The sequence below is a fragment of the Pelobates fuscus genome, chromosome 6, assembly GCF_036172605.1.
Source record: "Pelobates fuscus isolate aPelFus1 chromosome 6, aPelFus1.pri, whole genome shotgun sequence".
NCBI classification, from domain to species: Eukaryota; Metazoa; Chordata; class Amphibia; order Anura; family Pelobatidae; genus Pelobates; species Pelobates fuscus.
In genome coordinates this window covers 12,804,763-12,876,851 of record NC_086322.1, presented here as the reverse complement: position 1 = coordinate 12,876,851, position 72,089 = coordinate 12,804,763, and the positions used below count along the sequence as shown (strand labels likewise).

Sequence of the window (72,089 nt, the reverse complement as noted above, 5' to 3'; positions counted from 1 at the left end):
TACAACTACAACTTGACTTGAAGATTTAACCTATACATCAACATTTGTTTAAAGTCCTGAAACCACAGTTTAGCGAGTAAACCTTACGTACGTTAATCGATCATTGATCACATATTTACACAGGCATACTTATTTTGTTTTATTTAATCCTACTGTCAGTTTGCAAGACCTATTTCCCTCCATGCTTAATGATCCAACAAGGGTAGTCTCCCGTCTTAGCCTGTTACTTATCTTTTACCCAGACTAGCATATATGTCCGAGGGAAAGCAGTTATTTCGACTAAGTATGCCACTTACCACTTAGCATGTCTAGACCTTCTCGCAAGATAGTTAACTGTTTTATGCTCATTTACCATAGACATACCTAACTGTATGTATTCATCTACATTTACCAAAAATGTGCAAGAAAACTGTATGCCATGACACTGTTATAACATATATATTATAATTTGGGTTTGTGCCGCTGTCGTGGCGGAACAAACCTGCTTTGTTCATGATTTGCACAATAAAATACAGATTGACAAAAAATAACCGGATCGGAACATCACAAAAACACCAAGTTTTGTTGGGTGTTCCTGGTATGCAGTGGTTAACACTTACCAAAAAGGGGGCAAGGAAGGACAACCGAAGGTTAGCCTGTCTGGTCCGATCACACAGAAAAACAACCTAATGCTGGCCATGCTAGAATGGTGTCACAACACACAGTGCATCACAGTTGCTGCATATGGGGCTGCATAGCCGCAGACTGGTCAGAGTGCCCATGATGACCCCTGTCCACTGCCAAAAGCGCCTTTAATGAGAACACAAACATATGAACTGGGCCATGGAGCAATAGAAGAAGGTTGCCTGATCTGAACCTCCTTTTCTTTAGATTAGGTGAATGGCTGGGTGTGTCCCTGTTGTTTATCAGGGGAATAGATGTCAGCAGGATGCACTATGGGAAGAAGGCAAGCCGACAAAGACAGTGTCAGGCTCTGGGCAATGTTCTGCTGGGAAACGTTGAGTACTGGCATTCATGTGGATGTTACTTTGACACGTACCACCTACCTAGAGATTGTTGCAGACCACATACATCGCTTTATTGCAATGATGTTTGCTGATGGCAGCGGTCTCTTTCAGCAGGACAATGCACCCTGCCACACTGCAAAAATTGTTCATAAATGGTTTAAGGAACATGACAACGAGTTCAAGGTGTTGCCTCTATAATATTAATATTTATCTGTTAGTCCCATAGTTCAGGAGATGGCAATCATCAGAACTCAAAATATTTTGGACTTATGGCCCACGTGATTTAATCTCTCATTCCTGGAGAAACTGTTTGCCTTGCTCTCTCTACACTCATTCAGAGAAGTGAACATGAGGGGGACACAAACATCCTCCTGAGTAGCCAGCTTGACACTACCTCCATACAGACTAAGCTCCACCACAGCCATAAAATCAACCACTTTTGCTGATAAACTATGCTACACGATTCTCCAACATTACTTCCTAGACCCCTGGCACGTACTTCACCCAACCGAAACAGATTACGCATTCCACTCGCTTGTACACAACACCAACACTAGGATCGACAGATTTCTCATACCCGCAAGCCTCCTATACAAAGTACAAGACGTTGACTATTGGACTAATATCATGGTCTGACCATGCCCATAAAGAGGTAATTTGGGACACACTGACTGAACATCGACACAACATCATTTGATCCCACTCATGAACCACACGGGAGGATACCATATACCCTGGATACCAATTCTAATCATAGGACATAGCAGGCCGGGGGGCAACCGGGGGACTAACACCTAAACAGAAATTCTAACGCAACACCCTAGAACAGACGTTTGCTCTTCCGTTGACAGGAGACGATAGCCCAACGGCAGACTTGACTGCTTCACCCCACACACTCAACTCAGCCCAACACAACACGTTGGTACAACTATCGATCAACGTGTACCAGATACCTACACACTCAGCTAAGACGAGGAATTGCGGACACCAAGGAGGGACTCTTCTGAACTCCTGTATCCTTTCTTCCCTTTTCATCTCTTCTCTCCACACCAACTATCTTTCCCCCCACCTTATCCGAACACGACACTGACCTATAGGAACCATACTTATTGTATACGTACGAGTTATGGGATCGCGCAAAAGGACATGCAGGGTACCTGGAGTGTAGCCAGCGGACACACGTTATGCCCTTAAACCGAATCTGATAATAAGGAAAACACCACCATACTATGATAATACACTCCACTGATACACCTGTAACATCTTATAATTCTTGCACTGCACGATGTCTTAAAAGGTTCCACATGCTCTGTATCGCACCTTTATGTCAGGTGTACGAAACTGTTGAATACTGTATATCATAATATGCCACACTGTTATACCTGGAGGCCTGCGAGCCTCACTCTTTGTTTCTCGTTTCTCTATTGAAAATCTCTCAATAAAAGATTTACAAAAAAAAGAGGTAATTTGGGGATCATTCATCAAGGCTGCTAGTAGAGCCAAAAAACTAAGGATACAAAAATATACCTCCTTAACCCAAGATTAACACTACTTATGCATGCAAACAAACAAGACCCAACCCCAACACTCCTAAACAAAGTGACTTCACTACAACGCAAACTAAAAGAGATGGAACTAGAAAAAAATAACCCATACTATACGCAAATTCAAAGACAATGTTTTCTCCCTAGGGAACAAATTGTCACATCTTGCTCTGTTCTGTGGAGATGTCTGGCATTGGCTTCTGGTATCCAGTACTCTTTTTACAATTCTTATTTAGTTTTTCTTGGTTTTTTGGTTTTCTATTCTATGTCTGGTTTTCTTTATGCTGTGATTTCTGGGTTCATTCTTATATTCCGTCCCTGGATTTCCCAGTCTCTTGGATTCATTTAAATGTTTGTTTTATTTGCTACACCCGTTTGTTTCAGTGTTCTGCAGGCAGCTGCTCAAGGCTTCTGCCCTTTCTTGCAGGTAAGTGCTATATATGTCTTCTTTGGTTGTTTTAGCATACATTAGGCAGTGTAGGACCTGCCAGATATGGGGTACATTGGCGTTGTTGGCAGGCTTATGCAATGTATGATCATATAATGTGACTATAGTGCTTAGTTATTTCTCCTCTTTTTTGCATATCTTAGCTTGTCTTGTTTTAGTTTGTATACCCAGTCCATGTACAGTCCTGTCCTGTCCTGTCCTGCCCATGTTATGTTCATGTTTCCCTCATGTCTTGTGTACATGTTCTGGGTTTAGCTTCCTATCGTTCTCCGGTTCTGGGTTCTATTAGTTCTGTCTTGTTTTCATGCTTGGTGCCTTTCCTAGTCTTGCCTTGTTTCTAGTACTGGATACATTCTTGCTGCAGAGTCTCCCTATTCAGCTCTGGGAGGTCTGCTTAATTCCTGCTCCTAGTTCCTGGGATCCGCATAAGCTGATTCAGGGTCTTGGTATGTGGCTGCTCAAACGCTGGTGCTCAACACCAGGGGGTGTGCGGTTACCCTGCACCAGACCCTGCTAATTCACCTCCACACTGTGACTCCTACTTATCATCAGGCATACTGGGTCCCGGTCCACGCACCGCCGCCCGGACAGTGTCTGGGTCCCGGGCACCGGACCGCCACCCGTGACACAAATCAGGTGCCCTTCTGGCCTCCCAGCTCAAGTCTCGGGTGAGGAACTCCTACATAGCCTTCCTTAACTCACCAACACAGGGCAAAATCCTAGATCCCAAGGTAGTGCAAATTAGTTTGGCTCTTATTACTCCTCACGGTGTATTTTAAAAAACGACCCCACTACAGCTCTCCTTCCATTCAGTCCATACGGGCCATCCTCTCGACAATACATCTCCCTACACTACAACAGGACGGTATCAGGCACCTCACTCAACCATTCACCACAAAAGAGAGAGAAAAAGCCATCCACGCCAACAAGGCTTTACCTGCCAAAAAGGCTCCTGGCCCTGGTGGCTTTACAAACCAATACTATCAAACATTTAACTCTCTGCTAGAACCCCATCTCACCATGCTATTAATTTACTTCTTCGAAACCGGCAAAATGCCTTCTGACATGTTAACAGCCCATATCTCCACATTACCCAAGCCAGGCAAACCACCCATGCAGTGCCAGAACTTTAGGCCTATCTCGTTTTTAAATAGCAACGTAAAACTATATGCCAAACTCCTAGTCAACCGTCTAACTCATATACACCCCAAGTTGTTCCACAATGATCATTCAGGGTTTGTAAAAGGCAGGCAAGGATCAGACAACTCGAGGAAGGTGCTGAATATTATTTCTATTATATTACTCCTGGTATCTGCAATCTAATTACATTCTAAGAAAGATACTTTCCAATGGGTGGACACGGAGTGTAGAAAAACCTTAGGACCTTCCCTGGTTGACATTACCTAGACCTATCTCCAATTTCTTCCCGAGCACCAGACTGACGCTGGTTTAACAGCGGCATATGGCACCCAAACAAAATTTTGTATGAATGCCACCCACAGGCAGTCCCAGTGGGACTCAAAGCACTTTTCAGTACATGCTCTTGGAATTAACCAAATCAGCAGCTGAATAATAATAGATGTAATTATTAGCCAATTGATGGTACTCATTTTATTGACCTCGGAAGGATGGAAATCCTGACCCTGCCAGGATTTGAACCTGTCACCTTGCATTTTTGAACAGGCTTTGTAGTCAGGGAATTTACCAGCTGAGCTATCTCACCAACAAACATCTTTTTATAGATGGGCCAGACAGGGTGCTCTTACCATAGCGGATGTGAGTCACCAGGGTGCTCTCCTACCCTTCCCAGACTTACAGTAAAACTTCAAAATGACAAACTCTTTTGTATTTCAGCACCTACAGTTAAAAAGCTTACTAGCTTTTCTGACACATGGGCCCATTGCCCTCACAGACTCCTAAACGACTGAAACACAAATGATCTATCAAAGGTGAAAGCTCACCCTGAGCAAACCCAAAGCGCTCTCTCTATGTGCTATACTGTGGTGGAATCTCGGTAAAAAAATAAATTTAGTATGCCGAGATTACCACGTGGCATGTGTACGTGCATATGCTGACGTATCGATCAGTTGGTTGCACGAGGCAAGATACGATCAGTAGTGTACGGAGCATGTGCAAGAATACAGGATGTAGTATTCCCCCTCCTCCATTGTGCTGGACAAGCCATGCGGTCAAACAGGAAGTTAATTCTTATTTGTATTGATTGGTTAAGAGAATGTGCGGGTGGAGCTTAATATGGGAGGAGTTATGTGCCTATATAAGGAGCCTGCACTATTGTCCGGGGCTCAGAACTTGCTGTATTTTGGTGACGTTAGTCCCTCTGAGTCCCGATCGGTGATCCAATAAAGAATCTCTTCCTTCCTGAAGAAACCTGTGTCCATCTCTCTGTGCTTCGCTTCCGTCAGTTTCTCCGGTATCATTTGGTGCATTGGCCGGGAAGCTCATCGTTCAACGGTAGCTGAGAGACAGAGGCGTGAGACGGTCTATCTTTGCCCACGTTCTCTACGGCTGCACCCCTGAACTTCTGCGTGGACCTCCCTTCGTCTCGGCGCCACTGGTCTGTTGTCCAGGAGATCATCGGCCTCTACGTGAGAAGTGCTGGGGTGTCCCCATCGATGAGTGTGAACTCAGGTTCAGGAACGAGGAGGTAAGACAACTGCTGTTTTAGACGGCAGGACCCACTAGGGGTATACCGATTGTGCGGTAGGCCCAAAGGGGTTTTGAATCTGTGTATCTGCCCCCTCTGTCGGAGGGAAGGAGCGAAGGCGCACCGCTCGATCGAACGCTCTTTAGTCAGACCGTTTGATTTTGTTAGTCAGGCGGGGTCCTGGTGTAAATAGCCCTAGCCGGACACCGGTGTCTTGTCTAGACTAGCGTTCTAGGGTGTATATTACGTTCGCTAGGTCGGAGGGACCGGGAGACTAAGCGGCGCCTGTGTAAATTCGGTTCGCTAGCTCTCAACCTATCTGGGCTAAGTGGGAAGGCGTGTAAATTTGGAACCCACTAGACTTTTGATAGTGCGACTAAGAGGCGCCTGTGTAAATTCGGTTCTCTAGCTCGCTATATGTGGTGATTGGGCAGTGTGGCTAACCAAAACGGGTGTATATAGTTTTAGGTAGTCCATCAAGGTACTGGCCAATAGTTTAGTTGGGAATTGTAAATGTGTTAACGATTGTTTAGTAAAGTGTATATCTTGTTAGATAGCGCGAGCTCAGCCGTCTAGCGACAGTGTTAATAGTGTGTTGCTGTATTATAGTGCACGGTACCATAACCCTGTATATTTACTGACACTGTATATAAGTACTAATCATTGTCGTCCATTGCATGTCTAACACCATAACCACTAATAATTGTATTGTGACCTTAACTTGTGCTTTGACCTATGCTAACCGTACTGTAACCGCTAATTGTAAAAGACGATGTTACTTGGGTGTGTTATAGACGGGTAATTCGTATATAGAGAATTATAGCGTGGGTGACTGTATAGTTACGCCAAAGGGCATAATATTGATTATCTAGTGACTGGTGTAACAGCTGTGTGTGTACGGGAATTCCCTGAGTGTTTATTGTGTTATTGTGTACGTTTCACTTGGTAACCGTACCACGTGGTGCTGTTGCCAGAGGAAACGGGTGTGACTGTTGAATAGTACGCGTGTATAGTATTCGTTGTCGACGACGTTCCATTGTTAAGTATGGGTGCGTCGCAGTCAACGATCCCGGATCCCTTAGGTTGTATGGTGAAGAATTTTAAAAAGGGATTCAACACTTGTGATTTTGGGGTTAAAATGTCTCCTGTACGTTTGGTCACTTTGTGTACTAGGGAGTGGCCCACTTTGGTCGCGGCATGGCCGCCACGTGGCAGTTTGGATCCAACTCTGGTACAGCGCTTACACGTGGCTGTATCAGGTAGGCCTGAACTTTACGGCCAGTTTCCTTATGTTGATTGTTGGAGACAGGCCGTAAATGACTCGCCAAAATGGCTCCGGACATGCCACGAGGAGCAATGTCGCCTCATGGTAGCTAGGACTTGTTCGTCCACTAGGACTGGTGTTAGGCCCATTTTGGACACGCCCCCTGAGTCCGAGATCCCTTTGCCGCCCCCTTACTTTCCGTTAAGAGGAAGTGACGCAAACGCAGGAAGTCCTGCAACCCTCCCCTCATTACCCCCATCCACTTCCGCTTCCTCCTCCAGTACAGGATCCACCCCCCCTCGTACTAAATCTCCCCTTCCGGAATCAGAACCAACCCCCATTAAAAACGAATATCCTGATTTGGCGCCACTTCAGACTTCCGGTCAAGCTTCATCTAGCTCGGCTCGAAGTGTTTTATTTACCACCTTTTCCCAAAACCAAGCTCCCACATCCCCATACCCTATTTCTCCCCGACTGGAACCTATGACTGACGCCCCTCCACGTAGCCCCATACAGACCCGACAGTTGACCGGTGCCCAACAATTAAAACACTATCAGATGCCTCTTCGTCTGAATCCTGGGTCAGCCTATATCGATGCCGCAGGCCAAATGGCACATGCTGACCCAGTCTTTGTATATGTCCCATTCACGACAACCGATCTTTTAAATTGGAAGACCCACAATTCCTCGTATACTGAGAAACCACAAGCTATGACTGATCTGTTCACCTCAATAGTACAGACACATAACCCGACATGGGCTGATTGCCAGCAGTTATTAATGACTTTGTTTAACAATGAGGAAAGGACAAGAATAAATCAAGCAGCCATTAAAGCACTAGAGGATAAAGCCCATACTTTAAACCAAGCCAATCCATCAGCATGGGCCGCAACACACTATCCCAACACCGATCCCGATTGGAATGTAAATGGTGCCGATATGGTTCAACTCAGAGCCTATAGAGACGCTATAATTGCTGGCATGAAAGCCGGAGGAAAGAAAGCTATTAACATGTCGAAGACAGTTGAGGTGATTCAGAAAAGCGATGAAGCGCCCAGTGTCTTTTATGACCGATTATTGGAGGCATACCGCTTGTATACCCCCTTTAATCCGGAAGACGCAGATAATTCCCGAATGGTGAACTCCGCCTTTGTCAGCCAAGCTTACGGAGATATTAAGCGCAAGCTACAAAAGTTAGAAGGGTTTGCAGGTATGTCAATCACCCAACTAATGGAGGTAGCGAATAAGGTTTATATGAATAGGGAAACAGAAAGTAAGAAAGAGGAGGAGCGCAAGATGCGTAAAAAGGCTGATATGCTAGCGGTAGCGATCGCAGGCGTAGATAGACGGGGCCCAGATAGAGGCGATAGTAGATGGAGTAGGGAGCCTTTGAGTAGGAATCAGTGCGCGTATTGCAAGGAAGAAGGGCATTGGAGGAACGAATGTCCGCAAAGAGAGCAGTACGAGAGAGACCAACCCAGGGCAGGCTACGGAAACTTTAGAGGCAGAGCGAGAGGTAGAGGAGGCCCCGGAGGGAGTAATGGTAATAGAGGGAGTAATGGGAACAGAGGAAGTGTTAGGGAAGACAGGTATATTCCAGCAGCGCAAAGGTCCCGCGATAGAGAAGGTAGGGACTTTGTAGGATTGGCTGACACGGTCATGGAGGACTATTGATACCGACCGGGCTCCATCCCCCTTGGTCGAGCGGAGCCTATGGTCGATGTATCAATAGGGGGGAAAAGGAGTGCGTTCATGATCGACACTGGTGCTGAACATTCAGTGGTGACTAATCTAGTTGCTCCTCCATCTGGAAGGACTATTACTGTGATAGGAGCAACTGGAAGAAGTGCTGAAAAACCGGTTCTTAAAAGTCGACTCTGTACATTGGGAGGCCACGTAATAAAACATCAATTCCTTTATATGCCTGAATGTCCAGTCCAATTGCTGGGACGTGATATGCTATCAAAATTACAAGCGCAGATTACGTTCCTACCAAATGGAACAACATCTTTAAAGTTTAATGGACCTTCAGGTATCATGACATTATCCGTACCAAAGGAAGAAGAGTGGCGACTTTATACAGCGTTGACTAGCCAAAACCCTAGGAGTGATGAGACATTATTTAACATACCAGGAGTTTGGGCAGAGAACAACCCACCAGGACTGGCCCGCAATATTCCACCTATAAAAATTTAACTAAAACTTGGGGTTTATCCAGTGAGCCTAAGACAATACCACATCCCGCAGAAGGCTAAGAAGAACATCCAATCCTATCTGGATAAGTTCATACGGTATGGTATCCTAAAATTCTGTACTTCCCCCTGGAACACCCCATTGCTGCCTGTTCAAAAGCCCGGTACAGATGAGTATCGACCTGTGCAGGACTTGAGAGCAGTCAATGATGCGGTTGTTAGTATACATCCAGTTGTACCCAATCCATATAACCTGCTTGCTTTAATTCCGGGCGGGGCTACTTACTTCACAGTCTTAGATCTCAAAGATGCCTTCTTTTGCCTCCGAATTGCCGCAGAAAGTCAATGTATTTTCGCTTTCCAATGGGAGAACGCTGTAACGGGCTCAAAACGCCAGATGACTTGGACAAGACTGCCCCAAGGGTTTAAAAATTCACCTACCCTATTTGGTTCAGCCCTAAGTCAAGATCTACTGGATTTCGAGTCCATCCCAGGAGAGTGTGTATTGTTACAATATGTAGATGACTTGTTGATAGCAGCAGTTACAAAAGAAATCTGTCAGCAAGCAACGCACGATCTACTGCACATTCTCTGGAAGGCAGGATACAAGGTGTCTAGAAAGAAGGCTCAGTTGTGTTTGCCAACTGTCAAATATCTGGGATTCCATATCTCTGAAGGTCAAAGAATTATGGGGCCAGAGAGAAAAGAAGCTGTCTGCCAAATACCAATACCCAAGAATAGAAGACAAGTGCGAGAATTCTTGGGGGCAGCAGGCTTCTGTAGGATATGGATTCCCAGCTATGCGATACTGGCAAAACCTCTGTACGCAGCTATCAAAGGTACAGAGCACGACCCCTTCTTATGGACCCAAGAACAGCAAACGGCATTTGAAGATGTGAAGAAGGCTTTGATGAGTGCCCCAGCATTAGGTCTACCTGATCACACACGACCATTCTACTTATATGTACACGAGCAAAGAAGAATGGCTGTGGGAGTATTGACACAGTACTTGGGATCATGGCAAAGACCTGTTGCCTACATGTCTAAGCAATTGGATGCAGTGGCCAGTGGACTTCCACCTTGTCTAAGAGCCGTAGCTGCAGCCGCCCTGCTAGTAGCTGAAGCCGATAAACTCACTCTGGGTCAAGAACTTTATGTACGAGTCCCACATGCAGTACAGACGTTGTTGGATTACAAAGGAAATCATTGGTTTAGTAACAGCCGTATGACCAAGTATCAAGCAATGTTGTGCGAAAACCCAAGAGTGCATTTAGAGACTGTAAACACCTTAAATCCAGCTACCCTTTTGCCACAACCTACTGAAAGTCAACATGATTGTTTGGAAGTAATGGATGAAGTATTCTCAAGTAGACCAGATCTTCGTGATTTTCCCATCCAGAACCCCGATGTTCAATATTACACCGACGGCAGTAGTTATGTGAAAGAAGGGATCCGCTATGCAGGATATGCAGTAACAACAATAGACAAGGTGATAGAAGCTCGGCCACTGGCGAAAGGAACATCAGCACAAAAGGCAGAATTGATAGCACTGACACGAGCGTTACAATTGGCTGAAGGTTTAAGAGTAAACATCTACACGGACTCCAAATATGCGTTTTTAACCACTCATGCCCACGGAGCTTTGTATAAAGAAAGAGGACTACTGAATTCAGAAGGCAAAGAAATCAAATACGCAGCTGAAATCCTACAACTATTGGAAGCAGTGTGGGAGCCGAAAGAAGTCGGTATTATACATTGTCGAGCGCATCTGAGAGGAGATGGTGATGTAACCAAGGGAAATCGGATGGCAGATAGTGCAGCTAAGCGTGCTGCTGAATCAGGAAGACAGGAGTATGTGGGGCATATAGCTGCTCTTATACCAACTCCACTGTCCCAATGGACTCCAGTTTATACAGCTCAAGAAGAGGAGTGGTTAAAGACTGAACCAGGAAAGTATTTGGAGAACAAGTGGTATCAGCTAGAAGATGGAAGAATAGTCATACCAGCATCACTAGCGGTAGAAATTGTCCAAAATTATCATAACGGGACACATTCTGGGAGAGACAGTACTGAAGAATCTCTTAGAAAACATTTCTACATACCAAGATTGTCCAACTTGACTCAGGCCATTGTACGAAGATGTGTAACATGTGCTAAAAATAATGCAAGACAAGGACCAGTAAAGCCACCAGGAGTCCAGTTTATGGGGGGACTCCCCATGTCCGATCTACAAATAGACTTTACAGTGATGCCTAAATCGGGTGGACATCGTTACCTGCTGGTAATTGTGTGCACCTATTCAGGCTGGGTAGAAGTATGTCCTACTCGTACAGAGAAAGCAGGAGAAGTTGTGAGATTCCTGCTACGAGAAATAATACCCCGATATGGACTACCCTGTTCTATAGGATCGGACAATGGTCCAGCTTTTGTTCATCAGTGCCTACAACAACTGACTCATATGCTTGGTATAAAGTGGAGGCTTCATACTGCATATAGACCCCAGAGTTCTGGTAAGGTAGAGAGAATGAATAGAACTATAAAGAACCAGTTGGCTAAAATGTGTCAGGAAACCCAACTTAAGTGGAACGTTCTCTTACCTATAGCTCTATTGCGAATCCGCAGTACCCCTACCAGAAGGATGGGCCTCTCTCCTTTTGAAATTATGTATGGGCGACCACCTCCCGTACTTGGTAACTTAAGGGGGGATTTGAGTCAGTTGGGAGAAGGAATTACCCGGCAGCAGGTTGTAGAGTTGGGTAAGACTATGGAGGAGGTACAGAAATGGGTACAAGATAGATTACCTGTGAATATTTATCCCCCTGTTCATAGTTATCATCCAGGAGATCAAGTGTGGATTAAAGAGTGGAATAATGTACCGTTAGGGCCCAAGTGGAGAGGTCCTTATGTTGTTCTTTTGTCTACCCCTACAGCGATAAAAGTAGCCGAAGTGACTCCGTGGATACATCACTCCAGGGTTAAACCAGCAGCAGTCGATTCTTGGCAAGTCACAGCAGATCCAGAGAATCCCTGCAAGATCCGGTTAAAACGCACTACTCAGTCGGAGTAACGAGGAATCGTGTGGATTACAAATTTTATTGTTACAGGGATTTGGTGCGTGAGTGAGAAGGCCATAATAAAGCCTGTCCGCTTACCAACACATAGTATATAAGCCAGGAAAGTCTCGAAGGGACACCTGTGAAGACGAGCAGGACTCCATTCCCTGCAGCCCTCACATCCTGGAAGCTGAGGCGCCTTCGCACGGACGAAGACTGAGGATGACGGCGAAAGATGTGCTTTTGATAGTGTTTATTTATATGTGTTTTTATATTCAGGAAGGTAGAGGTACCGACACTCCTAGCTGTGAGGTATGCATTAAGACTACGAGAACAGGTAACCATATTTCCCAAACCCTAATCTGGCATTCACAATACGAGTGTAAAGGAGATGTATCGAGATGTAGATTGTAACAGATCCCTACCAACCTCTGGTGGATGTGAAACAAACAAGGGAATTACAACTTACACATCCATTCGTTTCATTCCTCTGTTCGTCTGGTTCCGTGCGAATTTCGCGTGTAATACAGAGGTGGCTGCCATTTCGGGACTTTGCACGTGTTCGCGGCCATCTTGTGTGCGAACAGCGGTGTTTGCCTGTAACCGCATGGAACTGAAAACGGATACGCAAACAGGCGAACACCGCTGAGTCCTCCAGACCTCCATAAGTTCGTACGGAAACTACCGAACGTCCCCTCGTTCGGTAGTTATATGCAATCATCTATGGGGATTCCAGCGAACCCCGCGATTCGCATGGATGGCAAGAATATCATACCTTTTTACCGTGCGAACGGAGACCGACCGCAAGGCCAAAACTCATGGAACTAATTTCGGCTAGTTGGTCTGTGCGGTCGGTCAAAACTTTGGAACGTTGTATCTCCCGAACTATACATCCAAATGGGGTGATTTTTGGATATATTGTCCCCCTGAAGGAGAGCTATCCAGCGCTACCGGATTTAAAGCTGTACCCCCTGTTTTTGGGGTACATCCAGAACTGGTGGAAAAATGTGGACATTTTAATTGGGTTATGTAGTTATCTGAGGGGAGGAGACGTGGGGGTGTTACCATCTGTATTATTGGTTGTTTTCATCCTCCCCCTGGGAGTGTTCTGTGTGTATCTATTTCTAATAAAAAGCAGGCTGGGTGTTCCAGTCCTCAGTTGATCTTGACCCTTCAAAACGTAGCCTCGTCTCGTTCTTGGAGGGGATTATTTGGGAATATTATTCTGCTCCTGTTTACAGCTGAACCTACTTCTCCACAGCAGCTTGCAGGGAAAAAGGACGTCTTCAACGGCAGAAACCCTCTCTCTATCTGGGTAGCTGTTACATTGGTTGGCAGCGGTGGGATGGTTCTTTTTGCCCAAGGAGCAAGTGCTGAATGGAGTCTCAGTATGCCAAGCTGAAAAGACCCACACTGAAAGATCTATTGGAAAATCGTGGTAGGAGTGCCAGTAACAGACCAAGGAGAGAGCTGATAGCTGACCTACTGGAGCTGGACGAAATGGATAGATCCATGGAGGTAACTGAACCTATTGCACCGGTCAGCGAGAACGATGTACTCACTGCTATTGTACAGCGAAGATTAGCATTATATCCAGAAAAGACCACGGAGCTAATAGACAGACTGTTCAAGAACGCAAAAGAGGAGATCGAGACTAAGAGGAGGCAAGACACGGAACATGTATTGGCTCAACAAGCTAGTACACATATAGTTCCTACTCCTCCTCCCGTTGCTGCAGGGAAGAAAATACCATTTACTGCATTTAAAGCGTTTGCAGAAAATGAGGAAGAAATTGATGGATATTTGGCAGATTTTGAGCGGCAGTGCTCACTGCACCAGATACCCCCAGACCAATGGGTTACTATTCTGGCTGGAAAACTTTCAGGAAAAGCAAATGAGGCTTTTCGGGCACTCACGGCCGAAGATATCACACAATATCAGCGGGTGAAAGCCGCACTACTCACCCGATACGCAGTCACCCCAGAGGCGTATCGCCGTCGCTTCCGGGAGTCCAAAAAGAAGGCAGCGGACTCCCACATGGAATGGGCAAACAAGCTACAAAGGGTGGCATCACATTGGATGCAAGGGTGCAATGCTAACACCGGAGAAGAAGTGCTACAATTGTTCTTGATGGAACATTTCTTCCAAGATTTGGCGGCGGATACACAGGATTGGGTGAGAGATCGCCGCCCAGCCAACTTAAATGAGGCAGCACGACTAGCGGACGAATATGTGGAAACGAGAAAAGTGAGCCAAGGTACTACACGACCAGCACCTAGAACAGAGGCCCGCACCCCAACCTACGCTGCACGCACAGAATTCCGGGCCCCAGTACCCCCAGGACCTCCACGTCCTCAAGGGTCTAACAACCAGCCCCGGGAATCCTACAAAGTGACGTGTCATCGCTGCGGCAACCTGGGACATATTGCCCGTGTTTGCCCGTTGGGATCAGCCAATAATAACTGGAGGCGCACATCTAACACCGAAAGCCCATCTTCACGCCCCGCTGCTGCTCACTGCCTGGAAATTGAAGGGAGTCCTGAGGAATGCCTGGGAATATTATATGAGGCCAACCCCATACAAGCGGCTTCCCCAGATAATCGCCAGCACCACCGTCAGGAGGTGCGTGTAAATGGACAGATAGCACAAGGCCTAAGGGACACTGGCGCTACCATCACTTTAATACAAAAGCATCTGGTGAAACCAGAACTTGTGTCTAACCGTACTGTTGCTGTTCGGGTCGCAGGGGGGGCTGTCTTTCGCTTACCCACCGCCCGGGTACACTTGGATTGGGGAGTCGGGTCAGGAAAGACCACGGTGGGCATTATGGACAACCTACCCGCTGAGGTCGTGTTGGGCAATGATATTGGCCCTCTAGCCTCGGCCTTTTTACCCACTACTGCTGCGGCTTGCCCCGTGACCACCCGCTCACAGACCCGTATCGAGGACGATCTGCCAACAGGTCGGGAGACCCAGGTAAGCCACCGACAGACACCTAGCAATAACACTACAGAGAGACCGCTAGCTTGGGACACCCCAGAGGAGTTTGGGAGGGAAACTAGACAGGACCCCACCCTCCGAAAGTACCGAGAACTAGCTGACAATAGAGGGGATGAGCGGGAACGTTTTATATGGGAGGGGGACCGATTATACAGATTAACCGAAGGCAGGAAGAGAGGCTGTGCTCCTTCGCAGAAGCGCCAATTAGTGGTACCTAGAAAGTACCGATTGGAGCTTCTCCGAATTGGCCACGACATTCCGTTAGCAGGACATCTAGGGGGTAACCGCACAACCTACAGAATCACTCAGACCTTCTTTTGGCCAGGAATCTCGAAGGACGTGCGCCGTTACTGTAGCACTTGTGATGTATGCCAGAGGGTGGGGAAGAGAGGGGATCATCCGAAAGCTCGACTGTCCCCTATGCCTGTGATCGAGGAACCATTTAGCAGGGTGGCAGTCGATCTAGTAGGACCCCTACCTAACCCCAGTCCCTCTGGTAAGAAATACATTCTTACCGTGGTGGACTATGCCACCCGCTACCCAGAAGCCGTCGCTCTGACGAATATCCAGGCTGACACTGTCGCCAGTGCGCTAGTCGGGATATTCACCAGAGTAGGATTTCCCCAGGAAATCTTGTCGGACAGAGGGACCCAGTTTACCGCAGACTTAACCCAGCAGTTGTGGAAGGTCTGTGGTATTAAGCCCCTGCTTAGTTCACCGTACCACCCCCAGACTAACGGTCTCTGTGAACGCTTTAATGGTACCCTAAAGCAATTGCTACGGACCTTTACGGCGGAATACAGAGACTGGGAGCGATTTTTGCCACACCTCCTGTTTGCTTACCGGGAGGTACCGCAGGAGTCCACTGGGTTCTCTCCCTTTGAACTGCTCTATGGACGGAGGGTGCGAGGCCCCCTCGACCTCATCCGAGAGCACTGGGAGGGAGAGACGGAACACGAAGGTGTCCCCATCGTACCATATGTGCTAGAAATGCGGGACCGTATGGAACAGTTAGCCCGGATGGCCCGGGATCATCTCCATGCGGCCCAGGGTCGGCAGAAACATTGGTACGATCGGAACGCTAGGCTGAGAACATTCCAGGTAGGACAGAAAGTTCTAGTACTTAAACCCGTTCGAGGAAATAAATTGCAGACCTCCTGGCAAGGCCCCTACAAAGTAGTAGCCCAGGTCTGTGACACCACCTATATCATTGCCAGTAGCAAGGACGAAAAGATACAGAAGTCCTTTCATATAAACCTATTAAAGGAATACCAAGAACGGCCCGAAGACATAGCCGCCATATGCATCCCCGCCACTGAGGACCCTGACAGTCTCCCCATCCCTGATCTATTAGCCAACCCCGAGTCCAAAACTCTGCTTAATACAGTACAGCTAGGGGAGCGATTAACTCCCACAGAACGAGAACAACTCCAGCAACTACTAGTTGAAAAGAGATTAACCTTTTCCCAGGAGCCAGGTTACACACCTGTAGCGACCCATTACGTAGAAACCCCAGGACAAGCCCCGCTCCGACAAACTCCCTATAGAATTCCCGAGGCTGTAAAAGAAGAGATGAGGAAGGAGATTCAGGAGATGTTAAAACTAGGGGTTATAGAGCCATCCGACAGTCCCTGGGCATCTCCCGTCGTCCTAGTCCCCAAAAAGGACGGGACGACCCGGTTCTGTGTCGATTACCGACGCCTCAACGACCGAACTGTGACAGACGCATACCCCATGCCCCGAGTAGACGAGCTATTGGATCGCATTGCCAGGGGACGCTATCTGACCACCATTGACTTGTGCAAGGGGTACTGGCAGATTCCCCTGGCCAAGGACGCTATCCCTAAGTCGGCGTTTGTCACCCCGTTTGGCCTGTACCAGTTTAAGGTCATGCCCTTCGGGATGAAAAACGCCCCAGCTACTTTTCAGCGCTTAGTGGACCGCCTCCTTGATGGCTTCCAGGACTTCGCTTGCGCATACCTGGATGACATTGCGATCTATAGCGAGACTTGGGGGGAACACCTACAACACATAGAGACTGTGTTGGATCAGATTAGGGCCGCCGGCCTAACTCTGAAGCCGGAGAAGTGTAACTTTGGCATGGCTGAAGTCCAGTATTTGGGACACAGGGTGGGGTGTGGGAAACAACGACCAGAACCCGCTAAAGTAGAGGCCGTAGCCAATTGGCCCACACCCCACACTAAGACACAAGTGTTAGCATTTTTAGGGACAGCAGGGTACTACAGGAGATTTGTCCCTGACTACAGCGCCATCGCCAAACCCTTGACAGATTTAACAAAGAAGAATTTACCTAGGGTAGTCCTGTGGTCTCCCGCCTGTGAAACAGCATTCCAAACCTTGAAACAAGCCTTAATCAATGCACCTGTTTTGTCTGCCCCCGTCCCTAACAAAAGATTTGTCGTCCACACAGATGCGTCCATGTACGGACTGGGGGCAGTGCTAAGCCAGGTCGGCGAAGACGGGGGCGAACACCCTGTCGCGTATCTCAGCAGAAAACTGTTACCTAGAGAAGTGAGTTACGCGGCAGTGGAAAAAGAGTGCTTAGCCCTGGTCTGGGCCCTAAAGAAATTGACCCCATATCTGTATGGTCAAGAATTCACCTTAATTACTGATCATAACCCCCTTGTATGGCTGAACAGAGTAGCTGGAGATAATGGACGCTTACTGAGATGGAGTCTCGCACTACAGCCATACAATTTCTCCATCCAATACCGCCCTGGCAAGTTTAATGGGAACGCGGACGGTCTGTCCAGACAAACAGAACTATTGCCCTAACAAAGGACCGGACAGCCCCAAGTTGACCCGAAAAGGATCAATCCGGGTCTGCCGGAGTGTTCCACAAAAGGGGAGCAGTGTAACAGATCCCTACCAACCTCTGGTGGATGTGAAACAAACAAGGGAATTACAACTTACACATCCATTCGTTTCATTCCTCTGTTCGTCTGGTTCCGTGCGAATTTCGCGTGTAATACAGAGGTGGCCGCCATTTCGGGACTTTGCACGTGTTCGCGGCCATCTTGTGTGCGAACAGCGGTGTTTGCCTGTAACCGCATGGAACTGAAAATGGATACGCAAACAGGCGAACACCGCTGAGTCCTCCAGACCTCCATAAGTTCGTACGGAAACTACCGAACGTCCCCTCGTTCGGTAGTTATATGCAATCATCTATGGGGATTCCAGCGAACCCCGCGATTCGCATGGATGGCAAGAATATCATACCTTTTTACCGTGCGAACGGAGACCGACCGCAAGGCCAAAACTCATGGAACTAATTTCGGCTAGTTGGTCTGTGCGGTCGGTCAAAACTTTGGAACGTTGTATCTCCCGAACTATACATCCGAATGGGGTGATTTTTGGATATATTGTCCCCCTGAAGGAGAGCTATCCAGCGCTACCGGATTTAAAGCTGTACCCCCTGTTTTTGGGGTACATCCAGAACTGGTGGAAAAATGTGGACATTTTAATTGGGTTATGTAGTTATCTGAGGGGAGGAGACGTGGGGGTGTTACCATCTGTATTATTGGTTGTTTTCATCCTCCCCCTGGGAGTGTTCTGTGTGTATCTATTTCTAATAAAAAGCAGGCTGGGTGTTCCAGTCCTCAGTTGATCTTGACCCTTCAAAACGTAGCCTCGTCTCGTTCTTGGAGGGGATTATTTGGGAATATTATTCTGCTCCTGTTTACAGCTGAACCTACTTCTCCACAGCAGCTTGCAGGGAAAAAGGACGTCTTCAACGGCAGAAACCCTCTCTCTATCTGGGTAGCCGTTACATAGATACTTAAATATAGACTATAGTGTGTGCCATTTAGGAGTAGGAGAACCTAAGTGCTTCAGTCCGGAGTATCAACCTCGTACAATTTGGTTGACTCTCAGGAATGGAGATCCTCAGGGGACCCTAATTAATAAGACGGTGTTAGAATCCGTACATTCTTCGGGTGTCCTACTATTTGATGCGTGTAAAGCGATATCGAGTGGTAGAAAGCCGTGGAATGTATGTGGGGATCTTAGATGGGAGAGGACGTATGGGTCTAATGATAAATATATTTGTCCCAGTAGTAAAAATAAATATGTGAGTCCTAGATGCCCAAATAAAGACTATAACTTTTGCCCATATTGGTCTTGTGTGGGGTGGGCGACTTGGGGACAGACAGTAGACAAAGACATGATAGTGACTAAGTTGCCGACTAGCCCATATTGTAAGTCTATGGAATGTAATCCCATCCATATACTTATAAATAACCCCGATAAGTTCTTAGACAAATATGGCAATTTATTTGGGTTTCAGATATACGGGACGGGTTTAGATCCTGGGACATTATTGTTTATAGGGATAGAGACTGATACGGTATCCTCCCAAACTCATCAAGTATACCATTCCTTTTATGAAGAGATGAGTATAGATAATAAGATCCCCCATAATGCTAAAAACCTGTTCATCGATTTAGCCGAAAGTATTGCCGGTAGTCTTAATGTTACCAACTGCTATGTGTGTGGAGGTACTAACATGGGAGACCAATGGCCTTGGGAAGCAAAGGAGGTAATGTCCGGTTCTGAGGCAGTTGACCAACTAATATCTACACAAGCCGATTATCATATGAGTGTTAGAGGTAAATCTGAGTGGAGATTAAAGACCTCCATCATAGGTTATGTTTGCATAGCAAGGAAAGGAATAATGTATAATACTTCTGTAGGAGAATTAACTTGTCTAGGGCAAAAAGCTTATGATGATGATACAAAGAATACAACTTGGTGGTCGGCTTCAAATGTCTCAGAACCATCTAACCCGTTTGCTAGATACGCCAATTTAAAGGATGTGTGGTTTGATCTATCCATCACATCTACCTGGAGAGCCCCAGCAAATTTGTACTGGATCTGTGGTAAGAAAGCCTATTCGGAGTTGCCACAGGACTGGGAAGGGGCATGTGTGTTGGGTATGCTCAAACCATCCTTCTTCTTGTTACCTATTGAAACAGGTGAGACTTTAGGTGTTAAAGTGTATGATGTGAATCATAGGAAGAAAAGGGGACCCATAGAGATAGGCACCTGGGAAGATAATGAATGGCCTCCCCAGCGTATCATAGATTATTATGGGCCAGCCACGTGGGCTGAGGATGGTACCTTTGGTTACAGAACCCCTATTTATATGCTCAACCGAATTATAAGATTACAGGCGGTGGTTGAGATTATCACTAACGAAACATCACAAGCGCTCAATCTTCTAGCAAAGCATAACACCAGGATGAGGACAGCAGTCTACCAAAATAGATTAGCCTTGGATTACCTTTTGGCAGTAGAGGGAGGTGTATGTGGGAAGTTTAACCTGAGCAATTGCTGTCTTCAAATAGATGACGAAGGGCAAGCAATAGCTGAGCTTACTAGCCATATGGTTAAACTAGCGCATGTGCCTACTCAGGTATGGAAAGGGTATAATCCAAGTAGTTGGTTTGGTAGCTGGTATGAGTGGTTTGGAGGGCTTAAGGCAGTGGTAGGTGGAGTCCTACTAATTTTAATGTTGTGTCTACTCCTGCCGTGTCTTATACCATTAGTAGTTAGGTCTGTGCAAAGCCTGATAGGAAATATAGCAGAGAGGAAGGCTGCTGCACAGATAATGGCGATTTATAAGTATAAGGCTTTAGATCAGGGAGAACCAATGCAGGAAGATGAGTGTTAAAAGATTCACATCATAAGATAAGTCTGGTCTGGTTCATGGTAACTTGCGGTGTATGCAAACCAAGGTTAAGTGATGCCTCAAGTAATTGTGAAATATCAAGAGGCATCAAAGGGGGGAATGTGGTGGAATCTCGGTAAAAAAATAAATTTAGTATGCCGAGATTACCACGTGGCATGTGTACGTGCATATGCTGACGTATCGATCAGTTGGTTGCACGAGGCAAGATACGATCAGTAGTGTACGGAGCATGTGCAAGAATACAGGATGTAGTATTCCCCCTCCTCCATTGTGCTGGACAAGCCATGCGGTCAAACAGGAAGTTAATTCTTATTTGTATTGATTGGTTAAGAGAATGTGCGGGTGGAGCTTAATATGGGAGGAGTTATGTGCCTATATAAGGAGCCTGCACTATTGTCCGGGGCTCAGAACTTGCTGTATTTTGGTGACGTTAGTCCCTCTGAGTCCCGATCGGTGATCCAATAAAGAATCTCTTCCTTCCTGAAGAAACCTGTGTCCATCTCTCTGTGCTTCGCTTCCGTCAGTTTCTCCGGTATCAATACAGCACTTTGAGCTCCCATGCACCCACCCCTCTCCCCTTTGAGGACCCTGTTTCCAAGGAGCCTGCACACGCCCCACCGAGCGGAGCTTGGATACCAAAAATCAATGTGCTCGAGGATATCACTAAGTGTTACTCACACGTTGAAGCACACAGGAAATTAATTTACCGTTGGTATCTGACCCCACACAGGCTACGTAAGATGTTTCCCAATGTCCCAGAGGTTTGTTGGAGATGTGGAGCAGGTGCAGTCTCTGTGATAGACATCTAGTGCGAATGCTGGTCCATTGCACCATTATGGCGAGCGGTCAGAGATATTAGCGGAGCACCTCATGACCCCAACACTCACTGGTTCCTACAATTCACAATTCCCGGTGCTCTGGGTGACTATAGCGTCCCTTTACATATACCCCAGCAGCCTTGACACTGTATCACATTCCGTTATATTGCACACAGTCTGTATGCCATCATTCTCTTTCTTGAAAATCTCTCAATAAAAACCCATTGGAAGGAAGAATATTTTGGACTATATCCCCCTTGGTGATTGGCTATCAGTATGGCTGTAAAAGCATTATGGGAGATGTAGTCCAAAACATGCCTACCCCTGGCAGAGAGATTCCAAGTCTCCCTGCTTACACAGCCTAGCTCTAGCTGGAAAGAGGAAATAAAAACAAAGACAAAACATTGCAACAATTAGCCCTCACTCAATATGGCGGCTATAACACAGACTGACATGAGTCTTCCCTCACTCAATATGGCGGCTATAACACAGACTGCCATGAACCTTCCCTCACTCAATATGGCGGATATAACACAGACTGACATGAGTCTTCCCTCACCTAACATGGCGGACCATGAGCCTTCCCTCACCTAACATGGCGGACATAACACAGAATGCCCTTACCCTCAGTTTTCACTCACTCAATATGGCGGACAAGACATGAAGAGAGCGGTCCTCTCCCGAGCTTGCCCTTACCTGTCATGGCGGATAGTGCTTCAGCCAGCAGTGATACGTTCTACCTGCGCTCGTTCTCTGGGCTGTCAGACTGGTGACGTGTATGTGGTGGGGTCAGAGAGCAGGTTTTATCCGGGACATCGTTCCAGGACAGCCCGGGGATGTGATGCCTGAGCCGGGTAACCTGCATGTCTTCACCGGTATGTGATAGAGATAGAGATAGAGATAGAGGGTAGTGGGGAGTGGGCAGCGGGCAGCCCTGACAGTATACACAGAGCCCCTGCTATCTATATACAAATATACAGAGCCCCTGCTATCTATATACAAATATACAGAGCCCCTGCTATCTATATACAAATATACAGAGCCCCTGCTATCTATATACAAATATACAGAGCCCCTGCTATCTATATACAAATATACAGAGCCCCTGCTATCTATATACAAATATACAGAGCCCCTGCTATCTATATACAAATATACAGAGCCCCTGCTATCTATACACATATATACAGAGCCCCTGCTATCTATATACACATATATACAGAGCCCCTGCTATCTATATACACATATATACAGAGCCCCTGCTATCTATATACACATATATACAGAGCCCCTGCTATCTATATACACATATATACAGAGCCCCTGCTATCTATATACATATATATACAGAGCCCCTGCTATCTATATACACATATATACAGAGCCCCTGCTATCTATATACACATATACCGAGCCCCTGCTATCTATATACAAATATACAGCGCCCCTGCTATCTATATACAAATATACAGAGCCCCTGCTATCTATATACAAATATACAGAGCCCCTGCTATCTATATACAAATATACAGAGCCCCTGCTATCTATATACAAATATACAGAGCCCCTGCTATCTATATACAAATATACAGAGCCTCTGCTATCTATATACACATATACAGAGCCCCTGCTATCTATATACAGAGCCCCTGCTATCTATATACACATATATACAGAGCCCCTGCTATCTATATACACATATATACAGAGCCCCTGCTATCTATATACACATATATACAGAACCCCTGCTATCTATATACACCTATACAGAGCCCCTGCTATCTATATACCTATATATACAGAGCTCCTGCTATCTATATACCTATATACAGAGCCCCTGCTATCTATATACAAATATACAGAGCCCCTGCTATCTATATACCTATATATACAGAGCCGCTGCTATCTATATACCTATATATACAGAGCCCCTGTTATCTATATACCCATATATATACAGAGCCCCTGTTATCTATATACCCATATATATACAGAGCCCCTGCTATCTATATACACACACACATATATATATATATATATATATATATACATACATACACAGAGCCCCTGCTATCTATATATATATATATAGCCCCTGCTATCTATATACACACACATATATATATATATATATATATATATATATATATATATATATATATATAACAGAAATAAGGGAAGCACTCTCCGGTCTTAATAAAAGGTCCTTCAGTATTTTATTTCCAAAAAATGGATTTACATACTTCGGTCGACGTTTCGACCCCTCAGGGTCTTCCTCAAGATCAAGATCTGGATCTTGAGGAAGACCCTGAGGGGTCGAAACGTCGATCGAAGTATGTAAATCCATTTTTTGGAAATAAAATACTGAAGGACCTTTTATTAAGACCGGAGAGTGCTTCCCTTATTTCTGCATATATATCCCTTAAACGTGGGATAGCACCAAGGCATCTAAAACTTCAATATTGAGATAGGGTGAGTGCCAAGCTATATTTGTTTTGTGTGTGTGTGTATATATATATATCTATATATATATATATATATATATCCCCTGCTATCTATATACACACACATATATATATATATATATATATATATATATATACATACACATATATAGAGCCCCTGCTATCTATATACACATATATATATACACAGAGCCCCTGCTATCTATATACACACATATATATATATATATACATATACAGAGCCCCTGATATATATATATATATATATATATACATACATACATACAGAGCCCCTGCTATCTATATACACATATATATAGAGCCCCTGCTGTCTATATACACACACACACATATATATATATATATATATATATATATATATACAGAGCCCTGCTATCTATATACCTATATATACAGAGCCCTGCTATCTATATACCTATATATACAGAGCCCTGCTATCTATATACCTATATATACAGAGCCCCTGCTATCTATATACCTATATATACAGAGCCCCTGCTATCTATATACCTATATATACAGAGCCCCTGCTATCTATATACCTATATATACAGAGCCCCTGCTATCTATATACCTATATATACAGAGCCCCTGCTATCTATATACCTATATATACAGAGCCCCTGCTATCTATATACCTATATATACAGAGCCCCTGCTATCTATATACCTATATATACAGAGCCCCTGCTATCTATATACCTATATATACAGAGCCCCTGCTATCTATATACCTATATATACAGAGCCCCTGCTATCTATATACCTATATATACAGAGCCCCTGCTATCTATATACCTATATATACAGAGCCCCTGCTATCTATATACCTATATATACAGAGCCCCTGCTATCTATATACCTATATATACAGAGCCCCTGCTATCTATATACCTATATATACAGAGCCCCTGCTATCTATATACCTATATATACAGAGCCCCTGCTATCTATATACGTATATATACAGAGCCCCTGCTATCTATATACCTATATATACAGAGCCCCTGCTATCTATATACCTATATATATACAGAGCCCCTGCTATCTATATACCTATATATACAGAGCCCCTGCTATCTATATACCTATATATACAGAGCCCCTGCTATCTATATACCTATATATACAGAGCCCCTGCTATCTATATACCTATATATACAGAGCCCCTGCTATCTATATACCTATATATACAGAGCCCCTGCTATCTATATACCTATATATACAGAGCCCCTGCTATCTATATACCTATATATACAGAGCCCCTGCTATCTATATACCTATATATACAGAGCCCCTGCTATCTATATACCTATATATACAGAGCCCCTGCTATCTATATACCTATATATACAGAGCCCCTGCTATCTATATACCTATATATACAGAGCCCCTGCTATCTATATACCTATATATACAGAGCTCCTGCTATCTATATACCTATATATACAGAGCCCCTGCTATCTATATACCTATATATATATATACAGAGCCCCTGCTATCTATATACCTATATATACAGAGCCCCTGCTATATATATACATATATATATAGGTACCCCTCATGTACAGGTTTTATGGTGTTTTCAGAAGTTACAGAGTCAAATATAAGGCTTGTGTTTCAGTTTTTTTACATTGAAATTCGCCAGATTGGTTACTTTGCCTTTTGAGACCATATGGTAGCCCAGGAATGAGAAGTACCTCCATGATGGCATACCATTTGCAATAGTAGACAACCCAAGGTATTGCAAATGGGGTATGTCCAGTCTTTTTAGTAGCCACTTAGTCACAAACACTGGCCAAAATTGGTGTTCAAATTAGTTTTTTGCATTTTTCCACACACAAACCAATATGAACACTAACTTTGGCCAGTGTTTGTGACCAATTGGCTACTAAAAAAGACTGGACATACTTCTTTGCAATACCTTTGGTTGTCTACTATTACAAATGGTATGCCATCATTGGGGTAATTTTAATTCCTGGGCTACCATACGGCTTCAAAGGCAACGTAACCAATTTGGCGAATTTCAGTGTGAAAAAACTGAAAATGTAACGTGCTATATTTGACCCTGTAACTAAAACACCATAAAACCTGTACATAGGGGGTACTGTTTTACACGTGAGACATCGCTGAATACAAATATGTGTATTTTATTGCAGTAACAGCAAACAGTATTATGACATTCACAGTTAGAATGTCACGTAGAATTAAACATTTATTTTTGAATTTTTTTTATTCTTTATTTTATTTGTGCGAAAAGTAACAACAAGCGTGCAAAGCCACGATAGCATCTGCAGGCATTTTTAAAAATATTTCAAAGTGTGGCGGTTGAGACAGCACATTTTTTTATTTATAGAACAGGCTAGTAAACACCATTGGATTAGAGTTTAGCATGCAAGGTTAAAACGTGTATGTAACGAGGCTAATATGTTTGTAGCTTTGCATCGTTAAGAAAGACAGCTTTTACGGTGAAAGTGTTGGTGACATGTTATTAACGGTTGGCACTAGGCAAGAGACGGTGGCTTTAACCCCTTAAGGACACATGACATGTCTGACACGTCATGATTCCCTTTTATTCCAGAAGTTTGGTCCTTAAGGGGTTAAACATGAGTCACATTCTTTATACTTAACTTTTGTTGTTGATCCATAGCAGAACCACAGTAGTTAGGGGTTAACAGAGGTGGCTTAGCTTAGTGGTTATGTTTCTAATTAAACTGTTGACACATAAATAACCATAGCGGTGACTAGGAGTGTGTAACACATAAAGATTATTAGGTTAGGCATGTCTGAAGTTACATTTATTTTTTAATTCTTATTTTCTCCCATTTTAAAAATATTTTATTCATATTAAATTATGTTTCATAGCTAAATATTTGATGTTAAATGAAAGCCCTGTTTCCCCTGAATAAACTGATATATAATAAGGGGGGGTGCATATAATATGAAAGAGGCGAATTACGCCTGAACAGCCATATAGTGCAAATTCCAGGTTTTGTTTACGTTTTCTTTTGATCACAACGTGTACATTTGGCTCAGTCGTTAGTTAACTGCAATGGGATAAATACTTACAAAAACATAACATACAGGGATATAATTTCTAATTAGTGGGGTAATAGCTGCTTGATCCAAGGAGACATCTGACTGCTATTTTGGGGTCACAAATGATTTTTTCCTAGTTTGTGGCAAAATTGGAAGCGCTACAGACTGGGATTCTTTCCTGCTTTTGGGTCAACAGCAAAAACTAATGTGAGGAAGGCTGAACCTGATGGACGCAAGTCTCTTCATCTATGTAACTATATGAAATATATACACTAAAACTACTTCATTAAGCTAAAGTTGTTTTGGGAACGTTAGTGTCCCTTTAAAATGCCAGTTTCTGTTTGTGTAATGTCTTGTAATTTTGTCTGTGTTTTTTTTTTTTATAAGAAGAATTTTTTTTATTTTTTTTTAATAAAGAGTGTTTAAAATATATATATAAATTATCCAGTGCACCAAGTATTTATTTGTGTTTGTTGAAATTGATTTATTTTTATCACAGGTCCCTTGAGCAGTCTTCTGGACACTCGGTAGCCCTGATCCCATTGGGGTCTTTGTCATATTTCATGGGACTCCTGGAGGCACCAGTCTCTAAAGATCATTCACCTGGTACTTCAGCTGGAGGCTGGCCCTACAGCTCCCATATTACACAGATAGCAGTACATGAGTGGGGATGACTGAGCACCTACTTTGTGTCACAAACCCTGTAACTGGAGGTGAATACTTTGACCAGTCATCTTATTTATAGTTATCTGAAACTTAGACTTATTTTCTCTGCCAGAACCCAGCAGTCTCTTTCCACAGACATGTCCAAACTCGAGGAAGTTGCCAACGTAATTCTTCGTGTTCCATGCATTGTTCTCCTAGATCTTTTGTACCGTTGGGATATTCATGGATACTCCGATACAAGACGTCCAGTGTATGAAACAAATTTCTTCAAGACAAAATACTTGTGGAATGTTTATTATGTGGGTAAGAATGAACTATACACATCAGTAGCAGTTGTCTATGGACGTTTGTAAGTCTGGTAAATATGTGTGAACATTATCCAACAAGTGGCAGATCCTTCAATAGATTAATTGTAAAAATATACACTGATCAGCTACAACGTTAAAACCACTGACATGTGAAGTGAGTAACTGACTATATTGTTACAATGACACCTTTCATGTGGTGGGCTATATTAGGCAGCAAGTGAATAGTCAGTTCTTGAATTTCATGTGTTGGTAGCAGGAAAAATGGGCAAGTGAAAAGACCTGAGTGACTTTTATAAGGGCCAAATAGCGATAGCTAGATGCCTCAGTCATACCATCTCCAAAATGGCAAGCCTTGTGTGGTGTTGCAGTGGTTAGCACCTATCAAAAGTAGTGCAGGGAAGGACAACCGGTTAATCCCAAGGCTCATTGATGCACGTGGGTAGCAAAGGCTAGCTTGTCTGATCACACAGAATAGCCGATTGGGTATATTTGAAGAATGGTCTTGTTACCAGTGGAGTACCTCAGGGATCTGTACTTGGACCCATTCTCTATAATATTTGTATTAGTGATATTGCAGAAGGTCTTGATGGTAAGGTATGTCTTTTTGCCGATGATACTAAGATATGTAACAGGGTTGATGTTCCAGGAGGGATAAGCCAAATGGCTAATGATTTAGGTAAATTAGAAAATTGGTCAGAGTTGTGGCAGCTGACATTTAATGTGGATAAGTGCAAGATAATGCATCTTGGATGTAAAAACCCAAGGGCAGAGTACAGAATATTTAATAGAGTCCTAACCTCAACATCTGAGGAAAGGGATTTAGGGGTGATTATTTCTGATATCTTAAAGGTAGGCAGACAATGTAATAGAGCAGCAGGAAATGCTAGCAGAATGCTTGGTTGTATAGGGAGAGGTATTAGCAGTAGAAAGAGGGAAGTGCTCATGCCATTGTACAGAACACTGGTGAGACCTCACTTGGAGTACTGTACACAGTACTTGAGACCGTATCTTCAGAAGGATATTGATACTTTTGAGAGCGTTCAGAGAAGGGCTACTAAACTGGTTCATTGATTGCAGGATAAAACGTACCAGGAAAGGTTAAAGGATCTTAACATGTATAGCTTGGAGGAAAGGCGAGACAGGGGGGATATGATAGAAACATTTAAATACATAAAGGGAATCAACACAGTAAGGAGGAGACTATATTTAAAAGAAGAAAAACTACCACAACAAGAGGACATAGTCCTTAAATTAGAGGGGCAAAGGTTTAAAAATAATATCAGGAAGTATTACTTTACTGAGTGGGTAGTGGATGCATGGAATAGCCTTCCAGCTAAAGTGGTAGAGGTTAACACAGTAAAGGAGTTTAAGCATGCGTGGGATAGGCATAAGGCTATCCTAACGATAAGATAAGGCCAGGGACTAATGAAAGTATTTAGAAAATTGGGCAGACTAGATGGGCCGAATGGTTCTTATCTGCCGTCACATTTTATGTTACCTTGATTACTCCTTCCTTCCTGTGATATACTGTGCCATGCATTGCCCCTCTGAATGGCATTGCGTTGTTCTGTCTCTAGATGTTCACCTCTGTTTTGTTTATCCAGGTCACTTGGTATGTGCTGTCCTCCTAATACTGCCTCTTCGGTACTTGGTGAAGATATACCTTTACCTACTCACTGCTCTGCTTCTGTATGTGGCTCATCAGACAGCCAGGTAAGGCACCTGCAAATAACCTCTTGTCTGTATATTACACAGCATACAGCGTTACAGTCAGGGGAAGTAAGCTCTCAGTGAGTGGATATTAGCAAGCGTTTAGCTCTCAGTGAGTGGATATTAGCGAGCGTTTAGCTCTCAGTGAGCGGATATTAGTGAGCGTTTAGCTCTCAGTAAGCGGATATTAGTGAGCGTTTAGCTGTCAGTGAGCGGATATTAGTGAGCGTTTAGCTGTCAGTGAGCGGATATTAGTGAGCGTTTAGCTGTCAGTGAGCGGATATTAGTGAGCGTTTAGCTGTCAGTGAGCGGATATTAGTGAGCGTTTAGCTGTCAGTGAGCGGATATTAGTGAGCGTTTAGCTGTCAGTGAGCGGATATTAGTGAGCGTTTAGCTGTCAGTGAGCGGATATTAGTGAGCGTTTAGCTGTCAGTGAGCGGATATTAGTGAGCGTTTAGCGGTCAGTGAGCGGATATTAGTGAGTGTTTAGCTCTCGGTGAGCAGATATTAGTGAGCGTTTAGCTCTCAGTAAGTGGATATTAGTGAGCGTTTAGCTCTCAGTAAGTGGATATTAGTGAGCGTTTAGCTCTCAGCGGATATTAGCGAGCGTTTAGCTGTCAGTGAGCGGATATTAGTGAGCGTTTAGCTGTCAGTGAGCGGATATTAGTGAGCGTTTAGCTATCAGTGAGTGGATATTAGTGAGCGTTTAGCTGTCAGTGAGCGGATATTAGTGAGTGTTTAGCTCTCGGTGAGCAGATATTAGTGAGCGTTTAGCTCTCAGTAAGTGGATATTAGTGAGCGTTTAGCTCTCAGTAAGTGGATATTAGTGAGCGTTTAGCTCTCAGCGGATATTAGCGAGCGTTTAGCTGTCAGTGAGCGGATATTAGTGAGCGTTTAGCTGTCAGTGAGCGGATATTAGTGAGCGTTTAGCTGTCAGTGAGCGGATATTAGTGAGTGTTTAGCTCTCGGTGAGCAGATATTAGTGAGCGTTTAGCTCTCAGTAAGTGGATATTAGTCAGTGTTTAGCTCTCAGCGGATATTAGCGAGCGTTTAGCTCTCAGTGAGCGGATATTAGTGAGCGTTTAGCTCTCAGTGAGCGGATATTAGTGAGCGTTTAGCTCTCATTAAGCGGATATTAGTGAGCGTTTAGCTCTCAGTGAGCGGATATTAGCGAGCGTTTAGCTCTCAGTAAGCGGATATTAGCGAGCGTTTAGCTCTCAGTGAGCGGATATTAGCGAGCGTTTAACTCTCAGTGAGCGGATATCAGTGAGCGGATATTAGTGAGTGTTTAGCTCTCAGCGGATATTAGTGAGCGTTTAGCTCTCAGTGAGCGGATATTAGTGAGTGTTTAGCTCTCAGTAAGCGGATATTAGCGAGCGTTTAGCTCTCAGTGAGCGGATATTAGCGAGCGTTTAGCTCTCAGTGAGCGGATATTAGTGAGTGTTTAGCTCTCAGTAAGCGGATATTAGCGAGCGTTTAGCTCTCAGTGAGCGGATATTAGCGAGCGTTTAGCTCTCAGCGGATATTAGCGAGCGTTTAGCTCTCAGCGGATATTAGTGAGCGTTTAGCTCTCAGCGGATATTAGTGAGCGTTTAGCTCTCAGCGGATATTAGTGAGCGTTTAGCTCTCAGCGGATATTAGTGAGCGTTTAGCTCTCAGCGGATATTAGTGAGCGTTTAGCTCTCAGCGGATATTAGTGAGCGTTTAGCTCTCAGCGGATATTAGTGAGCGTTTAGCTCTCAGCGGATATTAGTGAGCGTTTAGCTCTCAGCGGATATTAGCGAGCGTTTAGCTCTCAGTGAGCGGATATTAGCGAGCGTTTAGCTCTCAGTGAGTGGATATTAGCGAGCGTTTAGCTCTCAGTGAGCGGATATTAGCGAGCGTTTAGCTCTCAGTGAGCGGATATTAGTGAGCGTTTAGCTCTCAGTGAGCGGATATTAGCGAGCGTTTAGCTCTCAGTGAGCGGATATTAGCGAGCGTTTAGCTCTCAGTGAGCGGATATTAGCGAGCGTTTAGCTCTCAGTGAGCGGATATTAGCGAGCGTTTAGCTCTCAGTGAGCGGATATTAGTGAGCGTTTAGCTCTCAGCGGATATTAGTGAGCGTTTAGCTCTCAGCGGATATTAGTGAGCGTTTAGCTCTCAGCGGATATTAGTGAGCGTTTAGCTCTCAGCGGATATTAGTGAGCGTTTAGCTCTCAGTGAGCGGATATTAGTGAGCGTTTAGCTCTCAGTGAGCAAATATTAGTGAGCGTTTAGCTCTCAGTAAGCGGATATTAGTGAGCGTTTAGCTCTCAGTAAGCGGATATTAGTGAGCGTTTAGCTCTCAGTAAGCGGATATTAGTGAGCGTTTAGCTCTCAGTAAGCGGATATTAGTGAGCGTTTAGCTCTCAGTAAGCGGATACTAGTGAGCGTTTAGCTCTCAGTAAGCGGATACTAGTGAGCGTTTAGCTCTCAGTAAGCGGATACTAGTGAGCGTTTAGCTCTCAGTAAGCGGATACTAGTGAGCGTTTAGCTCTCAGTAAGCGGATACTAGTGAGCGTTTAGCTCTCAGTAGGCGGATATTAGTGAGTGGTTAGCTCTCGGTAAGCAGATATTAGAGAGCGTTTAGCTCTCAGTAAGCGGATATTAGCGAGGGTTTAGCTCTCAGTGAGCGGATATTAGCGAGGGTTTAGCTCTCAGTAAGCGGATATTAGCGAGGGTTTAGCTCTCAGTAAGCGGATATTAGCGAGGGTTTAGCTCTCAGTAAGCGGATATTAGTGAGCGTTTAGCTGGTAGTCAGGCTTTGAATTGTAAGATTTTAGTTAACTTGGCAGATAACATGCTTACAAACAACTCTGCTACATTTTCTGTCTTCCTGAAGGCAGTTGTTTGGGGTTACTAATACCCACAGATTTGTCATTTTTGTTGTATTTTTCATTTGTGCCGAGTCTGTGCCAAGGGACTCGGTATATTTCCATAGTTTGCCTTCTCTCCAGTGTGTGCTTAACCTTTTTATTAGTCCTCAATAAAGCAGGGGACTGGCATGGTCTTGTCAGCTTAGTTTTTATTTGGATTGTTAACAATAATTTATAATATGGTTCTTGTTGGTCACAGTGTGTTGCTTGGTGTGTGTTTTACAGAGATTATATCCGTCAGGAGATGGACTCTGACTTCACCGGAGCGGTGTACGAGGATCCCGACACACTGACCCGAAATATAAGCACACTTACAGGTAGTCATTGGTGGCAGTATTAATTTACAACAAATGAATTTGTTATTATCGTAGTAAACTAAACCCAGATAGGGTTATTCAAGGGGAATTTTCCCTTTTTAGTATTTTTACATTTAAGGTCAAAATACGAGAACTTTAATTTGTTTTTACTGCTAGGGCCTTAAATGTGAAATTCACTTTAATTTATATAGTGTGGATTTTGATTGGTCTCCTGATGACCATGTTTGGGATTCATACATTTAAATGAATCTATACAAACTATGCGAGATTTCAGGGGTCTCTCTGGCAGACCGGTGGCTACACACACTGTGTATCGCTCAGACTGCTTTGTACGTTTACCGAGATGTTATAAGTGAGAGGTTATGCGGTGTACACTGTTTGGAAATGTAAGGAATCTCCGTTTTTGAAACGTAGTTTGCATGTAGAAAGCGTGAGTAATTGGCTGGTTGCACAGACCCTTGGCTAATCCACATAGTTTAGTCTGTTCATGTTCTGTATAAATCACATGACTGTTCTTGGTAAAACAGAGATTTGATAACTTTCATTGTTTTTTGTGTTTTTTTTTGTTTTTGTTTCAGGCATGGTGATGCTAAGTACTCTTTGTTCCTTATTGATGAAAACGCGTCATGCATGGCTGTTTAGCTCCCCGATGTTGCCTCTGCTGGCCCGTCTGGTTGGGCTTCCTCTCCAATTTCTGCCAATTTTTAACACAGTCTCTATGGCACTGACATTAATGGAGGTTGTCTACGTCATGGCGTCTAACCTGGGTGTGATGCTCGTCCTCCTCAAAAAGGCAATTCAGGAAGTGGTGCAGGTACCCACTCTAGCAATCTCCCCAGAGATTATAGTTTAAAGTTTCCTTCTCTCCAGAGTAGTTCTTGGCTATCGGAAATCTTTGACAATCACGGTCTAACTCTGATCTGCAATTGGTTTGTTTGAGGTGCCTGAAGGAGATGCCTTTAAAGGGACACTGTGAGCACCAGAACCACTACCGCTTAATGTAGTGCTTCTACTGTGTATAACCTGTCCCTGCTGGCTTTTCAATGTAAACGCTGCCTTTTCTGAGAAATATTGTTTTCTGCAAACATTGCAGCACAGACGTTCAGCATTTCTACTCTCTACATGGAGATGTTGAGCGACCCCAAAGAGCTGCATTAACTCAATTAGCACAAAGGGTGAGGGGGGAGATAATCAGACCTACTCGTAAAACATGTCTGTATTCTGTTAGTCTCTAAATAATACATTCTTGGTTCCATCTTGTAAAAGCTTCCATCATAGCACCGCATGCTTTGTTGATCGGAAATTGACACATTCTGATTGGTGTTGGTATTTGTTCATGGATCTCCCGTGTGATGTATGTATTGGTATTTCAGTCCGTCCTTATTGTCCTTGGCAGATGCTGGAGGTGTACAGAATAGTGGCTCTGGGATTGTCTCTCTGGACCCAGCTGGCTGTCCCCATGTTGTTCCTGGTCTTCTGGCTGGTGCTCTTCAGCTTTCATATGTTCTCCTTCCTTTCCTCCAAGCCAGGTGTACTAATCCAGCAAGGACTCCTCTTTATCTCCCTCAATAGGTAATCTAGCTCCTGTGCTAGGCACACATTAAATAGTGAAGGGCTGCTTGCCTCATGTTTCACAGCACCGTTTCAGTAAACCATTGTTCTAATCGTTCTGTTACAGTGTAGCTGTGTGTAGTGTACTTCTCATGCTTTTATCCTGTCTTTACAGCGTTGCAGAGTGCTGTGGGACACCCTACAGCCTCATTGGGCTGACATTCACCGTCTCATACTTGGCTTTGGGATTGCTTAATCTCTGCAAATTCTACCTGCTGGGATATGCCGCGTTTCACAACGGGAATGTCATGCACAGGTAAGGAAGACCTATATTATACTCCCTGCGCCTCTCATGCCATTTCTGTCATCTTCCCTGTTTGTTTTACCTTACTCTTTTTGTCTTCCTCACTCCATTCTGTGAATTATAATGAACTGCACTCTCTTTAAGGGCACTCTAAGCAACGAAACTCCTGCAGTTCACCGTAGGGTTTAGAGTAGCTATGCACATCCTCTTGTTCAGTAGCATGCTATAAAGAAATGGCTTGATATAATCCTGAGCCCATCTGGCTCCCAGACTCTGCTGGCTGCATTGATGTTAATTTAAATGAACTTGGAAGATGTTGATTGTCTCAGAGCCCCCAGCATCCAGGATCGATGAAATTGACACTGATAACTTGAAAGTGTGAAGTGAGAATAATCCATAATCTATATTTATGATACAGGGGGTACCCTGATTACGACAAGAGGGTCTCTTTTAATGTGCACACACGCAGTGACCCTGGTTTATAATGACTTACTTTCTCCATTAATTTGTACATGGTGGGCATGACGGAGGTGGTAACTCTGATTTATAACTATTCTCCGTTAATTTGTACACGGTGGGCATGACGGAGGTGGTAACTCTGATTTATAACTATTCTCCGTTAATTAGTACACAGGGGGCATGACGGAGGTGGTAACCCTGATTTATGACTATTCTCCATTAATTAGTACACCGGGGGCATGACGGAGGTGGTAACCCTGATTTATGACTATTCTCCATTAATTTGTACACAGTTGGCATGACGGAGGTGGTAACCCTGATTTATAACTATTCTCCATTAATTTGTACACAGGGGGCATGACGGAGGTGGTAACCCTGATTTATAACTATTCTCCATTAATTTGTACACAGGGGTGTGACAGAGGGAGTGACCCTGATGTTGCTTGCTCTGCAGACAGGACTTCTTGACCTACAGGTCCTACAAAGAACCTTCCTTCTGAGCATCATCCTCTTCATTGTCATCACGTCCACCTTGCAGTCCATGATAGAGATTGCTGACCCCATTGTGTTGGCACTGGCCGCCACACAGAACAGGTACAAAACATGCTCACAAGTAATAAGTAGAGTCGTGCACACTGTCGTATTAAAAGGCAAAAGCTGTATTTGTTTATTGTTGCATATTTACTCCAACCTCTGGCGCTGACCTCTGTAGTTCCTTTAAAGTGTCTGATGGCCTCTTCCTTTCTTCTCTCACAAGTCTCTTCCTTGTTTGGTTGCTGGGTTTTTGGGGATGGCCCTTTTGAAGCAGTGTCTGAGAGGTGTGATACAGCTGCCACTTCTGGATAATTTGAAATCCCAGCTAAAACTGTTGGATCAAACGCTTTGATTTCACTTTGTAGCCATTTCCTAACTTGTGTCGTTTGAGTTCTCTCTTTCTTCCTTCTGTAGAATGTGCTTTCTTAATCATTGTCACACCTTTCCTTCAGATTTGCAGCATGATCGATGATCGTTCTCTAGAATGGTCTTTTTATCCAGAGAATAATGCTTGTTACTTTTAATGTCTCACTGGTGGTCAATTGGTAAAGTGACATTAGAGACCCCTAAAGCACTTCATCTTGCCGAGTATGTGATCTATGCTCTGTGTGTAGATTACAGAATGCGGTGTATGTGATCTATGCTCTGTGTGTGGATTACAGAATGCGGTGTATGTGATCTATGCTCTGTGTGGAGATTACAGAATGCGGTGTATGGGATCTATGCTCTGTGTGGAGATTACAGAATGCGGTGTATGTGATCTATGCTCTGTGTGTAGATTACAGAATGCGGTGTATGTGATCTATGCTCTGTGTGTGGATTACAGAATGCGGTGTATGTGATCTATGCTCTGTGTGTAGATTACAGAATGCAGTGTATGGGATCTATGCTGTGTGTGTAGATTACAGAATGCGGTGTATTGGATCTATGCTCTGTGTGGAGATTACAGAATGCGGTGTATGTGATCTATGCTCTGTGTGTAGATTACAGAATGCGGTGTATGTGATCTATGCTCTGTGTGGAGATTACAGAATGCGGTGTATGGGATCTATGCTCTGTGTGGAGATTACAGAATGCGGTGTATGTGATCTATGCTCTGTGTGTAGATTACAGAATGCGGTGTATGTGATCTATGCTCTGTGTGTGGATTACAGAATGCGGTGTATGTGATCTATGCTCTGTGTGTAGATTACAGAATGCAGTGTATGGGATCTATGCTGTGTGTGTAGATTACAGAATGCGGTGTATGTGATCTATGCTCTGTGTGTAGATTACAGAATGCGGTGTATGTGATCTATGCTGTGTGTGTAGATTACAGAATGCGGTGTATGTGATCTATGCTGTGTGTGTAGATTACAGAATGCGGTGTATGTGATCTATGCTCTGTGTGTGGATTACAGAATGCGGTGTATGTGATCTATGCTCTGTGTGTAGATTACAGAATGCGGTGTATGGGATCTATGCTGTGTGTGTAGATTACAGAATGCGGTGTATGTGATCTATGCTCTGTGTGTAGATTACAGAATGCGGTGTATGTGATCTATGCTGTGTGTGTAGATTACAGAATGCGGTGTATGTGATCTATGCTGTGTGTGTAGATTACAGAATGCGGTGTATGTGATCTATGCTCTGTGTGTGGATTACAGAATGCGGTGTATGTGATCTATGCTCTGTGTGTAGATTACAGAATGCGGTGTATGTGATCTATGCTCTGTGTGTAGATTACAGAATGCGGTGTATCGGATCTATGCTCTGTGTGTAGATTACAGAATGCGGTGTATGTGATCTATGCTCTGTGTGTAGATTACAGAATGCGGTGTATGGGATCTATGCTCTGTGTGTAGATTACAGAATGCGGTGTATGGGATCTATGCTCTGTGTGTAGATTACAGAATGCGGTGTATGGGATCTATGCTCTGTGTGTAGATTACAGAATGTGGTGTATGGGATCTATGCTCTGTGTGTAGATTACAGAATGCGGTGTATTGGATCTATGCTCTGTGTGGAGATTACAGAATGCGGTGTATGTGATCTATGCTCTGTGTGTAGATTACAGAATGCGGTGTATGTGATCTATGCTCTGTGTGGAGATTACAGAATGCGGTGTATGGGATCTATGCTCTGTGTGGAGATTACAGAATGCGGTGTATGGGATCTATGCTCTGTGTGTAGATTACAGAATGCGGTCTATGTGATCTATGCTCTGTGTGTAGATTACAGAATGCGGTGTATGGGATCTATGCTCTGTGTGTAGATTACAGAATGCGGTGTATGGGATCTATGCTCTGTGTGTAGATTACAGAATGCCGGTGTATGTGATCTATGCTCTGTGTGTAGATTACAGAATGCGGTGTATGGGATCTATGCTCTGTGTGGAGATTACAGAATGCGGTGTATGGGATCTATGCTCTGTGTGGAGATTACAGAATGCGGTGTATAGGATCTATGCTCTGTGTGGAGATTACAGAATGCCGTGTATGGGATCTATGCTCTGTGTGGAGATTACAGAATGCGGTGTATGGGATCTATGCTCTGTGTGTAGATTACAGAATGCGGTGTATGGGATCTATGCTCTGTGTGGAGATTACAGAATGCGGTGTATGGGATCTATGCTCTGTGTGTAGATTACAGAATGCCGTGTATGGGATCTATGCTCTGTGTGTAGATTACAGAATGCGGTGTATGGGATCTATGCTCTGTGTGGAGATTACAGAATGCCGGTGTATGTGATCTATGCTGTGTGTGTGTGTAGATTGCGGTGTATGTATGTAATCTATGCTCTCTGTATTATCTATGCTCAGTGGAGATTCGATTGATGTGTATATTTGCTGTGCTCTTTGTGTTTGTCAGATTACTGAATACACTGTATATATTTTGTATTCTCTTTGTTATATTAGACTCCTTCTCATTTTGGTCTTTCCTTACAGAAGTCTCTGGAAGCATTTCCGTGGCCTCAGCATGTGCATCTTCCTCTTGCTATTCCCATGCTACATGGCGTACAAGATCTCCCACTTTTTCCATATGGATTTTTGGCTGCTGATCCTGGTCTCCAGCTGCATGCTCACCTCCCTGCAGGTAACTGGAACGTCCCATTATTACCCTTACTGCATGTCCGGGGCCTGGAGTCCACTCACCAGACCATTCTATTAGTTGGTCCATTCTCCTCCTGTGCACTCTGTGTACATGTGCTCCGAACTATATAAAGAGGTCACCTTCTCACAGCCGCACACACCCCATACTGCTGCCACTTGGTGTAACTATCATAACAAATCATATGTTTAATTAAAGTTTGTAACTGGGATGTTACCCGCAACTATATTGTAAGGAATAGAATCAAAACTTCTTCCATACTTTGTGTTGGCAGGACTGCCTGGCAACGAATAGATGTGTTTCATTATATATAAAAACGTATGGCAACATATAGTGAGGTAGTCTTCAAGTTTTAGATGTTTTATAGATACAATCTCAGTGATGCTTTGCCATTCTAAAACCTGGCAAAGCATCATGGGAGTTATAACCTTTGAAGTCATGGCCATTCTCCTGCATTTCATTGTTCCTATTTTCAACCTTTAAATCATAACAGACGTCACTGTTCCGATAGGGTAGTGATAGTAAGGAAGCCAGTATGTCAGTGTTAATGAGGTAATTTCCCAAGCTAGGTGACTCGGGTAGGTGGGGGCAGGATGGGAGTGGGGTTGAGTTTATGCACCCTTAGAAAATTAATGGTAGAGTTTCCTTTAATGCTGAAGAAGGGGTATGTATATATCGAAATCAATTAAAATGTAACTTATCCCGAAGATAAAATATATATGTTTTGCATAAGGTGATTGCTTAAACTGAAGACAATGGAACCAGTTTAATTTGTTTTGTTCACCCTGAGTTAAAGTAAAGTATATTTTACATTTGTGCTATCGGTGTCAAACCTTTACTCACTTTAATTCCTAGGTCTTGGGAACCCTGTTTATCTACACCTTATTTGTGATCGAGCTTTTCCAGGACAGCCGGGTGGAGATGATGGATGAGATAATATACTGTGTGAACGCAGTGAGCCGTGTGCTGGAGTTCTTGGTGGCATTGTGTGTTGTTGCTTACGGCTCCTGGGAGTCGATCTTTGGAGAGTGGAGCTGGATGGGTGTCTCTGTTATCATTGTCCATTCTTATTTCAATGTCTGGCTACGAGCACAGTCTGGCTGGAAAAGCTTCCTACTGAGGAGAGAGGCCGTTAAAAAGATAAATGCCTTGCCCAAAGCCACCACGCTGCAGCTGAGGGCCCATAATGATGTGTGCTCCATCTGTTTCCAGGTAACACTGTGGGAATGGGGTTCAGGAACCAGAGGAAAACCATTCCTACAAGTTGATAAAGACATCTGTCCTGCCTCAACTCGTGTAAAATAATTCCTATAACAAGATCTACAAAGTTATGGCATTGGAAGAGTCTTCTGTGTTACGTGTGCACTGTGTCATTTTAACACCTGCATTTGGTGATTCTTAGGCCTTGGTTACTGAGCTGTCACTGATTGTTAGTGCCTGTTTAGGATCACATTTCAGCCACAAACTACAGCACAGGCATGGATTGTGAGCACTGGTGTATGATGTCATATCTTATAACATTACTGTGTTAGCATGCAATATGAACAATGGTATATGACATCATACCTCCTCTCATTACCTTGTTAGCATGCAATATGAACAATGGTGTTATGATGTCATACCTTGTCCCATTACTGTGTTGGCATGTACTGGTGTATGATGTCATATCTCTGTCCATTACTTTGTTAGCATACAATGTGAACACTGGTTTATGACATCATACTTCTATCCATTGCTGTTTTAGCATGCACTCTGGCGACGTTTGATGTCATACCTATGCCCATTGCTGAGTTATCATGCAGTGTGAGCACTGTTTTATGATATCATCCCTCAATCCTCAGTTACTGTGTTCTGATCCACTGTGATATAGGCTTATGATATCATACCTGGTCATGTGCTGTATGTTCTGGTCTATTGGACATGTTTTGCTATTTGTATATCAATGAAGTGTCTGAAGGAGCTTGTTTAGATATTTCATAACTGTAGTTATCCAATCAGATACTTTGTGTAGAGATGGTTTAGGGTTTTTTTTTTTCCACACTAATCCAATGCCTTTCAATGGGAATCAGTGAATTAATAACGGAATCTATTGGTGTCAGAAGCCCCTATTGGCCGTTTGTCTGACAACCACTAATTTGCGTAGAGCTTGGCAAATGTAATCCGAGCCAATACTGATAAACTGTACAACAGCAATGCTGCAGGGGACACATCTACACCTCATTCTCTCATGAAGACCAGTGTGTTTTTGAGTAAATGTTCACTTAACATTGTTTTTGGTCTTGATCTTGCAGGACATGACTGTCTCAGTGATCACTCCCTGCAACCACTTCTTTCATGGGGATTGCTTACGGAAATGGTTCTACGTACAAGACACGTGCCCCATGTGCTTCCAGCAAGTGAAGCCAGATGTACTAAGTAGCAGTGATAGAGAATCAGAGGCAGACAGTGAAAATGGAGAAGATGATTTTGACCACATAATATCCGAGGCAGAAGAAGACACGGACTCCACTGAAGTGAAAGTGACTGAGATAGGTGTCAACGAATCTGGTGTAAATTGTAGTAATGAAATTAGCACTAATGAAGACGTACGAACGGAGAGTGAATTGATGGGAACCCAGAAAAGGGTGCAAGCAGTAGATGCAGAAGTTGGAGAGAAAACCAAAGGGGTTGAAAATACTCAAGAAAAACTGGATGAAGAGTTAGTTTGGGGTGAAGTCGAGGGTCTACGTGATACGACCGTTACTTGGGATTGATGTGATCATGTTGACTGCTAGTAAAGTGGATAAATGCCTGGCATGCGAGATGGGCCCCACAGTACCATATTTTCGGGAACCGGGTAAGATGTAGCTTGGTTGGTTTATGATTGCCAATGCTAAAATGGGGTAAGCTGAGGTTGGTCAGTAACTGGCACTGCGAAAGGGTAAACTGAGATTGGTCAATAACTGGCACTAAGAAAGGGTTAACTGAGATTGGTCTATAACTGGCACTGAGAAAATGGATAACCTAAAAAATTGGTCAGTAACTGGCACTGAGAAAGGGTAAACTGAGATTGGTCTATAACTGGCACTGAGAAAATGGATAACCTAAAATTGGTCAGTAACTGGCACTGAGAAAGGGTAAACTGAGATTAGTCCATGAGTGCCAAGTATAAAGGTCTAAGCTGTGATTGGTCAGTAACGGACACTGAGAAAAGAGGGTAAGCCAAGCTGGGTCTCTGAATGCCAGAGATAAAGGGCTAAGTTAAACGTGGCCATTGGTTGCCAGTGTAATTAAATCCCACAGAACAGTTGACAGACTGCGGAAATCATCAGTTTCTCCAGTTGTGGTGTGAGCAAATTCCCTAAAAAAAAAAAAAAAACCTTTGCACAAGAAACGTATTAATGAAGTGAAACGGCGCTGGAAGCCAATAAATGATAAGAGAGAAGATATATATAGCAAGAGATGAAGTTTCAAAATATTAAGAGGTGCTACTCCAGTATAAGGAGATTGTAAAAATCTGCTCGTTTTAATCAGCCTAACTACTACTGACCATCGTATGGAGGAAACGTAGCCTGCCTCATACGCAATGAATTACTATACCTGCACAGTTGCAGGTTTACCATCACCTGCTTCCATGCTACATTGATAGGTCAGCTCCACTTAAGTGTAGAACAGTGGGGGCTGGGTTAGTGCCCACTGTATTTATAGAAAACCTGGAAAGACATACTGGAGGCTATATAATCATCTCATTGAATAATGGCAGGACTCTACAGGAGCTGTGTCTGAATCCACACGCTGTAAGTCCTAGGCTATCACAGTTAGTCAACATGCAAGGTATCTGGAACTCCTTAAGTGAAGACCAATGATGACCGGTTCGTTGTGTGCTCATGTAAGGAGATCCCATAAACCTGCTGTACACCTGTGTAATGAAGGAACATCTGTTCATTTCATACAGTAAAAATATCAAATCACTTGCAGTTCTGGAGTAAGGAACGAGACAAACACTGACAAGTGGCCTTACAGCAGATACAATCTGGAGGACCTTTGGACTTTTCCTTTGCTCTCTGCTAGCCTTTTTATTCTCACCTGGAGTGACTTATTTTGTTATACCCTGCTGCCTTTTCCTCCTATTATGCAAACCTGAAAGTGATGGATTTATAAATTAAACTTTAAAAAAATGTTGGATGTTTTGACTCCTTATTTTAATTTATTTTCACCATTTATGACTTTAACCAATTTGACCCTTCCAATATACCTTAAATCTTGAATTTGCAAATGTCTTTCCTCTGCTTTCTTCCTTGATTGATTTTCCTCTCATCAATATCTGTGTGCTTCTCCTATCCACTACTGCTGTTTTATCTCACCCTAAACTCTCTTACAGCCTGTGTCCCAAACAGCAATATTACGTTTTTACTCGGGACTCCAAGCTATCAAGTCTTGCAGCCAAAGCCATATGCAGAGGTAGCATTTCCCTACTTCCTTTCAAATAATATCCCTTACCAAAAAAGGAAAAATGTAAAAAGAAATAAAATAAAGTGAAAAATTCACAATTTGTCTCACCTATGCAATAGGCTTTACCAAGTGAATTACAGAGGTTTCCAACACACTTGGTTATATAGGGCAATGTAACATTTGAAATCTGGGGTAAAATTACTTTGGTCACATGATTGCAATTGTGACCAATAAAGGATGCAATTATTAACAATAAGCACACATAAAAAGCAGGTGACGTTCTCGCTATAATCTAAAATATAAATATTGCATAAAAACGAGCTATAATAATGACATTATATGGGGAGAAATGGAGTCACATGACATGGTTCAAAATCACACGTGAGTGATGTGACCTAAATAGCTCAGAAGCTGTTGCAGAGGGGCGAGGCTCATGGAAGGGAAAAGTCGAAAGCCAGTGGTCACTTAAAAGACAGTGGTGGCTATGTTGGAATATGGAGAGGGGAAGGGATGACCGATATAGTAACTGTAGTGTGAGATAAAACCTCAGATTTAAGCTAGAAGGGGCCTTGACCTCAGTAGCCTCTAAACTACTTTTAATGCCTTCCTCCTTTGGACAGTCCCAATTTGTTAATTAATGAATGTAACTGGCAATACCCTTGATCTTTAATCTTTGAAACATTTACCCACTCCGATCACCATCTCTAGTCTTTGTTCTTGAATGCCCTCTCACCTAAACTAACCGGAGAAATCTGAATTCTATTGAACACCAGCAACTATCAGTTGAAATTCATTCCCAATTCTTATCCATCCATACCTTCTCTTGTCCATCTCCTTTTACAACGCTACTCTTAACTCTGCCATGGACACTGCATCCGGGCTCTAAACACACAACCTATGTCAACCCGCTACCTACAGAGAGGCTCCTGTTTAGCTGATCTTTGCTGGAGGGCCTCTCGTACGTAATTAGATTTTTTTTCCATTAAAAAAAAAATCAATTTTACGCTCGTACAGCTCAGCCCTCACCCTTGCTAATGATCATACTGTTCCTCTCTCATTAATACTCAGTCCCACAAACCCTGGCATCTCTTTGATACTTTCAACTCCTTCTACCTGCCCTGGGATCCACAAACCAACCTTTTAGCTGATAACTTTGCTATTTTACTGATAAGATTAATCTGTTGAGGAATTAATTTGTCCCCCTTTGCTTCTCTCTCTCTCTCTCTCTCTCTCTCTCTCTCTCTCTCTCTCTCTCTCTCTCAAACACACACAGACTGTGCCTATTCAACCCTCTAGGCTTTCTCCTCAACTCCTGAACATGAGGTGGCTGCGCTTCTCCTTTCCTGTCGCCCCACTATTTAGCCACTTAATTCCATTCCATCCCTCCTTATCATATCTCTCTCCCCTTGTCTTGTGCTGTGACTCTTCTTTACACGTCTGGTATGCTTTCTCAACTCCAACTCTCTTCCAGGCCCTATTCAATCTGGCTTTGGCCCTCTCCTTTCTACTGAGCCTGTTCTTATTAAAGTAATCCGCAATCTAATTGAGGCTAAATCCAAAGGCCACTACTCCATACTGATTCTTCTAGACCTCTCTGCTGCCTTTAACATTGTGGATTATCCTCTCTTCTGCAAACTCTTAAATTCCTTGGTCTCTGTGACAGTCCTTTCAAGGTTCTCCTATCTCTCTCCACGTCCATTTAGTGTCTCCTTTTCTAATTACACCTCCTTCCCTCATCTTGTCTTGGTCAGAGTACCCCAAGACTGTGTTCTTGGTCCCCTTTTGCTTTCTCTTTACACTGTCTCTCTTGGCATACATATTCATTCATTTGAATTCAGCTGCCACCTATATGCCGATGATACCCAGATATGTCTGTCCTCCCCTGATCTCTGTTCTAGAACGCGTCACTGGTTGCCACTCTTCCATCTCTGATTGGATGTCCTCCCGCTTTCTATATACAAAAAAACCCACAATAACTTGCACTCCAGGGTAGCAAAAGCTGCTATGCCTGGTGCTTCTCTGCAATAGATACAGTATTGTTCAAATAATAGCACTCCATGGATTTACCCTGTGGTTTCAATTAAACTTTTACATTTTATTTTTTTCATTTATTTCTAAATCTACGTTTCAGTTCACTGTAGTATATTACATTGGGAAAACCACTAGGTCCTCTTGACTACTATACAGGAATATTGAGAAGTATCTGAAGCCAGGTCTTTTTTAATTTTTTTTTTTTTTTTTACTGTTCCACTGATCATCCACCCATTATTCAATTTTAATAACATGTAAACACTGTTTCTGTTCAGTAAGGAGCATACTAGCCAACCCCACTGAGAGCATTAGTTTGATGGAAACCCAGACCTGCGTAGAGTATTTTTACACAATGAACCACTTGGTGGCAGTGTTGTAATACAGCTGATTCAGTATTGTTCAACTAATACACTAATTGATGTAGCAAACCCCTCCAGGACATGCCACAAGTGTCATGATCCTCTACTGGCTGTGATTGTCATTTGGTTTCTATTAGTTACAATACTCTGCAATAAAACTCAAGGAATTGCCTATCACCGAGGAAGCCCACTCATGTCATATAAAAAAAACAAAAGTTAAATTATTTTCTCTTTAATGTATCTCCTCCCACACCATGTAGATTGAACATGTTACTGTGATATACTGCATGGTGTGACACATACACTGCTCAAAAAAATAAAGGGAACACAAAAATAACACATCCTAGAATGAATTAAATATTCTTCTGAACTACTTTGTGATTTTGTTGTCAGCACATTCAACTATGTAAAGAACACAAAAATAAAAAAAATGGAAATCAAATTTTTCAACCCATGAAGGTCTGGATTTGGAGTCACACTCAAAATTAAAGTGGAAAAACACACTACAGGCTGATCCAACTTTGATGTAATGTCCTTAAAACAAGTCAAAATGAGGCTCAGTAGTGTGTGTGGCCTCCACGTGCCTGTATGACCTCCTTACAACACCTGTGCATGCTCCTGGTGAGGTGGCGGATGGTCTCCTAAGGGATCTCCTCCCAGACCTGGACTAAAGCATCTGCCAACTCCTGGACAGTCTGTGGTGCAACGTTGGTGGATGGAGCGAGATGTGCTCAACTGGATTCAGGTCTGGGGAACGGGCGGGCCAGTCTATAGCATCAATGCCTTCGTCTTGCAGGAACTGCTGACACACTCCAGCCACATGAGGTCTAGCATTGTCTTGGATTAGGAGGAACCCAGGGCCAACCGCACCAGCATATGGTCTCAAAAGGGGTCTGAGGATCTCATCTCGGTACCTAATGGCAGTCAGGCTACCTCTGGCGAGCACATGGAGGGCTGTGCGGCCCCCCAAAGAAATGCCACCCCACACCATTACTGACCCACTGCCAAACCGATCATGCTGGAGGATGTTGCAGGCAGCAGAACTTTCTCCACGGCGTCTCCAGACTCTGTCACGTCTGTCACATGTGCTCAGTGTGAACCTGCTTTCATCTGTGAAGAGCACAGGGCGCCAGTGGCGAATTTGCCAATCTTGGTGTTCTCTGGCAAATGCCAAACGTCCTGCACGATGTTGGGCTGTAAGCACAACCCCCACCTGTGGACATCGGGCCCTCATACCACCCTCATGGAGTCTGTATCTGACCATTTGAGCAGACACATGCACATTTGTGGCCTGCTGGAGGTCATTTTGCAGGGCTCTGGCAGTGCTCCTCCTGGTCCTCCTTGTACAAAGGCGGAGGTAGCGGTCCTGCTGCTGGGTTGTTGCCCTCCTACGGCATCCTCCACATCTCCTGATGTACTGGCCTGTCTCCTGGTAGCGCCTCCATGCTCTGGACCCTACGCTGACAGACACGGCAAACCTTCTTGCCACAGCTCGCATTGATGTGCCATCCTGGATGAGCTGCACTACCTGAGCCACTTGTGTGGGTTGTAGATTCCGTCTCATGCTACCACTAGAGTGAAAGCACCACCAGCATTCAAAAGTGACCAAAACATCAGCCAGAAAGCATAGGAACTGAGAAGTGGTCTGTGGTCACCACCTGCAGAACCATTCCTTTATTAGGGGTGTCTCGCTAATTGCCTATAATTTCCACCTGTTGTCTATCCCATTTGCACAACAGCATGTGAAATTGATTGTCACTCAGTGTTGCTTCCTAAGTTGATTTCACAGAAGTGTGATTGGCTTGGAGTAACATTGTATTGTTTAAGTGTTCCCTTTATTTTTTTGAGCAGTGTATATAGAGAACCAGTTATTGTGATACACTGCATGGTGTGATAGATATATATTGTATATAGAGAACCAGTTACAGCGATACTCTGCTCTGTGTCATTAATACAGTTCGGTCCGGAAATATTTGGACACACACAAGTTTTGTTATCTCTGCTGTTTACCAAACTAAATTTGAGTTACAGTTAAATAATCAACATGAGCTTAAGTCTATCGGCTTTAATTTGAGGGTGTACACATCCAAATTGGAGGAAGGGTTTAGGAATTACAACTCTTTAATATGTAGCCCCCTCTTTTTTCAAGGGATAAAAAGTAATTGGACAACTGCCTCAAAAGCGGTTTCATGGGCCGTGTGAAGAATTTCTCCCCTGTTCATTCGGTAGATGTAACTACCGAACAGAGACCACCCCCCCTGGCTTGTTAAACTTCAAAGCATGCCTCAATTGAACCCTCTACCTGTGCGGCCTTTTTTTTTTTTTTTTTTTTTTTTTTTTTAAATAAATTTTTCTTTATTTTCAAAGGCATAAAGAGTATGGGGTACAGAAGAGAATAGGGGACATTCAGGTATTACATAAAGGGTGAACAATACAAATGCACATAGTTAGATACTGTACTTTTCCCCTTACATTCAATCCAGCTTTGGGACGAGTCTGCGCCAAGAGGTTTTGGTGTTACAGATGAAATACTAGGGAGGTAGGTGTCCCCAGCGCAGCTCTTTCCTTGAGGGGTTGTATAACTATGGCAGGGATAACCTGAAGTGGGGTAGTCTAGGGGGAAGTGGAGGTAACAAGGGAAAGGAGGTAGTGGGAAATTGTTCTGCCTCGTAACCTCTGAATCATGTCTAGTAGGTTCTCCTATAGTGCCAGATTTTAATAGTCTTGGTCTACGTACGGATGGTCAATCACTTAGCTAGGATGGGTGAGTTCCGATCATCTCCTGGGGAGTTATTCCAAAATTTAAGCCACGGCCCCCATATTTTAAGGTATTTGTTCCGCTTCCCCACTATTGACCAATGTATTTCTTCCAGTTCCCTCGTGTAGTCAACCCGTCTTATCCATTGTTCCCTACATGGCATGCTGGGTCGCCGCCAGTGCGTTGGCACTAGGGCGTTGGCTTCCCCAAGTAGTGTGTGTAGGAGTCGTTGTTTATGAGGATCCTGGAAGGAGCGGGGCCATCCTAGTAAAACCTGGGATGGGGTGAGGCCTGGTCTCAACGTGAGAATGTTTGCTATGTCAGCTAGTATAACCTGCCAGTATGGCTGTATGCGGCCTTTTTTTATGCGATCAAAGGCCGCGGGACTGGGTCGTCGAGTGTCTAGAACTAAAATCGGAACACTCGACTTCCCGAACACCGGTCTCAACATACGAACGCTGGATCTTTATTTCCCGAACAGCTAGAAGAGCGCTGTTTGGTACTTTTGTTCATGCGAAGAGGGGAACAATCGCTGCTAAGAGCCAGGGGAAACAGTTAGTGGGATTAATCATTTTTTCTACTTAACGAAATAGACCGGCAAAACTACCCAAACTCGTGGAACTGTTTTGGGCAGCAACCTCGCGGTTAGCTGGTCACAAAAGACTTCCATATTTTTTGAGAACCCCTGAACCGATCTGGGTGAAATTTGAATATGTTGGTCACCCAGAACAGTCCTATCAAGGGACATATTATTTGTCGGGATACCATATGCCTAAAGGGGTGTTCTAAATATTGGGTAAAACTGTATTTTTTTCTGCCTGGAGATAATTAAGTTATTACTTTATCAGACTTGATTATCTCCAAGACTAGGGGAGGGAATTGTATGTTTGTACTGTGTTTTATGTTTTCCTTGTAAATGATTGGATGTACTTTGTCCCTCCCTGTGGGATGTCCGCTTGCACGGGAACTTGCATAAAAGCCAGTGTGTGATAATTAAAAGCCAGTTCTGTTCACCCTTCTTCTAGACTTTGGATGAGGTTTGGGGATTCGTATGCTTTATTAAGGGAATCATCTTGTAAAACTATTTGTATTCGTATGGATTTCGTTTATTTCATCTAGCGAACGGAGAGCTATAATCACTGATGCTCTGGCCGTTCGGGAGGAAACTACCGAATGAGGATTGGATATCCTAGGTTTCCTTACAGGCCAGTGTGAGCTATTGCTTGGCTATTTCTAAATAAATTAAGCAGGTAAAAGGTCTGGAGCTGATTCCATTCACACTTGGTAGCTGTTGCTATAAACCAACAACATGTGGTTTAAAGTGGCTCTCAATGTAAGTGAAACAGTCCTGCCTTGGACTGCAAAACAAAAAAAAATATCCACCAAATTGATAGCAGGAACATTAGCAGTAACAAACTCAACCATTTGGTAAATTCTGAGAAAACAACAAAAAAAATAATGCACTGCTGAGCACCGCAACCAAAAAAGGTCTGGACGTCAATTCAAAACAACAATGGTGAATGATTGTAGGATCCTTCTCATGGTAACCTTGTCACAACATCCAGCTAAGTGAAGAGCACTCTGCAGGAGTTAGGCTTATCTTTATCCAAGTCTACCATTAAGAGAAGACTTCACGAGAGCAAATACAGAGGGGTCACCAACAATAGAAAGGCCTGATTAAACTTTGCCAAAAAAAATTAACAGTCAGCCCAGTTCTGGAATAGCTTTCCTTGGACAGATGAAACTATGATCGACCTGTACCAGAATGAAGGGAAGAATAAATAATGGAGTAGGCTTGGAACAGCCCATGATCCGAAGCGTACCACATCATCTATAAAACACAGTGGAGGCTGTGTGACGGCTTCCATTGGCGCACTGGGTCACTAGTGTTTATTTTATTTATTTTTTTAATTCTTTGTTTTTTGTTGTGCATGAAAGAACAGTATGGTTGCGTAGCCCCAACAGCAGTCGCAAGTAGTATGGTAACAGGCAAAACAAGCATAGCAATGCATAAGAATAGACAGCACATTTTTTGAATTAAGGTGTAGACAGTAGGTTAACATAACATAGAAGTGTAGGCATGACTAACTGTATGTGGTAATACTGTAAGTTAATGTTCTACATTTGTGGTACATGCTGGTGAGATTATGAATTCAACATTGATTTGTATGAGCTGGCTAGAGTTTTTCAACGCTTTTAGGATATGCTAGGCATATAGATGGTATCTTTTCTATATGTATACTAGCTAGAACAAATATTCAAACACAGTTAACAAGCTAATAATTAAGGCATTAACATTAATAGCAAGGCCATCAGTACAGAGCTCTGTCCTCTCGGCTCGAGTGTTATACTGAGCCTGGTATAAGTGAGGTGCGACTGACATGAGAATTATTAACTAACACCTTTTTTAGCCTGCCAATGTGTTTGAGACTGATATTATTAGCATTCAAACGATTTAAACCATGCACGAGACCCCCCTGTGATCCCCTGTGTGAGCCAACATAACAGAAAATAAGGAGGAGAAATTAAAAGTAATCAGATAATAAAAACTGGTTGCGGATATTCACTTGAGGCACATTGAAAACGAGTGTCAGTGGGTGCTTTGCCTTGCATTAAGACTCAGTGTCTGTGGGGTCAGCCGATGCCTTGTCTGGGCTGGGTGCCCCCTCTCAGTGCGTGTGGGCTCAGGGCTCCTATGTTTTGCGGCGGTGTGGTGGTCGGTGAGTTTAGAGCCCGTCTGGCCGCATGTTGCGCTGGCTTCACCTGCCTGGGGCTGGAGCAATGCCATGTGCGCCGTCTGGATGTAAGTGCCTTCTCGGGTCTCTCGCCCCTCAGTTTTGCCTGTCGGGTCGTGCTGGTCCTGCCCCTCCGGAGCCTAAGTCGCTGATGAGGGCGTCGTGGGGGCTTTCTCTGTGGAGTTTTCCAGTTTTTGGGCTCCGATCGGCAGCCATTCCCCCTGTTGCTCGGGAGTGGTCTTGATGTGGCTCCCTGCCGATGTTTGGCTGACGCAGGAGTTAAGTTAAGAGGGGTTCCCGCTTCCCTCCGCTGGATGCCTCTTGGTGGGGTGTATGGCCCATCGGCAGTCAGTGATATGTGTGCCTGGGGCTGCAGTCGAGCTTCCAACCGCTGCCAGAAGGAGGTGAAGATTGTAGTGTCGTTGCTCAGTTTCCAGCCAGGCCAGTTGTGCATATGCTGTGTGGGCTGTATCCGCCATTTTAGGAGACTTTTTGGCGGTAAGTGTTGGTCTCGGTGTAGTGATCGTTTTCACTTCGCTTTGCAGGGATATCTTGCGGGGGTAGACCGGGATAACCCCCACCGGTCCAGAGGGGGGGAACAGGGGCTCATGGCTTGAGGCTTGATCGATAGTGGCGGTAGGAGAGTGGCCGTCTCTCCTGTGCCCGCCATCCAGGTAGGCCTCACCTTTGTGTCGGGTGAACGGGGTTCGGTATGCCGCTTGTTTGGAATCCACATGTTCTCCCCTGTGTCACTGCACTCTGGGTGGTCGTTCTGGCCCGGTTTATTGCCGTTTTGGCTGTTGTGATCAGCGTCTTCTCCATTCCACGGTCAGGCCCCGCCCCGTAGTGTTTATTTTTTATATTCTTTATTTTCTTTTTATTTCCGTTACAAATAAAAAGAGAGCACATGTAGTAAATTTCTCATAGGAATAAAGAATTATTACATACCTTAAATATAAAAGTGGAAAATTTGAAACATGATTTTTTTTGCAAACGTCAATAGAAAACTTCCAGTTGTGTTGGAAAACAGTTGTGGGTATATTAAAGTGTAAGCTCATCTTTTCTATAAACCTTAATACATTACACACGTGCTTAAATATATTATAAAAGACAATACCACATTAAATCTGCATTCATTCAAGGTCCCTGAAGGTCAATGTAATATGCTGTCTAAAATAGACCGACACAATTCTCTTTAAACAGTTTCCAGGGGGCCCAAAACTTCACGTATTTGACATTTTGGGAGTAGTCTTGATAAAAGGCTGCCTCCATTCTATATTGATATTCTATTTGTTGTAGATCCCCACTATCTGGGGATCTGCTTTTTGGGCACCTGTGATCTAAATGATGTGGTCTGGGTGCGGTGGTCCTATAGTTTAAACTCTGCTTTGTAAACCATTGCAGTTAAACACACCCCTAGTGGATGTATTCTGATAGCATTTGGATTCTTGTGCAGCACTTGCCTTCATTGTGCCTGTATTGGATTGGACACGATAAATGACCGTTTTGAATCTCTTGTAATGAATGGGTTTGATTGCTGGCTCACATGCTTCCAGTTATTCCAGTAAAGCACAGTTTAGTAGATAAGTCTCAATATTAACAAATCATTTGCCCTGTCCTGTCAGGGTGGTGGATTATAAAAATTGAAAAGGACCATCAGAATTCAAGCTGCTCTTTATGATTGATACTGCCCCCAAGCACTATAACCACTAAAACCAACTGAAGTTGTTATGGTGCCTGGATTTTCCTGGCATCTCCTTCTCCCCCATAGTAAGGAGTCAGACTGGGGGAGGGGGGTGCAGGACAATGCAATGTTCCTGCAGTTAAAAATCACAATTTAAACCCCGCAGATTTCCTACTACTGCTTTATAATGAACCTTATAATTCAGTATGGTCAAATGATATAAATTGATTCAGATCTAACCAGGGTAGGCAACCTACAGGCAATCACTCCACATGCGGACGTCAAAATGGTGGCAAGGCATTAGGGGAGAAGTACAACACCTGGTGCAGCACAGGCTGCCGACCCCTAACTAGTTTATCCGTTATACAATGATACATTCATTATGTGCTACATTCACTAAATCAGCTATTGAAATGCAAATCTGAAGCCAAAGTCACCAAGCTTGAAAATTAGCTGACTTTGAAATCTTGTCAATTTGTTTTTCTTTGGACTAAAAATTGCATTTCCCCAGTCGGCGAGCATTGCATTTCCCCAGTCGGCGAGCATTGCATTTCCCTAGGCGGAGAGCATTGCATTTCCCTAGGCGGAGAGCATTACATTTCCCTAGGCAGAGAGCATTACATTTCCCTAGGCGGCGAGCATTGCATTTCCCTAGGCGCAGAGCATTACATTTCCCTAGGCGGAGAGCATTGCATTTCCCTAGGCGGAGCGCATTACATTTCCCTAGGCGGAGCGCATTACATTTCCCTAGGCGGAGAGCATTACATTTCCCTAGGCGGAGAGCATTACATTTCCCTAGGCGGAGAGCATTACATTTCCCTAGGCGGAGAGCATTACATTTCCCTAGGCGGAGAGCATTACATTTCCCTAGGTGGAGAGCATTACGTTTCCCCAGTCGGCGAGCATTGCATTTCCCCAGTCGGCGAGCATTGCGTTTCCCCAGTCGGCGAGCATTGCGTTTCCCCAGTCGGCGGGCATTGCGTTTCCCCAGTCGGCGAGCATTGCGTTTCCTTAGTAGGCGAGCATTGCGTTTCCTTAGTTGGCGAGCATTGCATTTCCCTAGGCGGAGAGCATTACGTTTCCCCAGTTGGCGAGCATTGCCTTTCCCCAGTCGGCGAGCATTGCCTTTCCCCAGTCGGCGAGCATTGCCTTTCCCCAGTCGGCGAGCATGGCCTTTCCCCAGTCGGCGAGCATGGCCTTTCCCCAGTCGGCGAGCATTGCGCTTCCTTAGTTGGCGAGCATTGCGTTTCCCCAGTCGGCGAGCATTGCGTTTCCCCAGTCGGCGAGCATTGCGCTTCCTTAGTCGGCGAGCATTGCGCTTCCTTAGTCGGCGAGCATTGCGTTTCCCCAGTCGGCGAGCATTGCGTTTCCCCAGTCGGCGAGCATTGCGTTTCCCCAGTCGGCGAGCATTGCGTTTCCCCAGTCGGCGAGCATTGCGTTTCCCCAGTCGGCGAGCATTGCGTTTCCCCAGTCGGCGAGCATTGCGTTTCCCCAGTCGACGAGCATTGCGTTTCCCCAGTCGACGAGCATCGCCTTTCCCCAGTCGGCGAGCATCGCCTTTCCCCAGTCGGCGAGCATCGCCTTTCCCCAGTCGGCGAGCATCGCCTTTCCCCAGTCGGCGAGCATCGCCTTTCCCCAGTCGGCGAGCATCGCCTTTCCCCAGTCGGCGAGCATCGCCTTTCCCCAGTCGGCGAGCATCGCCTTTCCCCAGTCGGCGAGCATCGCCTTTCCCCAGTCGGCGAGCATCGCCTTTCCCCAGTCGGCGAGCATCGCCTTTCCCCAGTCGGCGAGCATCGCCTTTCCCCAGTCGGCGAGCCCCAATTACCGGTTTAATAAAATTAAGGTCCAGTGATGAAAACGGAACTGTTCCATCTCCCCACTAGATGGCACTATTAGCTAGCACATTCCTCTGCCTGCAGACAGTGTGCCCAGTGTTAGCTGTATGGGACCTGCTAACTCCCTATCGCAGGTTATCGCACAGGGAAAAGGCACGATGACCTTAATTTCAGCCTACATTCTCTGTCTGTCCTGCTGCGGTTGTTCATGGTTTGATCTACAAACACACATGGTTATTGTAAGTGTTTGCACCAATAAAGGGGACCTGCAAAGCGAGGGGGATGGAGAGATGCACGAAATTCACTCCGAGTGATAGACTAACATTACAAAATATGATATCAAAATAATATAAACTCTATACTAACAGCTTGGCTGACACCGAAACATAATGGTTATTAAATGTCACAGATCTCAATAAAAATATTAAAATCACTTGGAACTTGTGTTAAACTTGCTCCTTTGTTTTATTTTGAATATACCTGTATATTAAAGATCTGGCAAATTACATCATAATCTAGTTCAGACAAAGCAAGATCAGGACACACACTGCAAATAAAGAGGAGAAACCGTTACATTGTTTAATTTATCATCTCTCTGTATGCTCTATCGAAACTGCCTGGTGTAAAGGGCGGAGCTTATAACAATGATTGACAGGGAGCTAAGATGGAGGCAGCTCTCCCTATACTGACTGCCAGGTGTAAAGGGCGGAGCTTATAACAATGATTGACAGGGAGCTAAGATGGAGGTGGCTCTCTCTATACTGACTGCCAGGTGTAGAGGGCGGAGCTTATAACTGATTGACAGGGAGCTAAGATGGAAGTGGCTCTCTCTATACTGACTGCCAGGTGTAAAGGGCGGAGCTTATAACAATGATTGACAGGGAGCTAAGATGGAGGTGGCTCTCTCTATACTGACTGCCAGGTGTAAAGGGCGGAGCTTATAACAATGATTGACAGGGAGCTAAGATGGAGGCGGCTCTCTCTATACTGACTGCCAGGTGTAAAGGGCGGAGCTTATAACGATTGACAGGGAGCTAAGATGGAGGCGGCTCTCTCTATACTGACTACCAGGTGTAAAGGGCGGAGCTTATAACAATGATTGACAGGGAGCTGAGATGGAGGTGGCTCTCTCTATACTGACTGCCAGGTGTAAAGGGCGGAGCTTATAACAATGATTGACAGGGAGCTAAGATGGAGGTGCTCTCTCTATACTGACTGCCAGGTGTAAAGGGCGGAGCTTATAACAATGATTGACAGGGAGCTAAGATGGAAGTGGCTCTCTCTATACTGACTGCCAGGTGTAAAGGGCGGAGCTTATAACAATGATTGACAGGGAGCTAAGATGGAGGTGGCTCTCTCTATACTGACTGCCAGGTGTAAAGGGCGGAGCTTATAACAATGATTGACAGGGAGCTAAGATGGAGGTGTCTCTCTCTATACTGACTGCCAGGTGTAATGGGCGGAGCTTATAACAATGATTGACTGGGAGCTAAGATGGAGGTGTCTCTCTCTATACTGACTGCCAGGTGTAATGGGCGGAGCTTATAACAATGATTGACAGGGAGCTAAGATGGAAGTGGCTCTCTCTATACTGACTGCCAGGTGGAAAGGGCGGAGCTTATAACAATGATTGAAAGGGAGCTAAGATGGAGGCGGCTCTCTCTATACTGACTGCCAGGTGTAAAGGGCGGAGCTTATAACAATGATTGACAGGGAGCTAAGATGGAGGTGGCTCTCTCTATACTGACTGCCAGGTGTAAAGGGCGGAGCTTATAACAATGATTGACAGGGAGCTAAGATGGAGGTGTCTCTCTCTATACTGACTGCCAGGTGTAATGGGCGGAGCTTATAACAATGATTGACTGGGAGCTAAGATGGAGGTGTCTCTCTCTATACTGACTGCCAGGTGTAAAGGGCGGAGCTTATAACAATGATTGACAGGGAGCTAAGATGAAGGTGGCTCTCTCTATACTGACTGCCAGGTGTAATGGGCGGAGCTTATAACAATGATTGACAGGGAGCTAAGATGGAAGTGGCTCTCTCTATACTGACTGCCAGGTGGAAAGGGCGGAGCTTATAACAATGATTGAAAGGGAGCTAAGATGGAGGCGGCTCTCTCTATACTGACTGCCAGGTGTAAAGGGCGGAGCTTATAACAATGATTGACAGGGAGCTAAGATGGAAGTGGCTCTCTCTATACTGACTGCCAGGTGGAAAGGGCGGAGCTTATAACAATGATTGACAGGGAGCTAAGATGGAGGCGCCGAGCTGTGGGATAGAAATGTGTGGATTTCTAACATTTCAATTTTATTTGACATACCTTATATATTTAAGCATTTGTTAAACATAGGTAAATGTAAACTAAAATCCTGGAAACGGTCTCTTCCCCTAAATTTAAAGCACACATTGGTAATGGTTTCCCAAAGGCTTAATAAAATGCTATTTTTGAGTCTCTATTGTAAACTGGAGGAACCCAAACCCCTCTGCATGATCTCAGTCTACTCTGGACAGAATGTTATGCCTATATAAAAATCCATCATAATTGAATATGTGGTTGTCTCGCGATGTCGAAAGCATGGCCCCTCATCCGTGTCTCCGCTAACACCCCATTGTTCTCAGCCTGTCACTGCCTAAATTTACCAAGCTCTACGTGCTGACGTGCAATTTTATTTTTAGACTGCTCTAAAAATGGAGCCAGAATGCTGTTAGCACAATAACCATTAGGATGAACTCAAGAGGTTTTGGTGCTAAGAATGCGACTGTTTGTAATACCATCCTGTGTCAGATAGTTTAACTATACTGAATAAATGTAGGACAGAATTTTATTTCTGTAACATTTAGTCTAATAGCTTACAGAGCCCTGATCAATGACTGATTGATGGCCATGGGGATAGTGGATTTAGATGGATAGGTGTGATTGATAGTGGAGAAAAGAAGAAACTGATACATAGCGGTGAATTGATTTGTCTTTAACCCCTTAAGGACCAAACTTCTGGAATAAAAGGAAATCATGACATGTCACAGATGTCATGTGTCCTTAAGGGGTTAAAGCCAGCTAGCATACAGACATCAAAATATTTCAGCAGATTTTTCTAACCGTGGTGCTCTGTTTAAAGAAATATCCCTGTTGATGTAGTATTGGGAGCAGCGGTCATGGAGGAAGACACAAAGCCTCGATTTAAACATTTTGGTGAATGAGAGCAGGACACGTGGATGTGAGTTGCTAGTGTGAATATATTTCTAGAAGGTCTTTAGGATATTGTCTGGATCTCCTATATTTTGTCCTCCAAACCTCAGATTTTCCAGCATCACGCTACATTTTCATGCATACTCTCATGATGATGATCTCCCTTTAAAAGTGAACTCCATCCGCTCTAGATTGTCCATGAGTTCTTGTAGATGGACTGACTTCTGACATTTTACCTCTGAAATATCCACCATGCTCTTTCACCTCTACCACCTATACCCTGTCTACCATATTGTTCCCATTCCTTATAGATATTGTCACTGTCGGCTTTAGTGTCCCATCATTCCCCCTGGAGCCTTCTTTATGAATCTTCGATGCATCCCATTTGTTTTATTTTTCTCAACATTTTCTGTAGGTAATGTAGTTAGCCCCTCGCTCCTTATAGAATGCCCTCGTCCTGTAAACATTTATCCCCATCTGCTACTCCCTCTAAACCAGTCTAAAACCGACAGCAACTGGACATATGTAATCTCTCAGGTGCCATACGTGTGAGTTTTTTAAACCTATATGTGGGTCATCTACTGGCACTGAAAGGTTAATATGACACCTTACTGCCAATCTTTGTGTCTGGAATTTTGGTGGGACTTGCAGTGGGGTCTGGTGTGATTCTGTTGATGTGATTATCACACAGCTGGCGTTCTCCTCGGGTTCAGTGAATGCTCTTGTTGGGGGACATGCAGGGAAGCAATCAATATGGAATGCAACAGGGATAACAAGATAATCACAGCGCAGAATCATTCCTCCGTAGCGAGGGGCCTGATCCACAGCAGGAGGCTGACTTCTCACCAGCTGATTATGGCTTCCGTAACAGAGAGAATTAGCTCCGGGATATTAAACAGGGATCACTGACTGCTCTTTGTGTGTTTTCCATTCTGAATACTGGGTGACTGGCGTGTTTAGTGATCTCGCTCATTGGACATTAACTTAACTTGTCCAACTTTAACCCTCTTTATGCCCGGATGCTCTGCACACCTCCCGGTCCCTATCAGTGGTATAAACTTATGAATGTTTGTGCTTTCCTTTTCTAAACCTTAGGTGTCGCTTACCTGAACTGCCTGGTTGCACATTGAACAAGTTGGCTTTATGGACGAATTCCTGGCAGGGTGTCCATGAAAGTGAGAATTCAATGTAACATTTCACATTTAAGGCCAGAGTAGCCAAACTGGAAGCATAGCCAGATTAGAGAATATTCACAGTCTGGCTATTTGTAATCTTAAACATGAAATTCACTTTGAATTCTCCTTTTAGTTAATAAGCTTCTGTCATTCTCCATTGAGATAGCCGATTCTGCAGGTTAAAGCTGATCCCATTGGTCATTAAAAGTGAAATCTGTTGCATTACCTTCTAGAACTGATAAATTATTTTAATAATAGAAACAATGCAGCACTGTACAAAACCTGGAGGGTTTTTACATTATTTTATTGCTTAAAGTTTAATTAATAAACATTGTTTGGATTGATCTACCAACACATGGTCCAAACCTGAAACTATTTGCTCCACATGCCTTATTTTAGTGATAAGCAAGAGGCTTGTGACTTGTCTTGAAGGGTTAACCCAACACTCAAGATCACTTCTGTTTTTCGAAGTAGTCATGCTGGTAGGAAGCTGGCTGTGCAGTGTTTGCTTGGAACACTGCACATCCAGAGATTTTTGTGCTGGTGGCAAGTTGCATTCCCAGCACACGTGACTGTGGCAGCCCAGACCTCTGTTAGAATGGCTGGAGTAACCCTTAAATAGTTACTTCAACTACTTGTCCATTCACTGACCTCACTACTTGTCTTCACTCTGACCTCACTACTTGTCCATACACTAACCTCACTGCTTGTCTTTATACTGGCATCACTACTTATCCATACACTGACCTCATAACTTGTCCATATACCAACCTCATAACTTGTCCATACACCGACCTCATTATTGTCTTCACTCTGACCTCACTACTTGTCCATACACTAACCTCACTACTTGTCTTTATACTGACATCACTTCTTGTCCATACACTGACCTCATAACTTTTTTTTTTAAGGTAATTGTGTACTAATAATGATATAAATTGGGGTTAATGTTAGGGATAAAAACTGAGATTTATTTAATTACAAACCGCAATTCATCTAAATTTGGGGTGATCAGGCAATCAGTTGATTTCCTGAACTCTGAGCCTAAATGTAGCCAAATAGTGAAACAAACAAAATGCCCCGTGGGAAGCATGTTCTTTTTGAGTCATAATTCTGAATTGTTTTACTGTTCCTCCTCATTTTCCCTCTGTTGGTTACTTTTTTTCGCTTGATCTGTGAACCAAAATGGTAGCAAAATGCTCCTATTAGTGCATTCCAATCCACCATATAGCGAAAATTCAGCCATCCTGAGAAATTAAAATTTCAGTTATTCAGCCGAAACACATTTTTCCACCATGCACAAGTCTAGTTCAGACTAATGTTGAGGGCTATTACTTAAAGTAGGATTACTACACATTTCAGGCCGGTGTCCATCATCAGAGAGGATCCTGTTTCTGTGCTCAGGAGTTCTTTTGCCAGTCGGTAATATTATCTTTCATTATGTGCCCTATAAACCCGGATACATATATAGTGTTATACCTGCTTATGTAGAACTCAGACAATTCCAAGTTTTTCCATGTTGCACATCTAAAAAATTCAATTGTAGACATCTTGAGGCATGTGTTATCGCATAACTGTATCTAGACTTTTCAACCCTTGTTGCCAATAAATGGTAATCAAAGTTCTACACGCTGTCATGTTAATGAGTATTCCTTCATTTTATTTTGGATTGATCCCATTTGTTATCCAGGAATATACTTGGGGCAAACCTCCAGTAATCCTGTGGTTCCGTTATAATCACCTCTGAATATCCATTTCTCTTTCTTTTAAGTCAATTATCTCATCCCAAGAGCACTTTATTCCAAGAGCTATATAGAATCATTGTTTTCTCACGAAGCTGATTTTCTTGTTTTAATAAGATCTGGCACGCGGCATGCTTTAGTGTATAAATGTTAGATTTTTCTGTAATTTATATAAATGTCAATTTATATGATCACACCTTAATCACAGGTCCCACATACGGTTGTGTGCTCTAATACCATTGGCGGATCCAGGGGGGGGGCAACGGGGCAATTGCCCCCCCCGAGATTCCCCCAGGCCGGCTAGTGCAGGGCTGGCATTGCCCAAGTGCCAGCCCTGCAATGTGCCTGCGGACCGGGAAGAGAGATCAGTGATCTCCCTCCCCGGTCCGCAAGCACTGTGCTGGCAGCCGGCAGGAGAGTGAGAGAGGACCCGGCGGAAGCTCAGCCTGCAGCTCCTCCGGGTCCTCCTCTCACTAGCATGGAGCGTTGCCGCGGTAACCACGGCAACGCTCCAAATCTCGCGAGAGTGAACTCTAGCCCTGGAGCGCGGGCTAGAGTTCACTCTCCCCACCTGACCACCAGGGAATCACACTGGGACCACCAGGGACGGAGAAATGTCCCCCCTCCTCCTCCTCAATAAAGGTAAGACGGGAGGGGGGACATAAATATATTAATTTTATTAAATACATTTTTTTTTTATTAAAAAACCTCCCTTCCCTCCTCCCCCCGTACACACACTGCCCCACAAACACACACTGCCCCCATACACACACACACTGCCCCCATACACACACACACACTGACCCCATACACACACACACTGACCCCATACACACACACACTGACCCCATACACACACACACTGACCCCATACACACACACACTGACCCCATACACACACACACTGACCCCATACACACACACACTGACCCCATACACACACTGCCCCACAAACACACACTGACCCCATAAACACACTGACCCCATAAACACACTGACCCCTTACACACACTGACCCCATAATCACACACTGACCCCATAATCACACACTGACCCCATAATCACACACTGACCCCTTACACACACTGACCCCATAATCACACACTGACCCCATAATCACACACTGACCCCATAATCACACACTGACCCCATACACACACTGACCCCATACACACACTGACCCCATACACACACTGACCCCATAAACACACACTGACCCCATAAACACACTGACCCCATAAACACACTGACCCCATAATCACACTGACCCCATAATCACACTGACCCCATAATCACACTGACCCCATAATCACACTGACCCCATACACACACTGACCCCATAAACACACACTGACCCCATAAACACACACTGACCCCATAATCACACTGACCCCATAATCACACTGACCCCATACACACACTGACCCCATACACACACTGACCCCATACACACACTGACCCCATAATCACACACTGACCCCATAATCACACACTGACCCCATACACACACTGACCCCATACACACACTGACCCCATACACACACACTGACCCCATAAACACACTTCCCCATAATCACACTGACCCCATACACACACGTCCCCATAATCACACTGACCCCATACACACACTGACCCCATACACACACGTCCCCATAATCACACTGACCCCATACACACACACTGACCCCATAAACACACTGACCCCATAATCACACTGGCCCCATACACACACGTCCCCATAATCACACTGACCCCATACACACACGTCCCCATAATCACACTGACCCCATACACACACTGACCCCATAATCACACACTGACCCCATACACACACTGACCCCATACACACACTGACCCCTTAAAAACACTGACCCCATACACACACTGCCCCACAAACACACACTGTCCCCATACACACACTGACCCCATAAACACACTGTCCCCATAAACACAAACACACTGACCCCATAAACACTGTCCCCATACACACACTGACCCCACACAAACACTGTCCCCACACACACACTGCCCCATACACACACTGTCCCCATACACACACTGTCCCCATACACACACTGCCCCCATACACACACTGCCCCATACACACACTGCCCCATACACACACTGCCCCCATACACACACTGCCCCCATACACACACTGTCCCCATACACACACTGCCCCACAAACACTGTCCCCATACACACACTGCACACCCATACACACACTGCTGCCCCCCCATACACGCATTGCCCCACACACACGACCCCCCCCATACACACACTGCCCCACACATACATACAGTGCTCCCCATACACACACTGCCCCACAGACATAGTGCCCCCCATACACACACTGCCACCCTCACACACACACTGCCCCACAACACACACACTGCAACCCTGAAATACACTGCCGCCCTTACGCACTCACACACACTGCACCTTTCACACACACCACTTCTCCTATGCCCTATATCCCAGCAGACCCCAGGTAAGTTGTCAAACTGTTCTTAAACGGTATGACTACTTACTCTGGGGTGGGATCCTGGCACTACTGGCACCATAACTACTACACTGAGCTGTAGTGGTTATTGTGCCATGATTATTTATTTAATCTACAAGTGCCCCTCCCGAGATCAGGCTCTGGATCCGCCACTGTCTAATACTATCACTAAAATGCTTATTCATTAAAACTGTTCTGCCCATTATAGTATATTATGTACAGTGACTGTTTTTATTTTTATTGTTGAGGTCCTCAGCCACTTTACCTTATACAGCATTTTAAACAGTGAAGTGGCTCCATAGGTAGTGTCTGGACACCATGTAATTCAATCTGAGTTAATTATAGAAAGAGAGACTGGGCACCATGTACAAAGACACAGACTGGTCACCACATATAGGGTAACAACTGGCCACCTATGTTTACCATTTTTCAGTAGAAACATAAGACATTGTGTATCCACCCATTCAGCTGCCCTTTTGCTTATCCATCCATTTGCCCATCTGTTTATCCATCCACCGTGACAACAGCTCCGTCCTAGTTCATAACGATTTTTTGTGTGCTAATGCTACCAGGAACAGCTAACACACTCCCTCGTCATCTTACACATGTTGTGAATAAACTAGTTGGCTTTGGCTTCTGATTCACTCTTGCCCACTGATTATGAACTCATAGAGTCAGTTATTGAGCCTAGACCAGGGCAGCCTGAACATTGTCACATGGATCTCGTTTTCTGTAGCACCATCTTTGGCTGAAGGTTACCTTGTCGCACTAATACAGATTGTATAGATGTTTAAGCTAAGTGATTTTCATAATACCACAGGTAATGCCGGCAGAATGATCTGGGATTTTATTGTTTATGTTCATCAGACTCCAACCTCCATCTGACAGACTTATATTTTATTGTGTTGTTGGCTGCACATTTACCTACATTGTTATGCTTGATGTGTTATCTTACATCGTTTTGCCATGAATTGAATGCAGAGTTGTAAGATGCTGGTCCCATTTTAAATATAGAGAAAATGAATATATTTATTTGTGAACTGTGGTCTGTAGAGGTTTCAGTGGAGAGGCTGAGAGCCTACCTTCTGTTGTCCCCTAATTCATTGTCGTTACAGAGTTTGAGGATCCGCTGGCAGAAAACTTTAACTTTGGCTGAGAAAGTCTAAAATGTATTTATAAAGCTGGTGAGCAGGTAGAGTGGACAGTACTGTCACGATACATACTCCTCATGGCACAGTGCAATGATGTATTTTCTGTGTTATGATGCCCACCCACTCATCCCTAGCTTCATGGTGCCTTATCATGACATCATATATGACATGGAACCATTCCTCTCATTTTATGATATCAGTCTATGTGGCCATGTTTTGATGATGTATACACACTTGTGACATCATGGCCCTCTATAACCAATCACAACCCATTATAGGGTGTCTATACTTCCTGGTTGTCCTTGATTACTTGCCTTGTTGTTACCTGAGAGTGTGTTTATACTGTGCATTGCATTTACTGTTTTCTAACTTCGGGTTGTTTGACCAGTTTTGCTCTGTTACTATCGATTCTGTTTTTCTCCGTTATCCTAGATGTCAGCCTGTCTCTCGTTTATTCTGTCTGTTTGCAGACATTTTATGCATTTGTCTTAGACACTATTGGCGGGTTTGTGTTCCTATATGGTTACTTTAAGGTTTGCATGTTAGGGTATCTCGGTTACTGACTTACTTACCTGAAGATGGAGCACCAGTAGAGGTTGATACCTCCCGGTCCTGGTTTTTTAACCTGTACTTCTAAATCCTGAAAGCTCTGACTCAGTGTAACTGATACCGCAATATGTCTTTAAGTTTCGACTGTACATAAACCCAAATGATATTTTCCATGAGCTATTTGGGAAAGGGCATGAGGACTGGAGTCCTGCTGGAATTTTGACATTGTTTACTGACAGGAAGGGGCTTTCGATTCCCTTGAAATAAGGCCTTCCTAGGCATGAACCACAACACTGCGGCATCTGATGACAATACAGTATGGCGTTTTTACAGCCAAGATGTCAGTTAAGCAAGTTTCCCACCAGGCTTACGCTGCTCTGGTTTGTTTGACAATGAGAGACTTTAATCAGATTCACATGTGTTTTTCTCCATAAAACAGAAAAAGATGGCGTAAGATCACAATAAACTGTTCCCCTAAATAACTAAATACTTGGCCGGGTTCACAATCCAAATTTTCTGTTTTTTTTTTTCTTCTCTCCCTGAGAAATGTTTTGTTATATTAAATCCAAGCAAGAATAATATATTGGATTGGTGATAAAGCTGAAAGCCTGGAACCATATGGTTAAGACATTACCAAGACGTGGTAATACCGAGGTCTAGATGTATAGACTAAGTTACTGTCAGTGTCCACACATTCTCCGCCTGATTTTTAATGTGCCCGTTGCCCATGTAACGGGGATGAATCTGAGACCTATAGAACGTGGGCATATTGCATTGTTTAATATTGTTCTTACAATTAACTCTGGGCAATACAATCCTCGACCTTTAAATGACAACTTTTGGCCAATGTAGCGTCAGTTAGGCACATTGCCCAAACCAAGATAAAATAAATAAGTTGAGTTTTCCTACATGGCGGATCTTGAAGAATTGGTTACAGATGATTTTAATACAACATTTATTTTGTTAGTAATGGTGCAACGATGCACAAATGATTACAATAATTGTATTTGTGGCTCTCTGCCGCCAGCAATGCCCGGAGTTTGTATGAAATAGCATTGAAAACACTTTTTCGTTGTATGGTTAGCATTTTTTAGTTATAGGTGGGGTGATACACTGAGATTCCATATTAAACTGTATGCTGGACAAAGTTTGATTTAGAATATATATTAGATAATATTATAGTGAAATTAGGACCCATGGGAATTTCTCCTTTTAGCTGTATTGGCAATTCCTCCCAAGCCCCATTTCAGCATATTCACTCTGTGAGTAATACGAGTAAATTAAGTGTGTAAAACTAACTTTCCGTCATGTAGCCCATGGAGCAGTGTAGCTAAGGGGAGTGGGCCTTGACATTGCCAGGAGACAGGCATCTAAGTTGCACTTACCTGTTGTTGTCCCACCCACCATCCTTTTGCGTTCAGGTGTTTCCCGTTTGGTCACGGCGGCGGGGGATGGAGAGTAAAGTTTGGGGGGAGAAAAGAGTGAGATGGGGAAAAAGTTTGGAGTTCAGGGCTAATAGGTAGGCCTTTGGACTGGTTTGGTAGGTTCGAGCTCGTAGGTAGCTCCAAACCGGGGTGTGTAAGGGTGTCTCGGTATGCCCCTACACTTGTGGTGCCCTTTGGTGGCAATGGTCATGTTTCAATGTTAAGTTAAATGTTACAATGTTTGGGTATTATGTTATGTGGGAGTGGGTCATTGTCAGGGGGTTTAAATTGTAAAATGCAGGATGGTAATTGTGCAGGCCAACATTGGCCTGCTGTTGACAATGACCTTTATATTTTATGTTAAGAATCAATAAAGCTGTGATATAAATTTTGCCAAAACTATGGTGTCAGTGTTTTATTGGTAATGGTGGGCTTTATGCATATGCCGACAAGGCGACCGTGCACATGTCATGTTTGTACAAGTATAATTTTGACGGGATTCAGCTTTCGGTACTGTCAGTATGACCAGGATGTACCATCTGATGTATAGAAGAACTGAAGCATGATGGACTCTCTCCATGGCCCACCCAATGATGGTCGATTTCCTCATCAGATGCTAGAACACACTCAGCAACACTCCAACATACACTCAACAGGTGTATAAGGTGATCACCGCCAGTTCCTAGTTTAAATGCTCGCCCGGTCCCATGTAGTCATTAACACTGTGTCAGTATTAAAGAGCAGTGCCAGGGGATGGAAGGGTCAAAACTGGGCACACGGCAGGTATTTACATTTCTGGCCTTTACAATAAGACTTTATTTACTGTATTTGCATTCTAACCACATACAACTCCATATGTCACATTCTGCTTCCTTTATGGGAGTGTGCAATCCCAAGCTAATAGATGTAGGTTTCTTACAAATAACTGTGAGCTCAGTGTTTTAATATTTTCATGGATATTGCACTCGTACTGAGGGTATATAGAGTCATTAACACTTTATAACATATAATATTTCCCCAGCAAATGGAAAAACTAAATTAAAGAGTTATATTTTCTCTCAGTGTAAATAAACATATATTTATTTAATGTCACTAAATAGCAATCTGCATATGACATGACATGGCTGTACCCTGATTACAATCCATCCCCTATTTAAAATAAGCGCTACACGTTTCTCAGTGACATGGGTCCTAGAGTTATTTATTACCTGCCAGGCAGTTAAGCAGTTAAAATAGTTTTACCACTGGTAATAACAGTAGATGAAGCATCCAACAGACACCAGATAAGATGTCAACCTGTGTAGGGGGTTGAGGGGCGGGGGGGAGTTTGGGGCAAGGCTGTATGGTTATGGTGTTGGATTGTTTCTTTAAAGGGACACTGTAAGCATTGAAACAACTTTAGCTTAATGAAGCCATTTTAGTGTATATATCATGTCCCTGCAGTCTCACTGCTCAATTCTCTGCCATTTAGGAGTTAAATCACTTTGTTTATACAGCCCAGGCCACACCTCCCTGCATGTGACGTGCACAGCCTTCCTAAACTCTTCCGGTAAATAGGTGTGAAGTGTGAAATGTCTAATTAATCCACGTGTTTTGGATTTTTATTGTACAGTGTGTTTAGAATTACTTATCACCTGTTCTATTAATTGCCTGCTAGAACATGCATCAGCCTCCTTGGTGAAATCAATTAATTGAGCACGAGATATGAACCTTTAAAGTAAACACGCTGTGCTGCAAGATCTGATTGAAATTAATTATTTTAATGGGAGCTATGTGAGCCACAGCCAGGAGAGGTCTGGCTAGGCCTGCATAAACAGGAATAAAAGTGATTTCACTCCTAAATAACAGAGAATTAAGCAGTGAGACTGCAGGGGCATGATCTGTATACTAAAACTGCTGCATTAAGCTAAAGTTGTTTTGGTGCTTTAACGTGGATGGATTTTTCTCAAATTTGAACCGTGATTACACCATTGTGAGTGGTATTACTGAATTTGGAAGATCTATTAGGTAAAATATGCCATATACTCAGCCAGGCAGGTTCAGTGTATTTTACAGCTTACTTTTCCTTCTGCAGGTGTGAGGTTTGCTGAGCAATGTTCCTAGTACCATAACCACTGCAGCCTATAGTACTTATGCTGCCAGTTGGGTCCTGGTATGTTAGTTCAGACTGACTTCTTTGCTGGGTGCTACCGGGCTCTGCCTGCCGCTGCCTCTGGTTCTGGTCTTCTTCTTTAGCAGAATCTGATTATCTCTACACAGCTTAGCAGGGTCTCGCAGGGGTGGGGTATAGCAGGGGATTTTAATGTGGTTCAGGGGTGACACAATAGAGACCAATAATTTAAGCCATTTGTGAGATTATTACAGAGAAGAATATCTGCGCACAGTGTTCAGTGCCTGATATTAGTAACAAATCAGCGATATTGTATAACTGACTGAATAGGAATGAGTGTGTTTGGATTTTATGAATCGGTCCCGTTTGTTTGCTTCTATCCCAGAATTAAAAGCCGTAATGTGTCATTCTCGAATATGGTGCCAGGGAAGGTTACGTGAACAGAATACAGATCTAATAATAAGCTCTACTTAATAAATACCGACAGATTAAAAAAAAAAATGTTTATTGAAAATATTGTAAACACTGTGATAGCTCCTAATAGACATATCTACAACTAAAATTACAGCGATAAGGCTCGTCTAGGGTGATTGGTAAAGTAAGCCTAATGTTTTAGCGATTACACTTACTAAAAGAAGTTACAGATACAGGCAGGGATACAAGTTATTTTATAACAATAAATGTGTCAGACTGGCATGGAATTAGAAGGAGGTATGTCTAATCATTTGTGGGTAAGTGGCATCATCCACCAGAAAACGTGTAGACAATGTATGGTGGCATACCACGTTACAGGTGAGGTTGTGGAGTAATGTGTTTTCTATTAAAAATATCAATATATATATTAACAATGCAAAAATCATCTTTTTATGTATTTTATTTTCAATGCTGCATGTAAAATTAACCCCCCCAAAAAACAACAATTGTTCATTAGGTGAGTGCTTACCACAGTAGGACGTGGCTAAAACTTACCAGCCAGTCCTATTTCTTTAATTAAATCCAAAATGAATCCTGAACATATGTCGAACATCCCTTACCAGCAAGGGTTTTAGGTATGTAGTTTAGACACTGCGGAGGAAGTGTGGTCCATTGCGCGCCCCTCTCCATTCCTAAATGTGCCCCCTTTCCAGTCTACGCGTGTGTTCCTCTCCATGTCCCCTCTTGTACGTGTCCATTTCAGCGCCCCTTTTTTTGTACAGTCTGGCGATGGTAGGTGAATTTTGTGGGGAGCTCTGAGACTCAGTGGTGGATGACTAACGATGCATTCAGCCTATCACCAGCAGCCAGCCAACCTTCCTGATACTGTGACAGTTAGAAGGAAGAGAGGAGGCACAGGGGAGAATACATTTATATCCCCGTCTTTTTGGTTCTCTGGAGATTATCAGGGTTATTCACTAAGATTAGATTTCAAAGTGAATTTTAAATTTATGGTCAAAATAAACAAACCAGAAAAAAATATTCTTAGTCAGCTATGCTTCGAGTTCAATGACTTTGGCCTTAAATTACTTTGAATTCTCTCTTTAGTTAATAACCCTGTAAACACTTTGTATCTGTTAAGATTTCCTTGTGCAGAGGTGGAGGACATCGGGTATTGACCACGCACACTGACCTCTGTCATGATCAGCAGTATCCTATGGATATTTTGTCACACATCTATTGATTGAAATGTCCAAGAAAATGAATGGTAGAAACACAATAATTCAATGACAATGCAATAAGAGACAGCAGAGAATATAGGCAATATCCTGACCTTACTATGACACAAATAAATCATGTAGAAGGCCTACATATATTACTGTTATGCATCACTTGCATATCTCGAGTTGGATTTTGAGAAGTCATTCTTGGGCGTAGCAACTGGACAAATCATATTACCACAACTATCTAGAATTCCCGGCTGGACATGCAAATGAGCACAGACAGACATGTATTTCTACAGGTACTGTTAGCAACGAACACAAAAACATGGGTTATGATCCAAAAGGATCAGTGGCCAGAACCCAGCTATGACTTGCAGTAGCAAACTGTTTCTCATCAGCATGGTGCTGGTTCTGGTCTGAAAGTTGAAATCTCTCTGAGAGTATATAGCTAGGTACCAAAACCACTGTGATGAGACCATAAAACTGTACAGAGTGCAAATACAAAATGACTGTTATGCATCACCTGGGCTGGACTTTGAGGGTGTGAAGGAATAGCCCCATTACTTTCAGCTCCTTTCGCAGAAATGTATTCATGTCTATGTTTATTTTGTTTATTTGGTTCAGTTCCCGAACAAGGACCACCCCAGAAACCCATTAGAACGTGGAACGTTGAGAATTCTGTACAAAAACTGCAACGGAACCAGTTAATAGAATGCTTCACTGGGTGTCCGCCATTTTGTGCAAGCGAATGCACGAGGTCGGGACAATGGATGGCGGCCATCTTGTCTCCTGAATGCAGGCAGCGGGACTTGGTTGTCGAGTGCCTAGAACTCATTTCGGTCAGGCACTACCGCGAACAGCTGTCACTATGGGCCTACTGCCCGTTCAAGTTCCTCCTCACCTACACAAACGGCGTTCAGGAGATACGTACTACCAAACACAGGGAGAATTCTACACTAATCCGTTTTCGCATAACTTATGTGGTTTTCATACAAAATCCCATGAATGGAGACCAGCTCTTGCCACAATTTCCCTGGAATTATTTTGGGCTTCGACCTCGTGGCAGACCGGTCAAAACTTCCCCGCGATGGCGATCTAAAACTATGGATCTCGGTGATTTTTGGATATGTTGTTTGCCCAGATCTGAGCTATCCGGGGATTGTGGGGTTTTTCATGTATTTTGGGGGTACTTTTTAGGTGGTTAAATTTTTTTTATAATTTTCTGTCCCTGAGATAGTGTAATGTTAAATGTGTATTCAGATAATTATCTCTGAGAGGATCCTGGGAGGGATTTCCCTGTATTTCTGTGTGAGAAACCCCATGTTGGGGCTTTTGCATAAAAGGGCGTGTGTGGTCCTGAATAAAATAGTCTTCTCCCAGCATTAGGCCTTGGCTCATGAGTGGGAGTTTATGCGACACCGGTGATATCATACCTTTGGGATTATTGGCAGTGATACTTTGGCAGACTGCCATAGAGGGGTCCTTCTCGGGCATAGAAACTGGAAAAAATTGTTAGAAATCTATTCCAGAGTTCCCAGCTTGGCATGCAATGACTACAAATGGCCATTCTCTTTCAGACTTCATATTGCATTTCTGCAGATACCCTTAGGAAGGGACACAGTTGAACAACTTTTTTTGAACCAAGGAGGACTTCTCAAAATCCAGCTTGAGATATACAGGTGATGCATAACAGTCATTTTTTGTATCTGCACTGTGGGG

General features: G+C 43.9%; 1 protein-coding gene across 2 annotated transcripts; it reads left to right on the top strand.

The window, feature by feature from the left end:
- The first annotated feature begins 22,400 nt into the window (after positions 1 to 22,400).
- LOC134614097 (RING finger protein 145-like) lies at positions 22,401 to 42,072 on the top strand. Of its 2 annotated transcripts, XM_063457525.1 has the most exons (12): positions 22,401 to 22,576; positions 27,726 to 27,939; positions 28,028 to 28,195; positions 29,805 to 29,913; positions 33,030 to 33,121; positions 33,700 to 33,935; positions 34,518 to 34,693; positions 34,848 to 34,988; positions 35,847 to 36,029; positions 38,897 to 39,044; positions 39,915 to 40,271; positions 41,351 to 42,072. In XM_063457525.1, the coding sequence occupies exons 2-12, from the start codon at positions 27,897 to 27,899 to the stop codon at positions 41,810 to 41,812; spliced, it is 2,115 nt and encodes a 704-aa protein (XP_063313595.1). In that variant the 5' UTR covers positions 22,401 to 22,576; positions 27,726 to 27,896; the 3' UTR covers positions 41,813 to 42,072. The 2 variants fall into 2 exon arrangements, with proteins under 2 accessions (XP_063313595.1, XP_063313596.1); XM_063457526.1 differs by lacking the exons at positions 22,401 to 22,576; positions 27,726 to 27,939 and having other exon boundaries at positions 28,107 to 28,191.
- Positions 42,073 to 72,089: the final 30,017 nt, after the last annotated feature.

Bases quoted from the DNA above. Each gene is read 5' to 3' on its own strand.
- LOC134614097 (XM_063457525.1), top strand. From the start codon at position 27,897: ATGACTGAGCACCTACTTTGTGTCACAAACCCTGTAACTGGAG. The intron at 29,914-33,029 runs GTAAGGCACCTG...TGTGTTTTACAG, and splicing joins GTGGCTCATCAGACAGCCAG to AGATTATATCCGTCAGGAGA. The intron at 33,122-33,699 runs GTAGTCATTGGT...TTTTTGTTTCAG, and splicing joins AAATATAAGCACACTTACAG to GCATGGTGATGCTAAGTACT.